Here is a 72,089-nt window from a genome sequence, read left to right as displayed (position 1 = left end):
CTTGTTGTTTTTATTGTTGAATCGGCCAGTCAATCTTAATTACATTCAGCTGTCTGACCCCTTTTTATGCTACAAGGTTCAAATTTAAGAATCTCATCTAGACTTTATGAAATTAAAAATAGCAGACCTGAGAAATAAGAAGCTATGGATATGAATATACGTGGAATAAAAGTGAAGAAAATAGAGAATGAACAGCTCATGGCATTAAACAAATGGGAGACGGGCATTGTAGAAAAGGAAAATAATGGAACTAATTTTCACTCATTTGAGTCAATTCCAATTTGAACTTGAAAAGGAATTGCCATTTAGAAAGCTAAAATTATCTACGATTTTCCCCCTTAAATCATAGTAGTAAGTGCAGTTTGAGCAAGACATTTTGATTGCAACGATACAGAAAGAAATTGCATTATAAGAATAGGTCTGTCTGAATTTATTAGAAGCACTTTTTGAAAAAAATCTAAGTTCAGTGTAAATGTTTAAAGAAATAGACGGTACAAGAAATGCCCCAAATCTCTAATATGTTTCTTTTAGTTACTGACATTTATAAGCAAATATTTTTTAGTGATTACACAACTATAAGTATTTTAATACTGTTATTGATGTTAAATAATTATAAATAAAATGTTATAATATACAAAGAATCACATAATAACCCCAGGTAGAATTCCATTATTTCCCATCACAAGTAATGTAGTTTGTGCTAGAACAGAAAAACAAAAGAAAATTAGGAGAAGTCCTGTATCAATAACAAAGGAACATCACAGAAACTATGAAGCTCTGAGAAAAACAATCACAATAGCATAAAATGTTTTAAGATATCTAAGCCACACCTGGGGTCATTATAATCACTTGTCTGTCTAGCATCCTTCTCTTTGGAGGACCAGTTCTTCCTACCTTTGTTGAATTTCTTTCCTTCTTCCCCCCAACCCCACCCCCCATCCCCCATCCCAACTCACCACATGGTTTGAATTGGAGCTTCCTTTCTTCCTGACACTATCTCACAGGCTTTAGTAATGAGTTGGAGGTGAATACTTCAATTGTATGTTTTAGAGAAGTTTCAGACTAAGGTTAGGGTGAGAAAGAATCAAGAATGGTAGAAAAGAATTTATTCTTTTTGATGGTGAATCTGGAATGATCTGAACCCAGAGCTTGCTGCCACTATTCAAGTCTCCTACAGCCATGGGAAGACCTGCCTGCTTTGGAGCAATTAGTAGTTCCTAACATAGAAAGAAGCAGAGATCAGAGAGCAAAGGAGTCCTGAAGATGTGTGTGAGTCCCTTGTTCCAGCCGCTCTTGCTGTTTCCTTTGTCATGAGTTAATGATTTCTCTATTTCTGCCCAAGTTAGTTCAAGTCGGGTTTCTTCACTTGAAATCAAGAGCCATAATATACACCCTGAACTACTGTCTAGAAATTGTACGAACATGTGTGTACAAGTAAGTTCCCACAAATAGGAGTATGATTCATTAATGCAAGTCAAGTCTGTTCACTTACTTAAAATTTTCAGTAAGATTTTAGGCAATTGAGAAAAAGTGGCTTTAAAAATCTGTTGTGCAAAGAAATACAGTATAACACGTGTGATAACAAAGTGTTTTTTCTTTTACAAAAACAAAATCCTGGTCTTTAGTCAATGACCCACTTATCCAAAGTCTAAAAAACAAAATAATTTGGATGATAACTATGTTCTTTGTAATGGAATTTAATCTATCTCTCTTTCCTTGGAATAACTGGTAGGAAGTTTTCCCTTATTTCCTGTGCTGGGGCCTGAAAATGTTCTTCCCAGTTTATATAAATGAAAGTCTCATAAATAAGGTCAGCAGCAGGTCTTGACCCCTGACTTTCAGATTTTTATAATAGCTCTTTTAGTGCATGCCCTGTCTTGCAAAAGAGGAAGGATTTTCTATTTTTAATTTGTGTAGCTATCCATAGGTCCTAACGCATTGTACTATGTACTATGTTCTATGTACTATGTACTAGTAGTTAGTAAAAAATACTTGTTAGATGAATGAATGAATGGAAGATTGGCAGTTGCAAGACAACTCATTTTCTCTAAAAAGAATTTAAATTCTCTCATCCTACTCCCTCTAACTGCATTTGCAATTCCTTCTTTAGGAGGCACGTTTACCATATAGTTTATAAATGGTACAGATAGACTTTTTCTGTTTTCTGTGCTGCTTTCATCTTGCTATAAAAAACAAAACAGACAAAAAAGTAAAGCAAGAAGAAAGCAAAGAAAGAAAGAAGAGAAAAATAAAATCCATGCTGTACCCTGTGGGTTGTTTACAGTCTCTCTGTAAGCTGAAAGGAGACACAGTTTGGTGGGATTGATGGATTGGTGAGAGCTGGTGCCAGATGTTGACCACAACAGATGCATAATAAAAACATCCATTGAGGTTTTCCCTCAGAATTCTAAATATATTTGGAAATAAGGGAAACATCTGCTTGATATTTCTTTCATTGACAGACTGCTATAGCTTTTTGAGCTGTGATTTTTTTTTTTAATTGGGGGGATTACTTTTGTGACATTTTAAGTGCTTCATCTAAATGTTCTTCACAAGCAAAATTCTAGCCCATGTTTTGATACCATTTCACTTAGTAAATGGCTACCTTGTTTCTTACATTCCTATGCAGCTCTCTTTTGGTTCAGAGCAAAGTCATGAATGCTTAATAAAAATGGAACAACCCTATTTATTATAACTTCAAGATTGCAAAAATTGTGCTGCAACCAGAGTATTCTTTTTCCTGCAGCTTGGCCTCTGGTTACCATGGTTGTGACAGCATTTGACACAGTTCTCGGTGGCTAGGTTAAGGATATGTGTGAAAGCCATATGAAAAGTAATATGTTATATTTGAATCAGTGGCTTCACCATAACTCTCAATGGTGCTCCCTAGACAAGCACCGTGACCTGGCCTTGAAAGGCTGAATAGCTTCTCTCTCAATCTATTCAGTTTTGACATCTCTGACCGATACAATATGGAAAGACGTTAGCAGCAACTGTAATGGCATATGAGCTCAGTTTGTCCAGTGGAATGAATGGACAGATGGAGATGTTTCTCAGAATTTATAGTGCACAGACAAGTGCAAATGAGGAGTCACTGGGCCCTCATGGATGGCAGTACTGTAGCAGGTGCCAGCTGAGTCTGGGGCTGGAGTGGGAGAAAAAGGGAAAAGGGGCTCACTGGGGAGAGGAAATGGGCTCCACCTAACAGAGGAGACCCTTTTGCTTCTCTCATATTTCTGAGACAATTCATATTCATATAATCCACAAAGTCCAATGCTATACTCCCTTCCCTTAGCTTCATCAGAATGTGTTACATATGGTCAAGAAAGCCTCATGTAGAACAAATTTTTTCCCACATTTTGGAGCATAATAAAATAAGTGTTAAGAGTTGAAGGAGGTGCATACTATTTAATGTTTCAGGTCATTAGTTCTTAACCTGATGATAACATGGAAAAGTCTGGGGCATTTCAAAGTTAGTGGAGAAGAGTCTGTTACATTGGTGGTAAGTCTATGAGCTATGGAAACAGCTTGAATTTGCCTCCTTAAGATTTTTTAATCCTTCCTTTTCTCATATTGGTCTCTGGTGCAAAATCTTTGTGTTGGCCTCATTGGCCCCCAGCTAGGGAGCCTTGGGCTAAAATCTAGGTTTGGGCTTTATGGGTTGTGAATCCCTTGACAAGACATTCGAAAGTTCGAATAAATGTTGAGCATACTCATGAAAAGATTTTCATAGCTTTAAGCAAATCATCAGAGATAATTTAAAAAAGGAGCTTAAAAAAATAACTACTAAAAAATTGCCTTTCATTTTTTTCTGCCTTCAGCAGTTAAGTGACTTTTTACACTTCCCTTTTTCTTTTGATACTTTCTACTAAGATTGCTTTCAGGAAATGACTTCATATTTGTCATTAACACTTTATTAGTGTTACTTCTCAGGAATAGTTGCTCTTTTTTGTTTCATTTCTGATTGTGGAGCTAAAAATGTCATTGCCTTTTTAAGGACTACCAAGCTTCAGGATGTGAGAGAGGTGGTACTTTGGGTGGGAAAGTTTTCTAGATTGGTTGAAATCATACAACCACATTCTAGGAGACTATAGAATTATAAAACCCACACAATTTTATTTTTCAAGATGTTGAGAAAGCATCTTGGTTTTGTGAAAAAGTGCTGGGCTTGGAGCTGGCTAATTTTGGCTTTATTTCCTGGATCCACCAATTACTAGTAGTGAGACTGTGGGTAATATATTTAATCTGATTTTCACTGTCATCATCTATAAAATGGAAGCTAACAGTACTTCCATTACAGGGTTGTGAGGATTAGTAGTAATTTATGTAGTACGCTTTACCTCTCAATAGATGGTTGCTACGACAGATGGAAATGCATTGGGAAAGCAATATGGTAAGGAAGAAAAAAGGCTACAACAGTGAAAGTAATAAGCTTTAATAATGTTTTACATACATTGTTTTGTTTAAATCTCACAGCAACACAATTATTGCTTCCATTTCACAGAAGAAAAACTGAGGCAGAAGTGGCTCAGCAACTGGCTAAAAGCTATTCAGCTGACGGTGGAGCAGGTGAAATCAGTGAGCAGTCTCCAGAGCCCACCCTTTAACCTCCAGTGCAGACTATCTACCCTCGTTATGAAGACAGACATGGGTGTGAGGTGTATACATTTGAGAATTGTTAGCTTTGATGACATTTGATTTTGTATTTTTGTGATGGCTAGCAATGTAAATCCATTAACATGCTCAACATTATCTTACCCATAAGTTTTGTCCTGATATTAAAACAGGATTTTCCCGTTAATACTTGCTTTTCAGTTTAGTGAACAAAAAAACAAAAAACCCAACTTATTTGAAGTCTGTTATGTCCAGGCATTGTACTTAGCTCATTAGCCTTGAAGAGCTCACAGTCTAGATGAAGAAACACATGCAGAAACAGATCATTTAAATATACATATAGTAGGGGAAAAACATAAATGTATCTTGGTTGCTATGGGAATATAAGGAAGGGAGCCTTTGACCAACCTGGGGAAACAGGGGTGCTTCCTAGAGGAGATGATCATAGTAAGTGTTGATGAGTAGGTAAGAACCAGCCAGACTAGGGAAAGTGGAGAGGGGGTACGGTACTTAGCAGAAGGAATAGCAAGAGCAAAATCATGGAGGCAGAAAACAGCATGGGACATGGGAGATGAGAGAAGTAGAGGGCAGAACTGCAAGCAGTTGGGCTTTGCCAGACATGGATGGACATATGGGGCACAGCACGAAGGTGCGACACAGGGCATGCGTGGGCTCACACACCCCCCTCACTGAATAGTCTGGCTGGTTGGCTGTCAATTCTGTAGAGATGGGAACTAAAGAAGAATTAAGAAGGAATGAAATGGTCAGATCTCCCTCTGTCTCCACTGTGGAGAATGGAGAGGTTATGGGGACAGGGTTTATTTCTTGGATACCCTTTTATCAACCAGTATCCCTTGTGGAAGCTTTTCATTCTCTTATTATTTTTTTCCTTTCTTTTCTCTCCCTGGCTTTTGTTTCTACAATCCAGTGGGGAGATCAGAATTTAGTAACTAAGTGCAGTAACTTATGATAGCTTCTGCCTCTTCCATTCTTTTCTCAATCTTTCTGTATGTTTAATCTGATTTATTCAAACTTCCATTTGGTAGTTGTCTGAGTGAGTCTCATTCTCTGACTAGCCCTGGAGACCTGGCTTATGTAAACTTAGGGTCCTGGGCTTTACCTGATATTCTGATAGAATTCTCCCAGAAATAGAATAAGAATCCCCCAAATCCCAAATCTGAAAATTGTCTGTATTGTTTGCAGGAAAGCCTAGAAAAATATCGAAGCCAAAGAACTTAGGAGAGTAATGTGAGGAGATAAGAGAGAGAATCTGCTCTTCATAAATAGAAAGCCTATGTTCCCTGGAGTGGAGAAGGTGAAGTGGGCCAATTTATACATAAAGCTCATAGTTAGTAAAGCTCACAGTTGTCTTCTCAGTTGTCTTCCTTCACCACACAAGGGCACACATGGAAACTCATCCCCCTTGCACAATTCAATTCTGCATGGTGGAGCAGTGATTCTCAAGGCGGATGAAGGGTACAATCAAAACCAGCTCTGGGCCTTTATCAAACAGAATTTTGTGAACACTCTCCCACTGCCCACATCTCCCACACTCCCACTCCCCACATTGAAAGTTACTGCCAAAGTGAGATACAACTGCTGATAGGGATGTGTCACATCCCTTAAGTGCATCTGGGTAAATAAAAAAGTTGAAAACAACTGTAGACATCCTCTGGTGGTGTATGCTGTGGTGTGCGGGGAAACCTACCAAAAACCAGGCATGATTATGCAAAGTTGGCAGCCATGTTTTTCCCAGTTCCCCACTGTCAGCTGTGTTTTCTTTTGTGACAAAGAAGTAGTGACTTACAGTGGGTCATAAATCTAAGGCTGTTCTCTTACTAGCGTTCAGAAGGCAAGGACTATGTCTTATTTATCTTTCTATTCCCACTGCCTTGCACAGTGCCTGATACAGAACAATCGCCCAACAAATGAACTGCAAAATGAATGAGAAATTATCTTGAGAGGGTAGTGAGCTAAAAGGCAAAGATTTTATAAACTTCTAATTCTTCAAAACACTGCATTTTCCTACCCAAATGTTTGAATTGGGCCTTTTATATGTTAAGTATTTGGCTTATTTGGTAATTATTGTTCTGTTACCTGACACTTAGAAAACCTAACATTATGAATAAAACTAATTTGAGGTCTCTCAGCAACTGTTGATTTTCAATACTTTTCTTCCCTGCAACAAATAATACCTTTAGGGCATATACTCCCCCCCTATGGTTTTTTAAAATTTATCTTGATGAACTAAACAACAATAATTTGACAGTGAAGACATTTAAATCATGCACTTTAGTGCAATTCCCAGAGCTAGAGAAAACAGGCCACTGTGCTGGAAGCAATGGATTGAATCTCTACTGCCAGATGGCAGCTGAAATATAACAGGCTTACAGCCGTCAGCCACACCTAGAGGTCTGCTCGCAAAGGGTAAGCATGTCAGTGATGGAAATGGAAAGCTGGTGGTTACCTGAAATTCTTGCATTGTTCCTAGTGGCTTATAAAGGCTAAGGGAAATCTCTTTAGTATTTGTAATGGAGCTGTGTAAATGTACTGCTTGCGTCCTGGATACTATTGCTATTTTCTATATGTGCTGTGTTAGATTTTTAAACACATAACTCTGAAATCAGAACCAGCATTATATTTCTCAATCTGTGATGTTTACATGATTTTGTTCAAATCATTCTTAAAAACACACAGTCCGTGAGAAATGGCTTCCCACATCCCCAAAGCTTTTAAGCATGGGTTTTCAGAATTTTCTCTAATGACTGATTTGATTTTTCTTCTTGTTCTGTATGCTACAGTTGGTTCAGGGCAAAAGTATTTTGAATTTCCCGCTCCATGTCAGAATAGCCCTGAAATAATACAATAATTGATAGGATGAAGCTGTTGTCCATGTTTCCATAACGTCTGTTAGAGAATGCATCTGGATCCATTCAACCATATTCAATGTTTTTAAATGCCAAATGAGAGCTTCAGAAGAGCCCCTTGAGGAAGGAGAGATGACATTTGCCGAGCTCTGCTCATATCAACTCAGGAAGAAGAATATATCTGGCAATACATTTATCCTGATAAGCGTGATGATAGGAAAATTTTTGTTTAAGCAGTGGCAGCATGTATTTACTGCTACATCTATATACGGGCTGTCAGGTCACATAAAACAGGCCATAACAGAAGACAGTTGCAGGGAATAGGTTATGTAATGAGATCAAGCCAATCAAAGTCTGGCATCCAGCTGTAATTCTACTAACAGTGTGGGGAGTCTGCTTATCCACCCAAGTCAAGGATATATTTCTTTTTATTTTTGATCACTGTTCATGAAATTACATTGTTATCCCCTTCAGCTGTTCAACGAGCCACTAGAAAGAAGAATAAAATGTATAAAAAATGGGAGGAAAAGGAGAAAGGCCTCAGGCTATAGAATTATAACTGGAGAACTCAAGATTTTTATGCAGGTAAATTTCCTAAATAGAAAAGGACCACAGAGTCTTGAACTATTCAGAAATAAATACGCTGTTCTAAGTTTATGATGCTCACAAAACCCCACGGTATTGTAACTCTCATTCTGACAAATACAAGGCACTAGTCTTTAGAACAACCTGAAAAATCATTCAAATGAGGGAGATATCAAAAACTACTGAAGCAGAGATTCCTTAAGTGTAAGTTAGTAGGTTTTCAATCACTTTAGTTTCACAATTTGGCATTATTAAGACTAATATATAGGTGCCTGCCAGCACAACTACCATTAGGAATCTATCAGTATTTCCATTATAAATCCCATTTCTCAGGAGTTAATAACTTGGTCATAAAAATTCACTGCAGGCCGAAATCAAGTCTTGAAGGAAAATCTCTTTCCTTAATCCCAGCAGAAGAGTTTGCTTGTGTTTCTGATGCTAAGATACTCAGAGACCAGAAAAGGTAGAATATGTATAAACTTTCATCTCTGAAAATTTAGCATCAATCCTGGTGCTGTCAGATGTGGTGATATGTGCTGGTATTTTATTTGTTTGTTGGCTTGCTTTTTCTTCTTCTCCTCTCCCCACCCCCTCCTCCACCTACTCCCCTTTCTTTTTGTATCTTGGTCCTAAGTGGAAGTTTGATCCTTCTAAAACGTTCAACATATGCATTTTGTGGAGAAAGAGCAAGGACGTCAGAGTTTATATACATTCATCAGAAAATAAGCTCTGAGCTTCTTTTCCTTCTGGGTCCCTATAATCTTTTCAGCACCGAAATGCTCTGCATGGAAACATTATAAAGTTACTACAGTAAGTAGGGAAAGCTATAAACTGTTACTTTGTGGCTAGGCGAGAAAATTGATCTACCATCTCACAACCTGTTTGACTATCCAGCAAAATATTTATCCACTTTCTCTGCATTTATCAAATGCATAATAACTATGAAGGAGTACCATATTAATATGGTGAAACTAGTAAGCAATTAAACAATTCAAAATTTTCTCATTGCCTAATATCTTTTTTTTTAATTTATATTTTAATTTTTTACTTTTTTTATTTTTTAAATTTTATTTGATTTATTTTTTAATACAGCAAGTTCTTATTAGTCATCAATTTTATACACATCAGTGTATACATGTCAATTCCAATCTCCCAATTCATCACACCCCCACCCCCACCCCCCCCGCCTCTTTCCCGTTTGGTGTCCATACGTTTGTTCTCTACATCTGTGTCTCAATTTCTGCCCTGCAAACCGGTTCATCTGTACCATTTTTCTAGGTTCCACGTATATGAGTTAATATACAATATTTGTTTTTCTCTTTCTGACTTACTTCACTCTGTATGACAGTCTCTAGATCCATCCACGTCTCTACAAATGACCCAATTTCGTTCCTTATTATGGCTGAGTAATATTCCATTGTATATATGTACCACTTCTTCTTTATCCATTCGTCTCTCGATGGGCATTTAGGTTGCTTCCATGACCTGGCTATTGTAAATAGTGCTGCAATGAACATTGGGGTGCATGTGTCTTTTTGAATTGTGGTTTTCTCAGGGTATATGCCCAGTAGTGGGATTGCTGGGTCATATGGTAGTTCTATTTTTACTTTTCTAAGGAACCTCCATACTGTTCTCCATAGTGGCTGTATCAATTTACATTCCCACCAACAGTGCAAGAGGGTTCCCTTTTCTCCACACCCTCTCCAGCATTTGTTGTTTGTAGATTTTCTGATAATGTCCATTCTAACTGGTGTGAGGTGATACCTCATTGTAGTTGTGATTTGCATTTCTCTAATAATTAGTGATGTTGAGCAGATTTTCATGTGCTTCTTGGCCATCTGTATGTCTTCTTTAGAGAAATGTCTATTTAGGTCTTCTGCCCATTTTTGGATTGGGTTGTTTGTATTTTTAATAGTGAGCTGCATGAGCTGGTTATATATTTTGGAGATTAATCCTTTGTCCATTGGTTCGTTTGCAAATACTTTCTCCCATTCTGAGGGTTGTCTTTTCGTCTTGCTTATGGTTTCCTTTGCTGTGCAAAAACTTTGAAGTTTCATTAGGCCTCATTTGTTTCTTTTTGTTTTTATTTCCATTACTCTAGGAGGTGGATCAAAAAAGATCTTGCTGTGATTTATGTCAAAGAGTGTTCTTCCTATGTTTTCCTCTAAGGGTTTTATAGTGTCCAGTCTTACATTTAGGTCTCTAATCCATTTTGAGTTTATTTTTGTGTATGGTGTTAGGGAGTGTTCTAATTTCATTCTTTTACATGTAGCTGTCCAGTTTTCCCAGCACCACTTACTGAAGAGACTGTCTTTTCTCCATTGTATATCCTTACCTCCTTTGTCATAGATTAGTTGACCATAGGTGTGTGGGTTTATCTCTGGGCTTTCTATCTTGTTCCTTTGATCTATGTTTCTGTTTTTGTGTCAGTACCATATTGTCTTGATTACTGTAGCTTTGTAGTATAGTCTGAAGTCAGGGAGTCTGATTCCTCCAGCTCCGTTTTTTTCCCTCAAGACTGCTTTGGCTATTCGGGGTCTTTTGTGTCTCCATACAAATTTTAAGATTTTTTGTTCTAGTTCTGTAAAAAATGCCACTGGCACTTTGATAGGGATTGCATTGAATCTGTAGATTGCTGTGGGTAGTATAGTTATTTTCACAATATTGCTTCTTCCAATCTAAGAACATGGTATATCTCTCCGTCTGTTGGTATCATCTTTAATTTCTTTCATCAGTGTCTTATAGTTTTCTGCATGCAGGTCTTTTGTCTCCTTAGATAGGTTTATTCCTAGGTATTTTATTCTTTTTGTTGCAGTGGTAGATGGGAGTGTTTCCTTAATTTCTCTTTCAGATTTTTCATCATTAGTGTATAGGAATGCAAGAGATTTCTGTGCATTAATTTTGTATCTTGCAACTTTACCAAATTCATTGATTAGCTCTAGTAGTTTTCTGGTGGCATCTTTAGGATTCTGTATGTATAGTATCATGTCATCTGCAAACAGTGACAGTTTTACTTCTTGTTTTCCAATTTGTATTCCTTTTATTTCTTTTTCTTCTCTGATTGCTGTGGCTAGGACTTCCAGAACAATGTTGAATAATAGTGGTGAGAGTGGGCAACCTTGTCTTGTTCCTGATCTTAGAGGAAATGCTTTCAGTTTTTCAATGTTGAGAACGATGTTTGCTGTGGCTTTGTCATATATGGCCTTTATTATGTTGAGGTAGGTTCCCTCTATGCCCACTTTCTGGAGAGTTTTTGTCATAAATGGGTGTTGAATTTTGTCGAAAGCTTTTTCTGCATCTATTGAGATGATCATATGGTGTTTATTCTTCAATTTGTTAATATGGTGTATCACATTGATTGATTTGCGTATATTGAAGAACCCTTGCATCCCTGGGATAAATCCCACTTGATCATGGTGTATGATCCTTTTAATGTGTTGTTGGATTCTGTTTGCTAGTATTTTGTTGAGGATTTTTGCATCTATATTCATCAGTGATATTGGTCTGTAATTTTCTTTTTTTGTAGTATCTTTGTCTGGTTTTGGTATCAGGGTGATGGTGGCCTCATAGAATGAGTTTGGGAGTGTTCCTTCCTCTGCAATTGTTTGGAAGAGTTTGGGCAGGATGCGTGTTAGCTCTTCTCTAAATGTTTGATAGAATTCACCTGTGAAGCCATCTGGTCCTGGACTTTTGTTTGTTGGAAGATTTTTAATCACAGTTTCAATTTCATTACTTGTGATTGGTCTGTTCATATTTTCTATTTCTTCCTGGTTCAGTCTTGGAAGGTTATACCTTTCTAAGAATTTGTCCATTTCTTCCAGGTTGTCCATTTTATTGGCATAGAGTTGCTTGTAGTAGTCTCTTAGGATGCTTTGTATTTCTGTGGTGTCTGTTGTAACTTCTCCTATTTCATTTCTAATTTTATTAATTTGAGTCCTCTCCCTCTTTTGCTTGATGAGTCTGGCTAAGAGTTTATCAATTTTGTTTATCTTCTCAAAGAACCAGCTTTTAGTTTTATTGATCTTTGCTATTGTTTTCTTTGTTTCTATTTCATTTATTTCTGCTCTGATCTTTATGATTTCTTTCCTTCTGCTAACTTTGGGTATTGTTTGTTCCTCTTTCTCCAGTTCCTTCAGGTGTAAGGTTAGATTGTTTTTTTTTTGTTTTTTTTGTTTTTTAAATTATTTATTTATTTATTTTTGGCTGTGTTGGGTCTTCGTTTCTGTGCGAGGGCTTTCTCCAGTTGCGGCAAGCGAGGGCCACTCTTCATCGCGGTGCGCAGGCCTCTCACTATCGTGGCCTCTCTTGTTGTGGAGCACAGGCTCCAGATGCGCAGGCTCAGTAGTTGTGGCTCACAGGCCTAGTTGCTCCGCGGCATGTGGGATCTTCCCAGACCAGGGCTCGAACCCGTGTCCCCTGCATTGGCAGGCAGATTCTCAACCACTGCGCCACCAAGGAAGCCCGGTTAGATTGTTTATTTGAGATTTTTCTTGTTTCTTGAGGTAGGCTTGTATAGCTATAAGCTTCCCTCTTAGAACTACTTTTGCTGCATCCCATAGGTTTTGGATCATCGTGTTTTCATTGTCATTTGTCTCAAGGTATTTTTTGGTTTCCTCTTTGATTTCTTCCATGATCTCTTGGTTATTTAGTAACGTAGTGTTTAGCCTCCATGTATTTGTGTTTTTTACATTTTTTCCCCTGTAATTGATTTCTAATCTCATAGCATTGTGGTCTGAAAAGATGCTTGATAAGATTTCAAGTTTCTTAAATTTGCTGAGGCTTGATTTGTGACCCAAGATGTGATCTATCCTGGAGAATGTTCCGTGTGTGCTTGAGAAGAAAGTGTAATCTGCTGTTTTTGGATGGAATGTCCTATAAATATCAATTAAATCTATCTGATCTATTGTGTCATCTGTTTCCTTATTTACTTTCACTTTGGATGATCTGTCCATTGGTGTAAGTGAGGTTTTAAAGTCCCCCACTATTATTGTGTTACTGTCCATTTCCTCTTTTACAGCTGTTAGCAGTTGCCTTATGTATTGAGGTGCTCCTATGTTGGGTGCATATATATTTATAATTGTTATATCTTCTTCTTGGATTGATCCCTTGATCATTATGTAGTGTCCTTCCTTGTGTCTTGTAACATTCTTTATTTTAAAGTGTATTTTATCTGATATGAGTATAGCTACTCCAGCTTTCTTTTGATTTCCATTTGCATGGAATATTTTTTCCATCCCTTCACTTTCAGTCTGTATGTGTCCCTAGGTCTGAAGTGGGTCTCTTGTAGACAGCATATATATGGGTCTTGTTTTTGTATCCACTCAGCAGGCCTGTGTCTTTTGGTTGGAGCATTTAATCCATTCACGTTTAAGGTAATTATCGATATGTATGTTCCTATGACCATTTTCTTCATTGTTTTGGGTTTGTTTTTGTAGGTCCTTTTCTTCTCTTGTGTTTCCCACTTAGAGAAGTTCCTTTAGTATTTGTTGTAGAGCTGGTTTGGTGGTGCTGAATTCTCTTAGCTTTTGCTTGTCTGTAAAGCTTTTGATTTCTCCGTTGAATCTGAATGAGATCCTTGCCGGGTAGAGTAATCTTGGTTGTAGGTTCTTCCCTTTCATCACTTTAAGTATATCATGCCACTCCCTTCTGGTTTGTAGAGTTTCTGCTGAGAAATCAGTTGTTAACCTTATGGGAGTTCCCTTGTATATTATTTGTCATTTTTCCCTTGCTGCTTTCAATAATTTTTCTTTGTCTTTAATTTTTGCCAATTTGATTACTATGTGTCTCAGCGTGTTTCTCCTTGGGTTTATCCTGTATGGGACTTGCTGCACTTCCTGGACTTGGGTGGCTATTTCCTTTCCCATGTTAAGGAAGTTTTAGAGTATAATCTCTTCAAATATTTTCTCTGGTCCTTTCTCTCTCTCTTCTCCTTCTGGGACCCCTATGATGCGAATGTTACTGCGTTTAATGTTGTCCCAGAAGTGTCTTAGGCTGTCTTCATTTCTTTTCATTCTTTTTTCTTTATTCTGTTCTGCAGCAGTGAATTCCACCATTCTGTCTTCCAGGTCACTTATCCGTTCTTCTGCCTCAGTTATTCTGCTATTGATTCCTTCTAGTGTGGTTTTCATTTCAGTTATTGTACTGTTCATTTCTGTTTGTTTGTTCTTTAATTCTTCTAGGTCTGTGTTAAACATTCCTTGCATCTTCTCGATCTTTGCCTCCATTCTTTTTCCAAGGTCTTGGCTCATCTTCACTATCATTATTCTGAATTGTTTTTCTGGAAGGTTGCCTATCTCCACTTCATTTAGTTTTTTTTCTGGGGTTTTATCTTGTTCCTTCATCTGGTACATAGCCCTCTGCCTCTTCATCTTGTCTATCTTTCTGTGAATGTGGTTTTTGTTCCACAGGCTGCAGGATTGTAGTTCTTCTTGCTTCTTCTGTCTGCCCTCTGCCCTAATCTCTTTTAGATCTAGCTTAATTTCTTTTAGGGCCTAGCTCTCTGGGCATATTCTGATACACAAAACCTAGTCTATTCTTGGACCAAACTATTTTTTCTGTAGTTGTGTACAACTGAAAGTCCCTCTTCTCTTTTCCTGGGAGAAAAATAGTCAACAGTCATCGTAGACCACCAAACTATTCAAAATGTTGTGGAACTACTTTCCATGAAGGCTTAAAGACAATGAATAGAAAGAAAGAAAGAAAAAGCACTCAGATTTAACTGTGAGAAATCAGGGCAGGATTATCCCAACATTGTGTACTATTTTAGTGAATTTGATGGAAGAATTAAGGAGTTGCTGGTATATACTGATTTCTAGAAGGATAAACATTCTCATTTCCAACCCAAAGCTTTCCATTGGTGTGCATAAAATTTTGACTTGTGTGTTCCTACCATCTCCTCCTTCTAGTGCCTGGCCCTGACTTATAAGGGTTTCTTTTTTTTGCATATCTGATGCTGTTATATCTCACCTTGCTCCCCTCGGCACTTCCTAGCTAACCTGGCAAGCATCCCTTGAGTTTCAAACAGTGAGGGATCTCATATGCCTTGCTGCCCCCTATTGGTGACCAAAGACAATCTTAGATTTTTAAAATTAATGCCTATATTTGAGAGGTACTTCCTATGGAAGCTTTTTATAAAGTTTTTAAAGAATTATATAAATATTATGTAATGATTTTATTTATAATTAATGGCTTTGTTTTTTAAATGTTTATTTTGACTTAGTTTTCTTCATAAATTTATAAGGAATTTCTTCAGTTCATGTCATGATCTTTTTCTGAAATTGGCACTGCATAACTGAAAGTGCAAGGCAAAGTTTTCTGCCAGCATTGCATATGGTTTTGAATGTAGTTCTTTAAATTGAAAACATACATATTGGATTTGCATATTGCTTCCTCAAAATGGGTTTCTTTTTTGTTTTGTTTTGTTTTAATGTTGTATTAGTCTATTTGGGCTGCCACAAAGAAATGCCATGGACTCGGTGGCTTAAACACAGAAATTTATTCTCATAGTTCTTGAGGCTGGAAGTCCCAGGTCAAAGTCTGGCAGGGTCAGTTTCTGGTGCGAACCCTCTTCCCAGCTTGCTATCCTTAAAATGGTAGAGGGAGAGAGCGCTAGTGATTTTCCTCTTCTAATAAGGTCACCAGCCCTATTGCGTTAGGACTCCATCCTACGACCTCATTTAACCTCTATCACCTCCTCACAGGCCCCTTCTGCAAATGCAGTTACATAGGGAGGTAGGGCTTCAACATATGAATTTGGAGGTGGGGGACACAAACAGCAAAATGTTGATATGTGAATTTTGATAATCCAACTTATTTTTTAATTAATCAATCAAATTATTATTATTATTATTTTAAAAATCACATACCATGGGCTAAGAATAAATGAGAATGGGATTGGTATTAGAATAATAAGGCATTACCCTCACCATGGTGAACTGATAACACAGTTAAGAAAATGAATTAAAATCAGACTAAAACAAGGAAAATGATAAAAGTGCAAAGTACTAAATCATCATACTGTCTTTAATTACAAAAGAAGTTGTATTTGTGGACTGGAAAAACCAGAGAAATCTTCTAATAAGAAATTTTATTTAGCCTCCTACTGAAAGATGACTAGGGTCTTATTAACTTCAATGGAAGTGTAAAAGGAGGAATATTTCAACACAGTATCCAGAGAGTGCTGGTTTGGAATATACATGATATGGTCTTTGTTCTTTAGAAGTTTGCAATCAAAGACCATAAATACTCAAGTCTGACAGCTTAGTGCTTTCAGAATTTGCTTAAATCATCTGATATTTTTTTACCAGGCTACTGCTGCTAACTGAAGCACTGGGTTATGTGTCTTGGGCTGAAGCATGCCACAGAATCATTGATGTTGGGCTAAAAAACCCAAAACTCTTCCTTCCTTTCATTCTTTATTTGTTTGACTGCCTGGTGAGTCCAGAACAATTTCAGAGCATACAGTGGAGCCCCTAACCATTCCAGAGGGCAAAAGGTTGGGCACACTGATTGGTTTGAAAACCTTGATATCTAATTTTTTCCGTGGTTTCTCTGTAGGTTCAACTCAATAGTTCATTTATTTATTCCTCCAACCATAGGGAAAACAAGCCTGAAAACACCAGTTCATAACACTAAATTATGAATGTTAAAGACACGCACAGCTCTACCTACCAGCAACACCTATGGGCAGAGCCTATCATACCATGGACACTGACATATTTCTAATCATACCATTTCTGATCAAGTAAACGTCCTGGGTTGATCAGAAAAACAGAAAATATCACCATGATCAAAATAAATCTATAATTTAAACTGGATTTTCTACCACTATCAGGCAAAAGGTTGTTTAAAAAAAAAGTTGTGCTGTAAATCACGTCTCCTTTTGCAGGATCTGGTATGAAGGAAAAATCGTGTGTTTGAAATTTGTCTCTGAATTTATCTCTAATTTCAAAATCATTTTCCTTCTTCTGTGAAGCCTATCCCCAGCCCAGGTTACTGCATTTCCCTTGTGCTCTCACTTCTGCTCTCCTCCATTAATCAAAGGAAAGTATCTGCTAACAGTCATGTAAAACCTGGTATGAATTTAAGTCATGGTGTTATCTCTCTTCAGGGGATTTATAATTTTGGATTTATCTATAATTCTGGAATAAATGCCTTTGTCTCCTGCAAAAGAAGCTTTAGGCATGAGCATAGTAAAGAGAAGTGTTTTTGGAGTTGGGGACTTTCTGTTACTGTTGAAATCACACAAAGAGCTAGCAGTCAACTTTTTTTTTTTTTTTTTAATAGTAATCTTTTTTATTTATTTATTTTTATTTTTATATATTTATTTTTGGCTGTGTTGGGCCTTCGTTTTTCTGTACGAGGGCTTTCCCTAGTTGCGGCAAGCGGGGGCCACTCCTCATCGCGGTGCGCGGGCCTCTCACCATCGCGGCCTCTCTCGCTGCGGAGCACAGGCTCCAGACGCGCAGGCTCAGCAGTTGTGGCTCACGGGCCTAGTTGCTCCGCGGCATGTGGGATCCTCCCAGACCAGGGCTCGAACCCGTGTCCCCTACACCGGCAGGCAGACTCTCAACCACTGCACCACCAGGGAAGCCCTAGCAGTCAACTTTATTGAGAAGATTGGTATCTAAATTGTAAAAGTATCTCAAAGTTAGGGATTTATGTAAAATGCAAGGTCAGAATTACAGTGAAGGAACATATTACTTAAGTATTTTGAAGATGAGAAAATGAAACTAGCATTTATTGGGTATCATATGCCAGGAAATGTGCCAGGCATCCTCACATTTCTTTAGCTCATTTAAAGCACTTCTGCACATTCTTCACCCCATTTTACCATCAAGGAAACAAAGTTCTGGAGGTTAAGTTTCACAAATACCCTGCAGCTAGCAAATAATGGAACCATGTCTCTCTGGCTTCAAAGTCCATTATCTTGGTGTAGGAAAGAGAAAAGTTGTCAAAATACGTGACACTTAAATACGTGTTTTATTTTGCTCTATTAAAAATTTGCTTTGAACATTTTGAATTAAACTCCTTTAATCACAGGAAAACATGTACTTTGTACCATACCACCTTGCTGGCTTTTAGTATGCAGAGCCAAGATGAATTGCCTTCAAAAATTTTTTCAATTTATTTCTGCTATCAGAAGCTGTCAATAATAGAGGATGGTGAGGCTGTAATGCAGAAATTACAAGGTTATCCAAGACCTGCCTCATATGTAGTTGGCATATGTTGCTCTCCAACTAACCTATGGATATGAATATTTCTGTACTAATTGAAATTAAGCTAGCCAAAGTCAACCTACACAATCATATAGGTGGAATAATCATGTAATTTGAACCAAAAATTGGGACAAATCAACAGATTGAATATTTGAAATTATGACTATTACATTATATCTAGAATATATGGTTAGCTTATTAAGGGTTAGGGGACTAATTTTGTATTTTTTCTCAATTAAATTTAACTGTAGATTCACTTGAGAATGTGTTTTAATGCTTTAATGAATGAATCTACCCACTTTTACATTTTTTTGAGAAATAAAGAAAAAAATTAGGTGGTAAATAGAAACTATTACTAAAGTCATGTATATGAACCAAGGCCAGTTTGAAGCTGCATTTTTGTGCAAGGAAGCCCATTTTGTTTATTGCTTTCCAAAAAATTTAAAATATTAAGTGTGATTATTTTTCCAAACTTTTTAAGGTTACATTAAATCAATGTAAATAATAACAATAAAGCTTGCTAACTTAAAAATGTGGGTTTTTTAGGTGTATGCTTTAGATTGAATTATTAATTAACTTTTTAATTGGAAATATTAATCTACAAAAGCAATAAAAAGTGTATTTTAACTCTTATTCTATCTAATATGAAGATAATATAGGCTCTTTGCTTTTCCTATTTTCCCTCTGGCTACCTGTCCTTTTTTTTTTTTTTTTTTAGGTTTCACATATTCATTACTGAGCTACACAGTGAGCAGTGGTGAGGAAAGATCAAGAAGAGAGAAGAGAGCCATTCCATTTCTCCCATCAAACACAGGCAGCTGTTCCAGACCGTAGTGATGTTCTGTTATGGTAAGACACAATTGACCTTAATAGCATAAGTGTGTGCCACTTCATATGTGAGGCTCCTTATAGACCCAGCTTGTTTCTTCTAGAGTGTCTTCTCTTGGAGTTGTACCTGATTGTATTACCAGTTTTCATTTGAATCCATGGGGGAATGGGACGATTTTGCTATTGTTTCTTGGCCGGGAATCGCTTGATCCTGAAAGTGTTGTGAGAAGACATGGCGAGGAAGAAATTTAAATGCACATAGGATGGCAGACAAGAGAAAAGATCCCCTCTGGTTACCTGTCCTTGAGTAATCCTCTCTGCTTGTAATTATCATGACCAGAGATTGGATAGGAAAATAAAAGACTATAGGAATTACTCAGGGCTTAATCTGTCCTTGCATATGATGGTGGTGGGGAAATAAGTTGAAAAAGGTACATAATATGGTACTTGGGTTTTCTAAGGGCTCATTTATATACTATTTATATTCCCAATTTGGCATAAAAAAAATTGAGGCTCTGACGATGTAATTTATAAAATTGATACATGGTACTATAAAAGATGGTTTCATAAAAATGTGTTTTAAAATGTAATGACAAAACATTCTGGCTATCTTTAAAAAATAGACTTTGAGTGATTTGGAAGTGCCCAGGTCACTTTAAAGAGAATCTTTATTAGTCTTTAGAAAGTGATGTTTATAACAGCTTGAAACTCAAAGGAAAAGGAACTCGGGGAGAAGCACGTTCAATAATTTCCAAGGTAACATGGATGCATACTGTATGCTCCTTTCATCTCATTTCTTACTGCCACAGCCTTTCAAGGAAGAAAATAATATATTCTTCATGGAAAAAAAGTGTAAAGAAGACAGTATAAGAAAGGCGTACTTTGGGAACTAATTGAAGTGTTCATGAGGCAAGTTAATGCTTTTTTGCCAATAACTTGTGTACAGATAGGTTAAAAGGATTTTCAACCCCTCTCTGAATCTGCCCCCTCCACACCCAAACTGGGATACATTTACTGAGAAAACAAGGATCTGGCATTTTAAAAACATTAAAAATATTTTATGTGAGTTATTTTTTACTTAGCACAGTAGAAGAAAATCAAGATTAATTCATCAGTGTATAGTCACCTTAAAAGTGTGGAGGGCACTTCGATGGCCTCAATGGCCAGTAGAAGGTAATAAGTCAAAATGGGGAGGGAGCAGGCTGTGTACAAAGTTGACTCTAAACTCTCTTTTGCTGTGGTGCAGTTTTTGTGGACTGGATGGCTGAGAGATCCAACAGAGAGAAAGAAATCATCACCAGGATCAACAGAGATAGGAGCAGAGGAAACTTGGAAAGCTGTTTTGACAAAATCAATGATAAGAAGCCAGATCCCTGGGGTGGGTATCTGATCATGAAGCAGAGAACAGCATGTCATTAAGAATTTGATCAAGATTGAATAACTTCTGGCGATTTACTTACAAAATGACTCTTGCAGCCCTGGAGCATGGTACTCTTGCAGCCCTGGAGCATGATACTCTTGCATGAACCACTGAAAAGTCTCATTACAAAATACAAAATAAATTTTTTTAAAAAGAAGAAAATATTAAAATGATCTTTGCCAAGTATATAGGTGAAAATAATGTATAACTTTTTTGTTTGCTTACTAGTAAAATTGAATTATTTTCCATACTTTTAAAATTTTTACTAATTTTTCCCTGTCAACTGAATTTGGTGCCTTAATTTTAGTAAATATAATTTACCTCCTGTTTACTGATCATATATTACAGTAAAGCAGGTTGCCAGTGTTTTGGAGAGGGGGCTGTGGAGAAATAAAAGAAATGACAAATCCCTTCTCTTAAAGCCATATACTGTGTGGGGGAGAACAGCTTGTGCAGAATAATGTGACAGAAGTAAGGAAAGGAATGTGGATTGGGAAAACGGGACAGCTACATGTAAAAAAATGAAATTAGAACACTAACATCATACACAGAAATAAACTCAAAATGGATCAGAGATCTAGTGTAAGGCCAGATACTATAAAACTCTTAGAGGAAAACATAGGCAGAATACTCTTTGACATTAATCGTAGCAATATCTTTTTTGATCCACCTCCTGGAGTAATGAAAATAAAAACAAAAATAAACAAGTGGGACCTAATTAAACTCAAAAGCTTCTGCACAGCAAAGGAAACCATAAACAAAACAAAAAGACAACCCACAGAATAGGAGAAAATATTTGCAAACAAAGCAACCAACAAGGGATTAATCTCCAAAATATACAAACAGTTCATGCAACTCTATGTCAAAAAAACAAACAATCCAATCAAAAAATGGGCAGAAGACCTAAATAGACATTTCTCCAAAGAAGATATACAGATGGCCAAAAAGCACATGAAAAGATGCTCAACATCACTAATTATCAGAGAAATACAAATCAAAACTACAATGAGGTTTCACTTCACACTGGTCAGAATGGCCGTCATCAAAAAGTCTACAAACAATAAATGCTGTAGAGGGTGTGGAGAAAAGGGAACCCTCCTACACTGTTGGTGGGAATGTAAATTGGTACAACTACTATGGAAAACAGTATAGAGGTTCCTTAAAAAACTAAAAATAGAACTACCATATGACCCAGCAATCCCCCTCCTGGGCATATATCCAGAGAAAACCATAATCCAAAAGGATACTTGCACCCCAGTGTTCATTGCAGCACTATTTACAATAGCCAGGACATGGAAGCAACCTAAATGTCCATCGACAGATGAATGGATAAAGAAGATGTGGTACGTATATACAATGGTATACTACTCAGCCATAAAAAAGAATGAAATAATGCCATTTGCAGCCACACAGATAGACTTAGAGATTATCATACTAAGTGAAGTAAGTCAGACAAAGACAAATATCATATGTTATCACTTATATGTGGAATCTAAAAAAAAGTACAAATGAACTTATTTACAAAACAAAAATATAGTCACAGAGTAGAAAACAAATTTATGGTTACTGGGGAGGTGGGAGGAGGGAGGAATAAATCAGGAGCTTGGGATGAACTTACACACACTACTATACATAAAATAGATAACTAGTAAGGACCTACCGTATAGCACAGGGGACTCTACTCAATACTCTGTAACGACCTATATGGGAAAAGAATCTAAAAAAGAGTGGGTATATGTATACGTATAACTGGTTCACTTTGCTGTAGAGCAGAAACTAACACAACATTGCATTGTAAATCAACTATACTCCAATAAAAATTTTAATAAAGAGAAAGGAATGGGGAAAGGAGGGGGAGTGTTAAATGCAGACATGCTTCGGAGCAGCTAGCTTCAAGGTTCTAAACAGAACCACTGGTGAGTGGAACTCACACACCTCCTTTGAGTTCTATTCCAGTGGTCAATGTTGGAGAAATATCTTTGGGTCTGGAGGCAGAAGAGCAGGACAGAGGGACAATCCAAGAAGCCCTCTGAGACTCAGTGAATGCTTTATAACATGTTTACTTGCTGGCTCATGAGTTGAAAATGGCAAGAAAATGTCAGGTTTGACTTCCAGTGAGATAAAACAGTGTTCTGCCAACGAGGTCCTGTAAAGGGCTTACTTTGGGCTCCTATCTTCGTTCGGGGTATGTGCTCAAAGTGTATATTCCTGGGGCCACTGGCTGAAGGTCTTTCCATTTTAGGGAAAGCAAAATGTAGAGAAGACATTTTATCCTATGTTGTACCCTGCCTCTGGGCATTGATAGTGTGCCCAGCCTTCAGCAGGGAGAGTCAGATTTGGTTATTTTTCCGCAGTCTTTGATTAATGAGCAGGACAATTCATCCCAGTCACAACCATGTTAGTGACTTTCTCAATGGTTCTCAACTGGAGAAGAAAGTCAGCAGATGGCTGGGAAATACCCACCTGCTGTTTACAGTCAGTCTGAGGCTTGTTAAGCTGGTTCTTCCAGGAATCTCATGTGGACAAGAGTAGACACCATGCTACTTTATTCACATTTTCAAAATCCCTTTTTTGCCCTTGGTTCAACTATCAAATGGTTGAATGGTTTAAGTGAAATATTTTGCAGGTCTCTCTGAGATTGGTTGGATACTTATGTGAAGACAGAAAATTATATGACAGGTTTAGTAGTGACAGCGTGGACATGAGACTCGGTACATCTGCTAAAACATGGAAGTTGATCCATCTATCAATCATTCTCTGAATTAAGAATTGGATAGTGGAGAAAGCACTTAGATTCTTTTCCTGGATGTATCATTTATTTATCACCAGCGTGATTCTGGGTTTTGCAGTGAACTACTCCGAATTGTAGTTTCCTTTACTTTGCAAAATGGGGATTGTAAGCAGCAAGCCAGCATACTTCACTGGGTATTATAAGGATCTAAAAAGACTGCATACATGAAAGAATTTACAAAGTATATACATGATACAGATGTGAAGACTTACTGCCAATAAGGGGTATGTGCAGATCACCTATGATGTTCCTGACTCAGCTCTAGGTTTTTGGAAGATACTGAATAGCTAAAAGGTGAGGCTCCTGCCCTCAACATCTATATGGTCCAGGTAACTGAGAGCAGCACAAGGCAGTACCTAAATCAAGACCTAAAGCGGCTGATGGAAAAGAAGTGCCATCAGAGTTTAGAGAAGAATGAGATGAGCAAGGGTTAATGTACAGATAGACAACATTATGGAAGAGGTAGGCATTGAGTTGCACTTTAGAACAGGGAAATGGGTGAACTGAGAGGACTGAAATTAAAAGAAGCTGAAAAGGACTTAAACTTCGAAGTTCAACCTTTTCCAAAAATGTCCTTTGCCTACTATGTTCACTGTCAAACTCCTTATTTACAAGTTCACCCCTTTCTAAACCCTAGGAATTCTTTTCTGACCCTCCCAAATGGAGCTGGTCATTCTCTCCTCTAGTGGTTCCTATCCTCAAAAGATACACATTTACATTATTGAAAGTATCTCATTGTGTCAAAACAGTAGTATAAATACCATTTTAAAAATGAGGCAGACCTGGGTTCTACACCCAGTTTTACCGCTAACTGACTCTGACTCAGGGCAAATCATTTACCCTTCACCAGTTGAGTAAATCTTTCATCTGTAAGCTAGAAATGATAATAACAACATTATTATTCTGAGCATTAAATGAGGAAAAGTGTCTCAATGAATCCTGTGTGTAGTGAACACTTCAGAAATGATGTCTGTTGTTAATTTTATGGATCTGTTGCCCTCATTGGTTAATGTGGAACTCTCATTATGCTTTTCTTTAGATACTAGCGTCTATCCTGGGGCCAGGCACAGAGTAGGTACCTGGTAAATATTTGAACCAAAATGAGCATTCAAGATGGAGAAGGCATTTTAGGAAGTGGCAACAGCAAAGATACAGAAATAGAAATAGAGATAATCTGTGTGAAGAGTAGTGAGCATGGAAGTGGGAGGGGAGAGAAAATGAAATAATTTCTCTGATCTGATGAGAGGAAAGATTTATATTGGAGAATAAATTACGCTAGATGGATTCGTGGGGCACAGATAGAGGAGGACCAGGATTTTGGGTTTGATGCAGTGGGTAATAGGGAATCATAGTTTTTTGAGGAGGAGTGACATGATGAAAAATGTTGAGTAAATAGATTAAGACTTCCCTGGTTCAATAAGCAAATTATTTTTAGACTAAAAGCTATATCACTATGACCATTTATGACTATAATTTGTTGCCTTCTCACTCGATTGTAAGAGAAACAAGTCAATATTTTTCTCTTCTTTCCAAGTTTTTAAAGGAAAAAGAAACATTATTTTTCATACTTGATATGGCTGTGTGGTGAGTCTCCTTCAGATCAGTGAAAGTACTCCTCTCTGAAGACATTGAAGGGTGTCTTAACAATAATGATTAATGACTTAAAAATACCCATAAATCTTTGAGGAATGAACAAACCACTATTAGAACCATATGTTGCTCTCACTTTTTGCATGGAACTTCTATGAAAGTCGCTAGGAGTTCAGTGGAATGATGAGGGGAAGCATATGGCCCTAGATCTGAACTAAATTAGTAACAGTATGAAAACACAGTTAAATAGTGATAATCCCCCTTGTTATCCAGCTTTTTTCCTTTTTCAGACAACCTTGTGGTGTATAGTTAACCACAAAAAAGATACTTGTTAAATGGGGAGAGCCAACCTGCAAGGAGAAACCATGTGGCATATCTTTTGAAACAAGCTGAAGAGGCAGTGATTTGGGGCTTTGTTGCTCAGGACTGCCATGGAGTCATTTAGAGATCAAAAAAGAGCGTAACCCGACGACTATGCATTAGGCACTCCATCTGGCTCTGTCCCACACTGTTGCCATAGTCACCTATCTCCTAGCAACAATGAACAGCATTTTCATGTCTCTAAAGTGACAAAGCATGCAAGTGAAAAATATAGATGTAATCACAATAGGATAATAATCTGAGAGGTTATCTTATGGTCAAAGTTCACTGTGAAGATCTATATGAATCTGTGGTTTCATGATCCTCTCTCCTGTGATGGGTTTTGATAAGAAAATGCCTTGGCTCAAATTGAGGCAGCCCAACAGCTTGCTATTGAATATAAGGACTACAGATACCATTACAAAGAACATGGTAAAGGGGAAGTTTATTTTAAAAGTGGAAAAACACAATTATCAGTTTGAATAACCTGACGATCATTATCTAGAACTCTGGGTAGAAGGGACTGGGGATGGAAAAACCCTGGCCTTCGGTCTGGGAAGAAGGAATATTCCATCCTAACAAATTCAGGCTCAAACAGTCCATTAGCAGCCTTTGCAATGAGCAATGAGTCTCAATTGAGGTCACTAATCAGAAGCAGTAAAGAAGCTGAAATAAAGATAAAAGGAAAAGGCTATATGCGTCATGCTTGTCTTTGAGGCAAAGTGAAAAACAAACTGTGACACTACTTAGAGGATCTTTAGCTGTTTATTTCTAAATGTTTGTACCATACTTCAAATAATCTTTATTTAAATATTCTGCCAAAAGAAATCCATTGAGATACCAGCCTTGTTTTTTTTTAATGTCACAGCCTTGAATCCTAATAAACCTTGCTATTATACTGACCCGTGTGCATAAAATGAGAACTCAGAAGAGTTCAGACATCCACACAGAGGTTAGTAACAAAGAAATCAATGCCAATTTTCATCTTTAAATGCCATTTTGTGTATTATTTACTAGTTTCATCACCTATGTCCCATGACCCACTTCTCCTTTAGAAAGAAGAATACATATGTCTTTCCTGATTTTGTATCAGAACGTATGCATTTGGTAAATGTCAATGAAAGATGCACACTGTGGGAAGTAGATTCAGGAATGTCTCTGAGAGATGTCACTTGAGGGGAAGTAGAGCATCAAAACAGTGTTGACTCCAGGATGAAATAAATAATCCCCACACCTAGGCAGGCCATTATAATGTGTTTACACATTACATGCAGAGCTGAGTTTAGCTGTGCTAACTGCTTTGTCAGAAAATCCTCCTGAAATTAAATAATCATAGAAGATAGGTGAGTGCTGATTTTGTGAAATAAACAGTGATTGAGGAAAGAAGAAAAACCAGCAGGACTCAGCATGAAGCAAATTAATTCATGCTGCAGATTTACTCTCCAGAAGAAATTAAGTTGCCCACTTCCTAATCAGTACAGTTCTTGGCATGCCGTTTCTTTCTCTTTCTTCCTAAATTTGTTTCACGTTAGAGCTCCTTCATTTTTCTTTCCACTATTTTTATTTTATTCTATTTATTTATTTTTTTGGAGCTAGGAGATAATTGATTAAATGCATACATGGAAATTTTTTGTATGGGCTTTCATTTTACTTTATTTTTTTTTAACATCTTTATTGAGTATAATTGTTTTAAAATGATATGTTAGTTTCTCCTTTATAACAAAGTGAATCAGCTATACATATACATATATCCCCATATCTCCTCCCTCTTGCGTCTCCCTCCCACCCTCCCTATCCCACCCCTCTAGGTGGTCACAAAGCACCGAGCTGATCTCCCTGTGCTATGTGGCTGCTTCCCACTAGCTAGCTATTTTACATTTGTAGTGTATATATGTCCGTGCCACGCTCTCACTTCGTCCCAGCTTACCCCTCCCGCTCCCCGTGTCCCCAAGTCCATTCTCTGTGTCTGCATCTTTATTCCTGTCCTGCCCCTAGGTTCTTCAGCACCATTTTTTTTTTTTTTTTTTAGATTCCATATATGTGTGTTAACATACAGTATTTGTTTTTCTCTTTCTGACTTACTTCACTCTGTATGACAGACTCTAGGTCCATCCACCTCACTACAAATAACTCAGTTTCGTTTCTTTTTATGGCTGAGTAATATTCCATTGTATATGTGTGCCATATCTTCTTTATCCATTCATCTGTTGATGGACACTTAGGTTCCTTCCATGTCCTGGCTGTTGTAAATAGTGCTGCAATGAACATTGAGGCACATGACTCTTTTTGAATTATGGTTTTCTCAGGGTATATGCCCAGTAGTGGGATTGCTGGGTTGTATGGTAGTTCTATTTTTAGTTTTTTAAGGAACCTCCATATTGTTCTCCATAGTGGCTGTATCAATTTACATTCCCAACAACAGTGCAAGAGGGTTCCCTTTTCTCCACACCCTCTCCAGCATTTATTGTTTGTAGATTTTTTGATGATGGCCATTCTGACTGGTGTGAGGTGATACCTCATTGTACTTTTGATTTTCATTTCTCTAATGGTTAGTGATGTTGAGCATCCTTTCATGTGTTTGTTGGCAATCTGTATCTTCTTTGGAGAAATGTCTATTTAGGTCTTCTGCCCATTTTTTGGATTGGGTTGTTTGTTTTTTGATATTGAGCTGCATGAGCTGCTTGTAAATTTTGGAGATTAATCGTTTGTCAGTTGCTTGATTTGCAAATATTTTCTCCCATTCTGAGGGTTGTCTATTCGTCTTGTTTATGGTTTCCTTTGCTGTGCAAAAGCTTTTAAGTTTCATTAGGTCCCATTTGTTTATTTTTGTTTTTATTTCCATTTCTGTAGGAGGTGGGTCAAAAAGGATCTTGCTGTGATTTATGTCATAGAGTGTTCTGCCTATGTTTTCCTCTATGAGTTTGATAGTGTCTGGCCTTACATTTAGGTCTTTAATCCATTTGAGTTTATTTTTGTGTATGGTGTTAGGGAGTGTTCTAATTTCATTCTTTTACATGTAACTGTCCAGTTTTCCCAGCACCACTTATCGAAGAGGCTGTCTTTTCTCCATTGTATATCCTTGCCTCCTTTATCAAAAATAAGGTGCGTGGGTTTACCTCTGGGCTTTTTATCCTGTTCCATTGATCTGTATTTCTCTTTTTGTGCCAGTACCACACTGTCTTGATGACTGTAGCTTTGTAGTATACTCTGAAGTCAGGGAGCCTGATTCCTCCAGCTCTGTTTTTCTTTCTCAAGATTGCTTCGGCTATTCGGAATCTTTTGTGTTTCCATACAAATTGTGAAATTTTTTGTTCTAGTTCTGTGAAAAATGCCATTGGTAGTTTGATAGGGATTGCATTGACTCTGTAGATTGCTTTGTGTAGTATAGTCATTTTCACAATGTGGATTCTTCTAGTCCAAGAACATGGTATATCTCTCCATCTGTTGGTATCATCTTTAATTTCTTTCATCAGTGTCTTATAGTTCTCTGCATACAAGTCTTTTGTCTCCTTAGGTAGGTTTATTCCTAGATATTTTATTCTTTTTGTTGCAGTGGTAAATGGGAGTGTTTCCTTAATTTCTCTTTCAGATTTTTCATCATTAGTGTATAGGAATGGAAGAAATTTCTGTGCATTAATTTTGTGTCCTGCTACTTTACCAAATTCATTGATTAGCTCTTGTAGCTTTCTGATAGCATCTTTAGGATTCTCTATGTATAGTATCATGTCATCTGCAAACAGTGGCAGTTTTACTTCTTCTTTTCTGATTTGGATTCCTTTTATTTCTTTTTATTCTCTGACTGCTGTGGCTATAACTTCCAAAACTATGTTGAGTAATAGTGGTGAGAGTGGGCAACCTTGTCTTGTTCCTGATCTTAGTGGAAGTGGTTTCAGATTTTCACCACTGAGAACGATGTTGGCTGTGGGTTTGTCATATATGGCCTTCATTATGTTGAGGTAAATTCCCTCTATGTCTACTTTCTGGAGGGTTTTTATCATAAATGGGTGTTGAATTTTGTCAAACCCATTTTCTGCATCTATTGAGATGATCATATGGTTTTTAATCCTTCAATTTGTTAATATGGTGTATCACATTGATTGATTTGCGTATATTGAAGAACCCTTGCATCCCTGGGATAAATCCCACTTGATCGTGGTGTATGATCCTTTTAATGTGCTGTTGGATTCTGTTTGCCAGTATTTTTGTTGAGGATTTTTGCATCTATGTTCATCAGTGATACTGGCCTGTGGTTTTCTTTTTTTGTGACATCTTTGTCTGGTTTTGGTATCAGGGTGATGGTGGCCTCATAGAAACAGTTTGGGAGGGTTCCTCCCTCTGCTATATTTTGGAAGAGTTTGAGAAGGTAGGTGTTAGATCTTCTCTAAATGTTTGATAGAATTCGCCTGTGAAGACATCTGGTGCTGGGCTTTCTTTGTTGGAAGATTTTTAATCACAGTTTCAATTTCAGTGCTTGTGATTGGTCTGTTATATTTTCTATTTCTTCCTGATTCAGTCTCGGAAGGTTGTGCTTTTCTAGGAATTCGTCCATTTCTTCCAGGTTTTCCATTTTATTGGCATACAGTTGCTTGTAGTAATCTCTCATGATCCTCTGTATTTCTGCAGTGTCAGTTGTTACTTCTCCTTTTTCATTTCTAATTCTATTGATTTGTGTCTTTTCCCTTTTTTTCTTGGTGAGTCTGGCTAATGGCTTATCAATTTTGTTTACCTTCTCAAAGAACGAGCTTTTAGTTTTATTGATCTTTGCTGTCATTTCCTTCATTTCTTTTTTATTTATTTCTGCTCTGATCTTTATGATTTCTTTCCTTTTGCTAACTTTGGGTTTTTTTTGTTCTTCTTTATCTAATTGCTTTAGGTGTAAGTTTAGGTTGTTTATTTGAGATGTTTCTTGTTTCTTGAGGTAAGATTGTATTGCTATAAACTTCCCTCTTAGAACTGCTTTTGCTGTATCCCATAGGTTGTGGGTCATCGTGTTTTCATTGTCATTTGTTTCTAGGTATTTTTTGATTTCCTCTTTGATTTCTTCAGTGATCTCTTGGTTATTAAGTAGTATATTGTTTAGCCTCCATGTGTCTGTACTTTTTACAGATTTTTTCCTGTAATTGATATCTAGTCTCATAGCATTGTGGTCAGAAAAGATACTTGATACGATTTCAATTTTCTTAAATTTACCAAGGCTTGATCTGTGACCCAAAATATGATCTGTCCTGGAGAATGAATGTTCCATGAGCACTTGAGAAGAAAGTCTATACTGTTGTTTTTGGATGGAATGTCCTATAAATATCAATTAAGTGCATCTTGTTTAATGTATCATTTAAAGCTTGTGTTTCCATATTTATTTTCATTTTTTTTTTTTTTTTTTTCACACACACACACTGTATTTTATTTTTACAAGAGATAAATCGACTGACACCAAGCATTGTACATGGATGACCACAACAAAAGCAACAATGATTGCAATTACCAAACATGAAACACACTCATACTATGTCATAGTATTGACATTCAGTCCAGTAATCCTCCACTGTAACAGCTCCTTTACTTTGCAGTGAAAATTGATTTGTATATTCTTTGCCTCTGAGTCCTTGTGGAATTTTTTTTTTTTTTTTTTTTTAAATTCAGACAGAAAGTCACAAAAATTATACTCATCCTCATCAGTTCACTCAGTCCCATGTAATTAATTTTTTTTTTCATCTTGATCTTTTGTTAGCACTTTTATGAGTTCATCAGTTTTTCATTAGAGTTCTGAAAATGCTTATTCATTCAGTTCAGCAGTACAGTCTGTTACCAGAAACCTGTACTTGTCAGAGTCTTTTCCATGTATTTCTTGAAGATGAAACCCTTTTATAGGAACATATTTGCAAAATCATCAGAGTACACCCAGAACTGTCTGTAAATGACAAAAGACTTAAAAATGACCACGGTTAAAGATTTGATGACAGTTCATAATAATGCAGTTGACAAGAAAATTAGTTATTTCTGAGATATACATTTTAAAGTAATAACTAGGATTATTACTTATAACATTATACCATAACATATAAGATTTTTAGAAATTTCATGTAATGTCTGAAACATTTATATTGACATATTTCCATACATATTTCCATACAAGTACAAATATAAGATTTTTAGAAATTTCATGTAATGTCTGAAACATTTATATTAACATATTTCCATACATATTTCCATACAAATACAAATATGATTTTTAGAAATTTCATGTAATGTCTGAAACATTTATATTAACATATTTCCATACATATTTCCATACAAATACAAATATAAGATTTTTAGAAATTTCATGTAATGTCTGAAACATTTATATTAACATGTTTCCATACAAATAACCCAATGAAAGTTTAGTATTAGTTGTTTTGTTTGTTTTTTTATACTGCAGGTTCTTATTAGGCATCAATTTTATACACATCAGTGTATACATGTCAGTCCCAATCGCCCAATTCAGCACAGCACCATCCCCACCCCACCGCAGTTTTCCCCCCTTGGTATCCATATGTCCATTCTCTACATCTGTGTCTCAACTTCTGCCCTGCAAACTGGCTCATCTGTACCATTTTTCTAGGTTCCACATACATGCATTAATATACGATATTTGTTTTTCTCTTTCTGACTTACTTCACTCTGTATGACAGTCTCTAGATCCATCCACGTCTCAACAAATGACTCAATTTCGTTCCTTTTTATGGCTGAGTAATATTCCATTGTATATATGTACCACATCTTCTTTATCCATTCGTCTGTTGATGGGCATTTAGGTTGCTTCCATGACCTGGCTATTGTAAATAGTGCTGCAATGAACATTCGGGTGCATGTGTCTTTTTGAATTACGGTTTTCTCTGGGTATATGCCCAGTAGTGGGATTGCTGGGTCATATGGTAATTCTATTTTTAGTTTTTTAAGGAACCTCCATATTGTTCTCCATAGTGGCTGTATCAATTTACATTCCCACCAACAGTGCAAGAGGGTTCCCTTTTCACCACACCCTCTCCAGCATTTGTTGTTTGTAGATTTTCTGATGATGCCCATTCTAACAGGAGTGAGGTGATACCTCATTGTAGTTTTGATTTGCATTTCTCTAATAATTAGTGATGTTGAGCATCTTTTCATGTGCTTCGTGGCCATCTGTATGTCTTCTTTGGAGAAATGTCTATTTAGGTCTTCTGCCCATTTTTGGATTGGGGTGTTTGTTTCTTTGATATTGAGCTGAATGAGCTGTTTATATATTTTGGAGATTAATCCTTTGTCCGTTGATTCATTTGCAAATATTTTCTCCCATTCTGAGGGTTGTCTTTTCGTCTTGTTTATGGTTTCCTTTGCTGTGCAAAAGCTTTGAAGTTTCATTAGGTCCCACTTGTTTATTTTTGTTTTTATTTCCATTACTCTAGGAGGTGGATCAAAAAAGATCTTGCTGTGATTTATGTCAAAGAGTGTTCTTCCTATGTTTTCCTCTAAGAGTTTTATAGTGTCCAGTCTTATATTTAGGTCTCTAATCCATTTTGAGTTTATTTTTGTGTATGGTGTTAGGGAGTATTCTAATTTCATTCTTTTACATGTAGCTGTCCAGTTTTCCCAGCACCACTTATTGAAGAGACTGTCTTTTCTCCATTGTATATCTTTGCCTCCTTTGTCATAGATTAGTTGACCATAGGTGCGTGGGTTAATGTCTGGGCTTTCTATCTTGTTCCATTGATCTATGTTTCTGTTTTTGTGCCAGTACCATATTGTCTTGATTACTGTAGCTTTGTAGTATAGTCTGAAGTCAGGGAGTCTGATTCCTCCAGCTCCATTTTTTTGCCTCAAGACTGCTTTGGCTATTCGGGGTCTTTTGTGTCTCCATACAAATTTTAAGATGATTTGTTCTAGCTCCGTAAAAAATGCCATTGGTAATTTGATAGGGATTGCATTGAATCTGTAGATTGCTTTGGGTAGTATAGTCATTTTCACAATGTTGATTCTTCCAATCCAAGAACATGGTATATCTCTCCATCTGTTGGTATCATCTTTAATTTCTTTCACCAGTGTCTTATAGTTTTCTGCATACAGGTCTTTTGTCTCCCTAGGTAGGTTTATTCCTAGGTATTTTATTCTTTTTGTTGCAATGGTAAATGGGAGTGTTTCCATAATTTCTCTTTCAGATTTTTCATCATTAGTGTATAGGAATGCAAGAGATTTCTGTGCATTAATTTTGTATCCTGCAACTTTACCATATTCATTAATTAGCTCTAGCAGTTTTCTGGTGGCAGTTTTAGGATTCTCTATGTATAGTATCATGTCATCCGCAAACAGTGACAGTTTTACTTCTTCTTTTCCAATTTGTATTCCTTTTATTTCTTTTTCTTCTCTGATTGCCGTGGCTAGGACTTCCAAAACTATGTTGAATAATAGTGGTGAGAGTGGACATCCTTGTCTCGTTCCTGATCTTAGAGGAAATGCTTTCAGTTTTTCACCATTGAGAATGATGTTTGCTGTGGGTTTGTCATATATGGCCTTTATTATGTTGAGGTAGGTTCCCTCTATGCCCACTTTCTGGAGAGTTTTTATCAGAAATGGGTGTTGAATTTTGTCAAAAGCTTTTTCTGCATCTATTGAGATGATCATATGGTTTTTATTCTTCAATTTGTTAATATGGTGTATCACATTGATTGATTTGCGTATATTGAAGAATCCTTGCATCCCTGGGATAAATCCCACTTGATCGTGGTGTATGATCCTTTTAATGTGTTGTTGGATTCTGTTTGCTAGTATTTTGTTGAGGATTTTTGCATCTATATTCATCAGTGATATTGGTCTGTAATTTTCTTTTTTTGTAGTGTCTTTGTCTGGTTTTGGTATCAGGGTGATGGTGGCCTCATAGAATGAGTTTGGGAGTGTTCCTTCCTCTGCAATTTTTTGGAAGAGTTTGAGAAGGATGGGTGTTAGCTCTTCTCTAAATGTTTGATAGAATTCACCTGTGAAGCCATCTGGTCCTGGACTTTTGTTTGTTGGAAGATTTTTAATCACAGTTTCAATTTCATTACTTGTGATTGGTCTGTTCATATTTTCTATTTCTTCCTGGTTCAGTCTTGGAAGGTTATACCTTTCTAAGAATTTGTCCATTTCTTCCAGGTTGTCCATTTTATTGGCATAAAGTTGCTTGTAGTAGTCTCTTAGGATGCTTTGTATTTCTGCGGTGTCTGTTGTAACTTCTCCTTTTTCATTTCTGATTTTATTGATTTGAGTCCTCTCCCTCTTTTTCTTGATGAGTCTGGCTAATGGCTTATCAATTTTGTTTATCTTCTCAAAGAACCAACTTTTAGTTTTATTGATCTTTGCTATTGTTTTCTTTGTTTCTATTTCATTTATTTCTGCTCTGATCTTTATGATTTCTTTCCTTCTGCTAACTTTGGGTTTTGTTTGTTCTTCTTTCTCTAGTTTCTTTAGGTGTAAGGTTAGATTGTTTACTTGAGCTTTTTCTTGTTTCTTTAGGTAGGCTTGTATAGCTATAAACTTCCCTCTTAGAACTGCTTTTGCTGCATCCCATAGGTTTTGGGTCGTCGTGTTTTCATTGTCATTTGTCTCTAGGTATTTTTTGATTTCCTCTTTGATTTCTTCAGTGATCTCTTGGTTATTTAGTAACGTATTGTTTAGCCTCCATGTGTTTGTCCTTTTTACGTTTTTTTCCCTGTAATTCATTTCTAATCTCATAGCGTTGTGGTCAGAAAAGATGCTTGATATGATTTCAATTTTCTTAAATTTACTGAGGCTTGATTTGTGACCCAAGATGTGATCTATCTTGGAGAATGTTCCGTGCGCACTTGAGAAGAACGTGTAATCTGCTGTTTTTGGATGGAATGTCCGATATATATCAATTAAATCTATCTGGTCTATTGTGTCATTTAAAGCTTCTGTTTCCTTATTTATTTTCATTTTGGATGATCTGTCCATTGGTGTAAGTGAGGTGTTAAAGTCCCCCACTATTATTGTGTTACTGTCGATTTCCTCTTTTATAGCTGTTAGCAGTTGCCTTATGTATTGAGGTGCTCCTATGTTGGGTGCATATATATTTATAATTGTTATATCTTCTTCTTGGATTGATCCCTGGATCATTATGTAGTGTCCTTCCTTGTCTCTTGTAACATTCTTTATTTTAAAGTCTATTTTATCTGATATGAGTATAGCTACTCCAGCTTTCTTTTGATTTCCATTTGCATGGAATATCTTTTTCCATCCCCTCACTTTCAGTCTGTATGTGTCCCTAGGTCTAAAGTGGGTCTCTTGTAGACAGCATATAGATGGGTCTTGTTTTTGTATCCATTCAGCCAGTCTATGTCTTTTGGTTGGGGCATTTAATCCATTCACGTTTAAGGTAATAATCGATATGTATGTTCCTATGACCATTTTCTTAATTGTTTTGGGTTTGTTTTTGTAGGTCCTTTTCTTCTCTTGTGTTTCCCACTTAGAGAAGTTCCTTTAGCATTTGTTGTAGAGCTGGTTTGGTGGTGCTGAATTCTCTTAGCTTTTGCTTGTCTGTAAAGCTTTTGATTTCTCCATCAAATCTAAATGAGATCCTTGCCGGGTAGAGTAATCTTGGTTGTAGGTTCTTCCCTTTCATCACTTTAAGTATATCATGCCACTCCCTTCTGGCTTGCAGAGTTTCTGCTGAGAAATCAGCTGTTAACCTTATGGGAGTTCCCTTGTATGTTATTTGTCGTTTTTCCCTTGCTGCTTTCAATAATTTTTCTTTGTCTTTAATTTTTGCCACTTTGATTACTATGTGTCTCGGCGTGTTTCTCCTTGGGTTTATCCTGTATGGGACTCTCTGCGCTTCCTGGACTTGGGTGGCTATTTCCTTTCCCATGTTAGGGAAGTTTTCGACTATAATCTCTTCAAATATTTTCTCTGGTCCTTTCTCTCTCTCTTCTCCTTCTGGGACCCCTATAATGCGAATGTTGTTGCGTTTAATGTTGTCCCAGAGGTCTCTTAGGCTGTCTTCATTTCTTTTCATTCTTTTTTCTTTAGTCTGTTCCGCAGCAGTGAATTCCATCATTCTGTCTTCCAGGTCACTTATCCGTTCTTCTGCCTCAGTTATTCTGCTATTGATTCCTTCTAGTGTAGTTTTCATTTCAGTTATTGTATTGGTCATCTCTGTTTGTTTGTTCTTTAATTCTTCTAGGTCTTTGTTAATCATTTCTTGCATCTTCTCAATCTTTGCCTCCATTCTTATTCCAAGGTCCTGGATCATCTTCACTATCATTATTCTGAATTCTTTTTCTGGAAGGTTGCCTATCTCCACTTCATTTAGTTGTTTTTCTGGGGTTTTTTCTTGTTCCTTCATCTGGTACATAGCCCTCTGCCTTTTCATCTTCTCTATCTTTCTGTAACTGTGGTTTTTGGTCCACAGGCTGCAGGATTATAGTTTTTCTTGCTTCTGTTGTCTGCCCTCTGGTGGTTGAGGCTATCTAAGAGGCTTGATGCGAGGCTCTGGTGGTGGGTAGAGCTGACTGTTGCTGTGGCGGTCAGAGCTCAGTAAAACCTTAATCCACTTGACTGTTGATGGGTGGGGCTGGGTTCCCTCCCTGTTGCTGTGGCGGTCAGAGCTCAGTAAAACCTTAATCCACTTGACTGTTGATGGGTGGGTCTGGGTTCCCTCCCTGTTGGCTGTTTTGCCTGAGGCAACCCAACACTGGAGCCTACCCGTGCTCTTTGGTGGGGTTAATGGCAGACTCTGGGAGGGCTCACGCCAAGGAGAACTTCCCAGAACCTCTGCTGCCAGTGTCCTTATCCCCACGGTGAAACAGAGCCACCACTCGCCTCTGCAGGAGACCCCCCAACACCAGCAGGTAGGTCTGGTTCAGTCTCCCCCAGGCTCACTGCTCCTTCCCCTGGGTCCTGATGCACACATTACTTTGTGTGTGCCCTCCAAGAGTGGGGTCTCTGTTTCCCCCAGTCCCGTCAAAGTCCTGCAATCCAATTCCCACTAGGCTTCAAAGTCTGATTCTCTAGGAATTCCTCCTCCCGTTGCCTGACCCCCAGGTTGGGAAGCCTGACGTGGGGCTCAGAACCTTTACTCCAGTGGGTGGACTTCTGTGGTATAAGTGTTCGCCAGTCTGTGAGTCACCCACCCAGCAGTTATGGGGTTTGATTTTACTCTGATTGTGCCCCTCCTACCGTCTCACTGTGGCTTCTCCTCTGTCCTTGGACGTGGGGTATCCTCCTTGGTGAAGTCCAGGGTCTTCCTGTCAATGATTGTCCAGCAGCCAGTTGTGATTCTGGTGCTCTCGCAAGAGGGAGTGAGAGCACGTCCTTCTACTCCGCCATCTTGGTTAATCTCCTTATTTTCATTTTTGATGATCTGTCCATTGGTGAAAGTGGGGTGTTAAAGTCCCCTACTATGATTGTGTTACTGTCTATTTCCCCTTTTATGGCTGTTAGCATTTGTCTTATATATTAAGGTGCTCCTATGTTGGGTGCATAAATATTTACAGTTGTTATATCTTTTTCTTGGACTGATCCCTTGATCCTTAGGTAGTGCCCTTCTTTTTCTCTTGTAATATCTTTATTTTAAAGTCTATTTTGTCTGATATGAGAATTGCTACCCCAGCTTTCTTTTGATTTCCATTTGCATGGAATATCTTTTTCCATCCCCTCACTTTCAGTCTGTATGTGGCCCTAGATTTGAAGTGGGTCTCTTGTAGACAGCATCTATACAGGTCTTGTTTTTGTATCCATTCAGCCAGTCTATGTCTTTTGGTTGGAGCATTTAATCCATTTACATTTAAGGTAATTATCGATATGTATGTTCCTATTACCATTTTCTTAATTGTTTTGGGTTTGTTATTGTAAGTCTTTTCCTTCTCTTGTGTTTCCTGCCTAGAAAAGTTCCTTTAGCATTTGTTGTAAAGCTGGTTTTGTGGTGATGAATTCCTTTGCTTGTTTGTAAAGGTTTTAATTTCTCTGTCGAATCTGAATGAGATCCTTGCTGGGTAGAGTAATCTTGGTTGTAGGTTTTTTTCCCTTTCATCACTTTAAATATGTCCTGCCACTCCCTTCTGGCTTGCAGAGTTTCTGCTGAAATATCAGCTCTTAACCTTATGGGGATTCCCTTGTATGTTATTTGTTGTTTTTCCCTTGCTGTTTTTAGCATTTTTTCTTTGTATTTAATTTTTGATAGTTTGATTAATATGTTTCTTGGCATGTTTCTCCTTGGATTTATCCTGTATCGGACTCTTTTTGCTCCCTGGACTTGACTATTTCCTTTTTCATATTAGGGAAGTTTTCGACTATAATCTCTTCAAATATTTTCTCAGTCCCTTTCTTTTTCTTTTCTTCTTCTGGGACCCCTGTAATTCAAATGTTGGTGTGTTTAATGTTGTCCAGAGGTCTCTGAGACTGTCCTGAATTCTTTTCATTCTTTTTTCTTTATTCTGCTCTGTGGTAGTTTTTTCCACTATTTTATCACTTATCCGTTCTTCTGCCTCAGTTATTCTGCTATTGATTCCTTCTAGAGAATTTTTAATTTCATTTACTGTGTCATTCATCACTGTTTGTTTGCTCTTTAGTTTTTCTAGGTCATTGTTAAACGTTTCTTGTATTTCCTCCATTCTATTTCCAAGATTTTGCATCACCTTTACTACTATTACTCTGAATTCTTTTCCAGGTAGACTGCCTATTTCTTCTTCATTTGTTTGGTCTGGTAGGTTTTTACCTTGCTCCTTCATCTGCTGCATATTTCTCTGTCTTCCCATTTTGCTTAACTTACTGTTTTTGCGGTCTCCTTTTCGCAGGCTGCAGGTTCGTAGTTCCCATTGTTTTTGGTGTCTGCCCCTAGTGGCTAAGGTTGGTTCAGTGGGTTGTGTAGGCTTCCTGGTGGAGGTTACTGGTGCTTGTGTTCTGGTGGATGAGGCTGGATCTTGTCTTTCTGGTGGGCAGGACCACGTCCGGTGGTGTGTTTTGGTGTGTCTGTGACCTTATTATGATTTTAGGCAGCCTCTCTGCTAATGGGTGGGGTTGTGTTCCTACCTTGCTAGTTGTTTGGCGTAGGGTGTCCAGCACTGTAGCTTGCTGGTCGTTGAGTGGAGCTGGGTCTTAGCGTTGAGATGGAGATCTCTGGGAGAACTTTCGCTGTTTGATATTACGTGGAGCCGGGAGGTCTCTGGTAGACCAATGTCCTGAACTCGGCTCTACCACCTCAGAGGCACAGGCCTGATACCCGGCCAAACACCAAGACCCTGTCAGCCACTCGACCAGGTACATGGTGAGTTTCTTGCCTTTTGGGAAGTCTGAGATCTTCTGCCAGCAATCAGTAGGTGTTTTGTAGTAGTTGTTCCACATGTAGATGTGTTTCCGATGCATTTGTGGGGAGGAAGGTGATCTCCACGTCTTAGTCCTCCACCATCTTGAAGGTCTCTCCTTTCCACTAATTTTAAAATTACAGTTTGAAGCTCCAATTCTCTGTGTGGTTCTGTGAAGTCTGGCCTTCAGTTAGTTTCTTTACCACTTATTTGTTTTGGAAAAGAACATTTCTCCCCAGTCATCTCGCTTGCTTATTTCATTTATGTCTGCTCCAGAGGAGAATATAAGGAGTCACCATGGTTACTTTGTCTCTTCTGCATTATACTGATTTCATGACTCAAGGGATACGAATGTTTTCATTATACTAATTTGGAATCACTGAAGGAAAACTATATCTTAGTGTCCATTCACAATATATGGCAGCTCAGTGTAAATATAGATTGCTGGGTTCTTTCCCTATTCTTCTCATCCAGTAGCAAAAGAAAAATAAAAGGCACAAACTGTTGTTCTTCCAGTTATTTCTGCACACAGAGAAAGATGTCAACACACATTAAAACTGAAACCACATTTGAGAAGACACGCAGAACTTTGCAAATGCCATTGCTGTTTGTAGAGCTTTGAGCTGGAGGGGATATCATATGTTTTTCAATCTGTTTTTATCTCTTCTGCTGTCTTAAAATAAACATGTAATTCTTGTTCTTGGCCTTAGAACGTGAGTTGTGCCATCAGTCTGTTGTGATCCATTTGCTAAAATATTCCAATGATGAATGACTTTTCCTTCCTGTAATAACTGTTGTGGTATCATTTTTGCGTAATGAAAGTCTTTGTGTCTCTTGGAGGGCTAACAATAGGAAAGGACAGCTATGTGGCACAAGCCCTGGTTGATAACCAAAGCTTGTAAGATTTCATTTGAATCCTATCTCCCTTACAGGCACAGTTGGCTGGTAGGAAAATTCCATTGGCACCACCTGCATACCAACTTTGATTTCAAATGGTGAGACCAGATTTCTAAAAGTAAGGTATTGGAACATGGCCATGCCTTAAAGTTGAAGCCAATATTACAATTTACTCTCTAACTTATGTATGTGAAAGTAGTTTTTGTGATGGCTAACATGTCCAGGCAGTTTTCTTCTGCCTGATATATCTGGATTTGACTGGTTTGTGTAAATGGTTGTGTGTGGTATTTATACCTTTGGGGCATTAATTATAGCTTCTTGTAACCATCAGAAGACAAAAGGGCTGTCCTGAATATCTAAACAGCTGGGTTACTGGCAGATACTCAGATTACTAAAGGCAAGGAGGACACTGTTTTTGACACTTAGTGGGAATTGAGTCTGTTGTTGCTACTGCAGTTTGAAGGTATTTTAATATTGTAAAAGATCATCCCCCTGGCATGGGGTGGTTGGTGGGAGGTATCCCCTGAGGAATGAGTGAGGAGTGGTGAGATAGAAAATGTAAGTCAGAAAGGACTTGGTCAGCCAGTGGTCTTTGAAATGCCAGTTCTTCCTGTTGACATAATCTCACATTGGAAATAGAGCTTGAAATAAGGTCAAATAGAGTACAAGCTTCAAAGGAAGAAGAGATAGAAAATTTCCAGGGCTGTATGTATGTCTGTTGAGGTGATGTGTTTGGCATCTTTGACCCAGGGACCCTAATGAAACCATGCTAGATATCGGCTAGAGCAAAAGGTAAAGGATAGAATGAGCCTCAGTACCTAATTTAGTTAGATTTAAGTTAGTAGCTATAACAAATAAACTTCTAAATTTTGTTTAACAATGGAAATCTATTTCTCCTTCTCATAATGGTCCACTGCAGATGTTTCAGGTAGGCAAGATTCTTTCCTCAACATAATGATTCCGAGAGTCAGGCTCTTTCCATCTCATCTCTACAACAGTAAGGACATCAGAGCTTTCTGATTCAGCTAGTGAAAGGAGATTTTAAAAAAGGATTATGGAGAAGATGCACCTACTTCTTATGTTCCTTGGCCCCAAAGTCATACTCACCACTTTTGTTCATATACCATTTGCAAGAAGTAGCCACACAGCCTCATCAAGGAATGGGAAATATTGCCCAGCAATAATCTAACACTGTGCAAATGGAAGCTTAAATCATGGTGGATTGCCAACTGGCAAATGTGTCAGTATAGTTGGAAAGGGAAGGACTCTAGGTCTCAAATGGGAAAGTGCTTTATTACAAATGTGTGAAGGGCAAGGACAAGGACAATACATGAAAGTTTGGCAAGTAGGCAGATAGAGTAAGTTCAAGTTTTATCCTAGAAGAAATATAATGAGTCAGATTCTAAAAAAGACTAAGAGTCCATAAGAATTTTCATCGAATACAAAATTTCATAAAGCAAATATCTGTATCAAACACTACCAGAAAGGTTTTAGGGTTGTGGGTAGAGGGAATGTATAAATGTACAAGACAGGAATTTGTGATCGTTTGCAGGGTAATCTAAAAAGGGAAAGGTGTTTGGTTTCAAATGGTGTCTGGCTTGGAGTACTTGATGCAGCTTCCCTCATATTTCCACTACATGTTATTAGAGACTAGAAGAAGGTATAACTTGCTGCTGAAAGCTAAGGTTATCAGAAAACTTAATGTCAAATTTGAGACATGTTCTTACCAAATAGGAAGAAGATAGAGCTGTACTGAGAAAAAATAGCTAGGTTACACTCTTATCCTGGCCTCTACCCACCAGAAAATTGTTCAGGTACCCCTCTAATGTGTGAATTCTGCTTTTTAAGGTGGTTTGAATGCTTGTCCCTGCTTCCATCTTTTCATTCAGAAATAGAGAAAGGGACTAAGAGTGCACATTGGAACCTGGTTGATTTAAAAAAAAAAAAGTGGAGCATGGAAAGGAACAGCTTTGGCAGCAGTCCATGTTGGATGCTGGTAGTTTTATAAACTTTATTAAATCAGAAAACCAGGCAGGGGAGGTGGTAGAAAATTCCACTTTGTTATAGGAAAGCTGCATTATAGAAATGCCTGTGAGGCCCTAGTATTGAGCTAAAGGTATACATGTCAAAATGCTCTCCTACTGTAGATCTGAGAAGGGAATGCAATCAGTATTCGTGGTATCCTTGTAGGTAGACAGTGACCCTGAGTAAATGTCCCTTTGTTCAAAAATGAGGAGGAGTGTGGGGCAAGAGAGGTTTACTGTAGAATAGCTGGGCCCTGGGCTAAGCCTATGTGTATATGTTCAGCTTTAGTAAATATTACCCAGCTGTGTATGAGATTACAGTTGCTCTATATTCTTGTTAACTCTTGGTATTTTCTGTCTTTTTAATTTTAGCCATTCTGTAGAATGTGTAGTGGTATTTCACTGTGGATTTGCTTGTCCCTGATGGCTAATGAAGTAGAGCATGTCTGATGAATTAATAGGGCCATCTCTAAGAGACCAAGGAGCCACCTAAGGGACTATCTCATTCAGGGGTAAGTTCAAAGTATTTAAGAGCCAGTAAGACACAGCACTGGCCAATCAAAATGAACACTAGCTTGGAGTAATGAACTAAGGTCCTGCAAGCCCTGTCTGTGCCATGGGCTAACCCTTAGTAGCTGGCATATTGCCAGGTTTGAGTGGTCCTGGAGGAGGCCTGGGTTGGCTGGGGAAGTGGGAGGAGGAACTCCACTCAGGGTCACAGAACAGTGGCTGTTTGCAACCCATGGAGATCATTTCAGTATTTAATCAACTGTGTGTCCAAAATGGTGCAATCTAGCAGAATATTAGCTATATCTCATCCTAAGGGAGCAGAGAATCAGATTCACAAGACTAATGAAATGGAGGGTGAAGAGAGAAGTAATTTTGAGTATAGTGGTAATTAGTTCAGTGTATCTGAGTACAAGGTAGGTGGCAAAGACTGATGGATTGTAAACAACACCAGAAAAAAAATTTTACTAAAAACTCTTTAAGATGTTGAGGAAGAAGAATCATAACTTCTATATACCCTTTAAAGAAGGCAAAGCCAAAAGGAGATAATTTACTCCCAATTTTATTTTGACATCTCCGATCCATTACTTTAGGTTCCAATAGGAAATGTTGGTGCTTACTGAATAGTGGGATCAGAACAAAAAAATTCATGTATACTGTGCTACAGCTCAACGGATTTGTTCTGGAGCACACATGAGAAAGTCCTCATGAATTTCAGAAGTAATTAGAAGTAGATTTAATCAGAGGACTGGAGGACCTTCACAAGCAGGTCAAGGAAAGAGCTAGGGCTACATTTATTTTATTTATTTATTTTTTAAATTGTGATAAAAATAATATAAAACTTACCATTTTAATCATTTTTAAGTGTACAGTTTAGTGACATTAGATACATTCACATTGTTGTGCAACCATCACCACAATCCATCTCAAGAAATTTTTCTCTTCCCAAGTTGAAACTCTGTGCCCATTAAAGAACAACTCCCTTTCCCCCCTTCCCTTTAGCCCTTCACCATTCTACTTTCTGTTTCCATGAATTTAACTACTCTAGGTACCTCATAAAAGTGGAATCATGCAATATTTGCCTTTTTGTATGTCTTCAAGTTTTGTTCATGTTGTAGCATGTGTCAGAATTTCATTCCTTTTTTAAGCTGAATAAAATTTCGTTGTATGTATATATCACATTTTGCTTATCCGTCCATTCATTGATGGACATCTGGGTTGTTTCCACCTTTTGGCTATTGTGAATAATGCTGCTATGAACATTGATCTACAAATACCTGTTTGAGTCAGGGCTACATTTTAAAAAAAAATAAATTTATTTATTTATTTTTAGCCGTGTTGGGTCCTCGTTTCTGTGCGAGGGCTTTCTCTAGTTGCAGCGAGCGGGGGCCACTCTTCATCGCGGTGCGTGGGCCTCTCTTGTTGCGGAGCACAGGCTCCAGACGTGCAGGCTCAGTAGTTGTGGCTCATGGGCCCAGTCGCTCCGCGGCATGTGGGATCTTCCCAGACCAGGGTTCGAACCCGTGTCCCCTGCATTGGCAGGCAGATTCTCAACCACTGCACCACCAGGGAAGCCCAGGGCTACATTTTTATAACTTAACTAGTATAGCTCTGAGGCAGTGGCCTTTGTAAGTGGATGTGGGCCCTTCTGGGGACCTTGTCATCACTTTCTCTCCACACCTATAATAAAATAATAATTGCTACCTTTACTAGGTGGTTACTATATGTTTTAAGTGTTTAAGACACTGTTTTAAGTATGTTACCTGTATTACGCCATTTAAAGCTCAAAACAAATCCATAAAGCAGGTAATATATTTATATTTATATATGTTACATATCTAGTAGGTAATATAAGATAATCTTATTTTTTCACAGGGAGGGTTTTGCCCAAGGTCACATGCTAATATGTGCTTGATTGTGCTGACCATTACATTGGGCTTAGAGATGCTGTAGATCTAATGTAGACTTCAAGCCCAAGTCACATGCTCTATATCCAGGTATGCATTGGTGTTGTTCAGCAACCCCTAATAATAAGATAAAATTTTGTCTCCCATTCTATCAGTTTTCTTTTGGGAACAGCATCTTTAGGAACGCAGGGCAGGGATTGCATATCCATGATCACACTAGTCAGATATTATCAAATATTCTCAAAAACTTACCATAATCCTCAGTAGATTGCTTAACTCCATGGGTCCTGCCCATGGGAAGCAACTGTGGAAAGTAAGCACAGATGCCAAATTCCTCATTATAATCCCTGAGACCAGATGTGTTTCAGAATTTAAAAAAAATTTTTTTTAGTTTTAAATTCTGTAAAACCCCCAGTGGGAATTGTGCATCATATGAAATTCAAATTTTTAATGTTCCCAACAATAAAATATATGAATATTCATAGTAAGTGAGATCAGTTAAGATTATAAATAGCCTCATGTCAGTTCCAGCTAGATTTTGTTGACAAATGAGTTTTGTTTTTTTTTTTTAACATCTTTATTGGAGTATAGTTCCTTTACAATGGTGTGGACAAATGAGTTTTGATGCCAAATAATAAACATATCTTTAGGTTTTCAGAACTTTTAGAACTGTATCATTGGGATAAGGACTTGTGGAACTATACCCTGAAATAAGCATGGCCTGAGCCTGCCTTCCCAAAAGTCAGCCATGTTCCACCCAGCAGGCCAGGTAAACCATGGCCTTTGGGGTTGGTTTCATTCAGTGGCAGATTCAGATTTTGTGCAGTCTGAAACTTAATTTGATTGGACCCCATGCCAGAAAAAGAGTATAAAATTACAAATAGAAAACTAGGTGTGAAAATAAACATTTATTTAGAATGATAAATCACAACAAATTACAGTAAAAAACAGCTAATGAATATCACAGGTATTTCCTTTTGGTTTATGATTTTGGTTCCTACTTGGATACTTTCTCCTTGATACATTTGAATTTTGGAATGCTCAGGAATTCTGAAAAAAGAGTAGAGGGAATCTGAAATTAAGGAATACACAAGAGCAAGTTAAATGTACTCTAGAATTGCTGCTATGTTTAATGGGCTACATAATTGTGTAGTCAAATTACTCTTATGTAATGCACATTGAATAATTACATGTAGGTGTTTGGTCATAGAAATACTTATTTCCTCAGGACATTTTCTTGCCCTGGTAACATTTTTGTATGTCATTTCATCTGGAACCTCTGGTCTTCAACAGGACAGTGTATTTCATATACTATGATGTGATCTAATGAAATTAATAAAACATGTGACTTTACATACAGCTATATTTTTTTTTTGTAGTACTACTTCAGGTTTGCGCCCTACAAACTCAGGCATTCTGATAAATTCTTTTTTGGACCATTCCATAAAAAATGTGCATTTTTAATTGCATATGCTGTATTATTGTTTATAGTTCTGATAGGAGAAAACCAGTTTTGATCAGTCATTGATGAGAATTGGTTCCTATTATTATAATTCTGTATGTCTGATGATTAGAAGAATTTTCTACTTCTATCTCCGGATTTTCAAACCTCACTTCTCCACTACTCACATACTTAAATCACAATAAAACCTTTGGCCCTGTACCTTCCTGCAGATAAATCATCATTTAGCCGTTCTTGGAGTCATTCCTGCATCAGGATGACTATATATCCTGATGCAATGCACAAAGCTATGTATATATAGAAGTCACTGTGAGCCATACTAAACCCGTATTAAATGAATTTGCACCTCAAATTTCCTTTAGCTGAATCTCAAAAAGCTCTTGGCTACTCCAGTGCCACCAAACACATAGGACAGTGTAATGGAGAGGAGGTTGGACTGGAAAGGGACAACGGTGGTAATTGGTTGCAGTTAAAATAACTTACTTTGCAAATTTTCAAAAACAAAGAGTCATATGAATGCCTCACTAAAACCTCTCAGGGCCAAGAAAGTGCCCACAAAAGTGAAGGGCTCTGAAGGTTAAACTTCATTAGCTTCACAAAAATCTTTGTCTTTCACTGCTGTCTTTCACTTAGACTGGTAAGCCTTTGCTGGAGTCTGAAGTCCAAGTTTGCAGTTCGTATCTGAACATCCCAGTTTTCTCCGGTCATGAGAAATGTGGAGTTAGAGTTGAATAAATACTTTTACAGCTATTCAGAGCTAAAGCAAGTTAAAAGGGGCCAGCCAAAGCTCATTGCCAGACACTACACAAAGCTCTCCTTTGGGAAACAATAGGGGATACTAGGAAGCATATTATGACATTAAGAGAATGGTGGTAGAGGTAGAACAGTGCGCCGCTACTTTACTGTTGTATAGCCTTGGGCCTCAGTTTCCTCATTTGCAAAGTAAGATAACACTACTGACCTCATAGGGTTGTTGTGAGTGCATGTTAAGTGTTTAGCATTGTCATTGGCAGGTGTTATGCATGCAATAAGTACTAATAAAATATAAGCAGAAGGAGAGAGTCCAAGACAAAGGCCTGCTCACATTACCACATATTTGGATTTTTTCTACCAGTCATTGTTGTGACTTCGGTTTTCAACTTTTGATGAAGGTACTCCTTAAAGCATGATTGTGGTTCATAATGATAAAAGCTTGTGTTATGCTCAATAATAATATTTTATCGCCCAAATCTTACACAATCTGTAGAGCTGTTCCTTTTTATCAGAGGCTGTCAGTGGTGATAGAGTGAGTGTGCTCATATGAAATTATGCTGCTGCGGCTGTGGACAAGATTGAAATAACCTTGCTGCTTTGGGTTTTAAGTTTGAATCACAAATGGATATAGCATTCAGTTGCATTATTGTACCTGGCTCCCTTTTAACACTTACTGGTCCCCGTGGGTAGGAAGCAGTACTCTGAGGTCTTTAGCTTCTCAACTCAGATACGGCATTCAAGCAAAGACTGGAGAAGAGACGATGACTTAAAATAAAAGCATAATTGACCAAACTGATAGCATTTTATAGATGATATGGAAGCAGAACAAAAAATATATGAGAAAGCCCCTCTCCTCTAATATCCATATTTAACAAAAAATTCTACAACATAGAAAATGTTCTTAGTGTTCTTTTAATACATGGAACATGTACTATGTTGAGGGTGCAATTTTTAAGAGGTTATCTATCTATCTATCAAATGGGATCTTGTCACAGTAAGATTATTAGTATATCTAGGTGGTTGGAACCATGCCACTAGAATCTGCAGAGTGTTTGGTATTGACAGTATTTGAGCTAAGCTCACGCTTTGGGAGTTTTTACACAGTTAATCTGTAACTTTGCTCTATGATTATAGTGTTCCTGTGACAGCTAATGCCACAGTACATACACAGCTACTGCTTGCCCTACCATCTCCATCCCTATCCACATATTACTTACTTTATAGCCTAACGGTTCCTGTGGAAAGCAAACCTAAAATGTGACAGTAGTAATTCTAGGTCCTTAATAGCCTTCCAGAGAACAGTGGTGAAACAATTCAATTAAATTTCTTGTTCCTCCTGTTACCAGAAGAGCTGTCTATGTAGTAGGATCACATAGCAAGGGCAGATTTAGAAAGACTTTACATATGTTTACGTACAGCTATTCAGAGATCAGCAAGGTGACAAGGGAAAACCGTGTCTTTCTCTTTAGACCTTGTGCCTATCTCCGATACTTCAGACCATAATATAACAATCCAGATACTCATAGGAAACTTTGTAAATATATCATGAATTAAAAAAAGTCTTGCACTTATTGAGGGTCTTTTTCTCGTAACATCCAATCACAGAAGAGACATTAATCAAATTATGATTGAGAGGTAGGTAAAGCAGGACTACCTGTTAGGATTTATGTACAGATTAAGTAATAGAAAACTGAAGTTTAGTTGCATGATATTTCATGATTGTATATTTAAGAAATTTATGAATTATGAAATTAAATTATTAAAATTATTTTATATAAAATTATTTTATATAAATTTAAAATTATTAAAATGAATTATGGATTTGTGAATTAAGAAATTAAGAAAAAGTGCTTTTAGAAACTTATTTACTTCATCCCCTTTTTACAGATCAAGAAACCATGCTTAAGAATTATTTGGGCACTGCTTCATTAATTACCTAATGGATTAATTCAGCAAACTTTAAGGTCAGCCCATTTTAAACCAGTTCTGCTCTCTCCACTATAATTATTGAGGAAAATACACTAGTAGTGTTCAGTGGCAAAGCCAAGTTTTGGATGTTTGCTCTCAAGTCTGTATAAGTGGAAAAGCAGAGAGAAGGGTAAACTGGAGCTCTGTCTCTTGTTTCCTATGTGCTTATCTGTCTATAAACAAGTTAAAATTCAAAGTGTTATTGACACACAATAATCTTTAGAGGGAAATCTAGGCTCCTGCCACCATTCTTTCCTCTTTCATTACCTCCCATCAAAATCCCTCCACTCCACTTTCTCCACCAACCCCCAAAAGTTTGAATTCTGATGTGAGTCAAGCACATTTCTTTACTGAGAAGGAGGAAAGAAGTTAACCACTCTCTCTTCTGCAGGTTCCCCTTTCATCCAGGTCTCTTGAATGATCTCTCTTGGATCTTTTCTCTCTCTTCATCCCATGGGGTACAGTCAGATAGTGCAGGGCTGCTCTGACTTGGGATCTTCCTTCCCCCAGCACTGGGAGATCACCCACTGGGAGACTTGGTAGAACCAGGGTAAAGGTGACTTGGAGCGCACTGTGTACCTGGAGGGCCAAAAAGAGGTCTCAAAGTTCACCTGGGCTCATGGAGATATAAATAACTCAGAGGTTTGGGGCTGTAGTCTTAGCTGGTAACTAAGAATTCATTTGCCTCAAGTATCTTTTGTGCACAGACTTCTTGGGCACCCATTATGGCAGGATTTGGGGAGAGGGGATTCTGGCTACATGTCTCTCTTCATTAGAGACACTGCTAATTCAAGACAGGCACTTTGTGTTAGCTTTAGCATCCCAGCCTCCCCCTTCTCCTCTTTTTGTGGCTGATGTCCATGTTGGTGACCAATATTCTCGGAGTCTCTTCTTCTTAGGTCATGAAAGAACAACTTTTAGATAAGATTCTGGTAACTTAGGAACTCAAGAGTTATAACTGATAAGGCTATCTATTTTCTGATCAGAGGTCTTTGCAATAGATCATGGCTTAAAACCCTACATTATTTTGAAATTTACATGTAATATACAGAATAACAAATTTTAGGATTTTAAGCATCTGCCACTATGGTGTAGGAAGAGCTTTGGAAGCCTCATCTTACTTTATAGAAGCCTCCTCAATTATGGGTAAGGATGAAGGGTGAAGCACTTGGCTGTTGCTGCCCCAGAGTATGTGAATCACTTTGTTGTTCAGTGCCCAAGGCAGCATCCATAAAGGTGAAAATTTCATAAATGCTGCATGAAGTGTGAAGGATGATGGAGAATCTAACTCCTACCTTCATCAGGCATTCCATGATGGCTGTAAACAATTTTACTGAGTAAAAATCTCACCACTTACCAATGACCTTGTAATAAAAACACCTTGTAGCAAGCTGGAAACAAATACTGTACTGCACCCACCCCACCCCCCATGGTTATTTTGTACCAATCTGCAGAGGCATATTCATATCGTGGAAGTCACTTGTAGCTGTGAATATACTGTGGTCCTGTTCTTTGGGTTCACCAGAAAATTCCTGGTCTTTCAGGATACCATGCCTGTATTGGAACTTTTTGTTCTCTCTAAATCTCTTCTTTTCTCCCCCCACCCCCCAGCAACTATGCAGTATTAGTTGTTAAGATAAGAATGACTCCATTTGGAATATTGCATAACATGTTGCAATCTATCTAAATCCATAACTTGATTTTCTGACAAAATGTGAGGGCAACCTGGCTATAACATCTGTTACTCCTTTAATGGCCAGGATTGCTTCAACCAATTTTAGTTTGGGTAACTCTTCCTAAATTTACCCAGTTTAGAATTACTTCCAGGTATGGGTTTCACTGATCATGAAGATGAAATTAGTTTTTCCTACATAATGGCTTTTTAGAGGCAGACCTTTGTGTGGAAAAGAACATAAAGAACATGAACCCAGATATGGAAAATTTCTTTATTTTTTGTTGTTTTTTAATTGACTGTATCCCTTCTTTTCATTGCCTTGGCAAGGTTGGGTAATATTGGCTCATTAACTCTATATTTACAGAAGCTTGTCAATCAATTCCATGTCTTTGTCAGCTCCCAGGCAGGGCTCCCTGCCAGGCACAACAGAGTTCCATTTACCCTCAATGCAGCAGGTCTATGGTACCCCACTGTGGACACTTTAGTAACCAATGGAAAACTGACAGCAAATGTCATCACTATCGTCACTACTAATCAAATTTGTTAGAACTAGGTGACAAGACAAGTAGCCTCTGAGTGAAGATAAAGATGTTGACCAGAAGAAACTCATAGGTTTTGGTGTTTCAACATTGGAGTGTCCATTTTGGACACTCAGAAAACTTTTTTTTGCTAATTACTATTTTCCAACTACTTTACTATATTGGAAATGTATTATTATAACACTTTCATCTATATTGTTTACATAGGTGTCATAAAAATAGAGCATCAAATATTAGGCAAAAAAGACAAAAAATTACTACAGATTGTCATAGGACAAATTTCTCTATCAAAGACAGGAAAGTCTTATCTCTGTATAGAATAAAAAAGAAAGTACAAGATGAAAATTAACTTCTTTTTCTTGGCAAGTGTGGGAGATCCTCCCCCTTCACCACCAATATTTCTTTACTCCTATATTTACCATATCAATGAATAAATACTGATCCCTCATTCTCCTAGGCATACAAGCAAGAAACCTTAGAGTCATCCTGGTATGGGTAGTAAAGAGAAGGAAGCTTCTGAAGAATTTGAGAACAGCTTTCTGAACAAAACTATGCCATTGTTCTTGGTCATGACCTTAGTGGACCTTGTGAATTTACAGCTGAGCACATAAGCCACAACTCAATTTTGTGGTTGACAGCATTCTCCTTCCCTACCCTCACCTTTTAGGCAGTCTGCAAATTTGTGAGCCTGTCACACTGTGTCTCTAGGAAGAGAAAATTAGGCAAAATTTGCAGTTTCTTCTGTCATATTAAGACAAAGGCTAGTGGACATACTATTATGTAATTCACTGAAAAGAAAAGCTCCAAGACAAATTACCAGGCTTATCAATCAAAAGAAATATATCCAACTTGATGCACAGAGTTTAGTATGTTTCTCTATAAGATACCAGCTTTGTACTAAAGCCTGATAAAGTCACTTTTCATAAAACAGCCGCTGCGGTACCCTGGCAGTTTGAAGGCAGGCAGTATTTGTGCAAGGTCAGAATGTTCTGGGGATACATGGGCACATCCTCAGAGGGCAAGCCATTCAATCTTATTTGCAAGAGGGAGGAAGGCTTATGAATGTTTTAGCACCTTAGTAATCTGACTTGAATGGATTAAGTCATACAATCTTGCTCAAACTAAAGAATATCTTAAGAACTTGTTGAAGATTCAGGGATAAACCAAAAAGTTGGTTAGAAAATAAGAGCTTCAGGAAGATTAACTGAACTGGGGTTATTCTGCTGGAAACATGAAAAGCTAGTGAGAAATTTAATAGCTGTCTACTTCTATCTTTGTTGCTGTTACAGGTTAAAAGAATGATATATGCTTATATTAAAAAACTCAAGAGATGAAGAAATGTATATGCACAGAGGGAAGGATCCCTGTCATCCCCCAGCAAAAACCACCAATAGTGTGTATATATATATTCTTCCACACTTTCCCCCATGCTCATATCAATATATTAATAATGCTCTTAATTAATAATAATATTCAAGTCCAAAGCTTCTCAGATTGGTGGGGGAGGAAGAGAAGGGAGAAAAGAAAGGTGTTACAATCACTCCTGAGCTGGAGACAACTAAAAGATTTGATGAACATTTCTCTCTATGACCAAAGACATACTAGATTGCAGTGAGGAAGAAAAGTTGTGTCTTTAAGAATATGGAGAATACAGATTCCTCCTCTATTCTCTGCATTACCATATTTCACTGCAGAGGGAAAGGGTAGAGTTCACACCAATGGGTAGATCCCAAGTTAAATGTTGGTTCCTGTAGTTGGCTAACCCCACACACATTCCTGAATCCATCTCTATTGTCACCTCCCAGAGGCCAGAAACCCACACATACTCCTTTTGGCTGAAGGTGGCCAAAAAAATATATTTTAAAGTCAGATGGTGGAAAGATTAAATGCTGTTTGTACAAACCACTTTTCATCTTCTTTGTACCTTGAACACAGCATGCGATGAAACTGCAGTAGCCATCTTGATATCATGAGGTAACAAGCTTGATGGAGACCAACACATTCTAGATAGAGGGCCAAATGATGGGAAGAGCCTGGATCCCTGACAGCATTTTTTTTTTTAACATCTTTATTGGAGTATAATTGCTTTACAATGGTGTGTTAGTTTCTGCTTTATAACAAATTGAGTCAGTTATACATATACATATGTCCCCATATCTCTTCCCTCTTGCATCTCCCTCCCTCCCACCCTCCCTATTCCACTCCTCTTGGTGGTCACAAAGCACCGAGCTGATCTCCCTGTGCTATGCGGCTGCTTCCCACTATCTGTTTTACGTTTGGTAGTGTATATATGTCCATGCCACTCTCTCACTTTGTCCCAGCTTACCCTTCCCCCTCCCCATATCCTCAAGTCCATTCTCTAGTAGGTCTGCATCTTTTTTCCTGTCTTGCCCCTAGGTTCTTCATGACCTTTTTTTTTTTGTTTTTTAGATTCCATATATATCTGTTAGCATACGGTATTTGTTTTTCTCTTTCTGACTTACTTCACTCTGTATGACAGACTCTAGGTCCATCCACCTCACTAAAAATAACCCAGTTTCGTTCCTTTTTATGGCTGAGTAATATTCCATTGTATATATGTACCACATCTTCTTTATCCATTCATCTGTCGATGGACATTTAGGTTGCTTCCATGACCTGGCTGTTGTAAATAGTGCTGCAATGAACATTGGGGTACATGCTTCTTTTTGAATTATGGTTTTCTCTGGGTTTATGCCCAGTAGTGGGATTGCTGTGTCATATGGTAATTCTATTTTTAGTTTTTTAAGGAACCTCCATACTGTTCTCCATAGAGGCTGTATCAATTTACATTCCCACCAACAGTGCAAGAGGGTTCCCTTTTCTCTGCACCCTCTCCAGCATTTATTGTTTGTAGATTTTTTGATGATGGCCATTCTGACCAGTGTGAGATGATATCTCATTGTAGTTTTGATTTGCATGTCTCTAATGATTAATGATGTTGAGCATTCTTTCATGTGTTTGTTGGCAATCTGTGTATCTTCTTTGGAGAAATGTCTATTTAGGTCTTCTGCTCATTTTTGGATTGGGTTGTTTGTTTTTCGATATTGAGCTGCATGAACTGCTTGTAAATTTTGGAGATTAATCGTTTGTCAGTTGCTTCATTTGCAAATATTTTCTCCCATTCTGAGGGTGGTCTTTTCATCTTGCTTATGGTTTCCTTTGCTGTGCAAAAGCTTTTCAGTTTCATTAGGTCCCATTTGTGTATTTTTGTTTTTATTTCCATTTCTCTAGGAGGTGGGTCAAAAAGGATCTTGCTGTGATTTATGTCATAGAGTGTTCTGCCTATGTTTTCCTCTAAGAGTTTGATAGCATCTGGCCTTACACTTAGGCCTTTAATCCATTTTGAGTTTATTTTTGTGTATGGTGTTAGGGAGTATTCTAATTTCATCCTTTTACATGTAGCTGTCCAGTTTTCCTAGCACCACTTACTGAAGAGGCTGTCTTCTCTCCATTGTATATTCTTGCCTCCTTTGTCAAAGATAAGGCGATCATATGTGCGTGGGTTTATCTCTGGGATTTCTATCCTGTTCCATTGATCTATTTTTCTGTGTTTGTGCCAGTACCATACTGTCTTGATTACTGTAGCTTTGTAGTGTAGTCTGAAGTCAGGGAGCCTGATTCCTCCAGCTCTGTTTTTCTTTCTCAAGATTGCTTTAGCTATTCAGGGTCTTTTGTGTTTCCATACAAATTGTGAAATTTTTTGTTCTAGTTCTGTGAAAAATGCCATTGGTAGTTTGATACGGATTGCATTGAACCTATAGATTGCTTTGGGTAGTAAAGTCATTTTCACAATGTGGATTCTTCCAATCCAAGAACATGGTATGTCTCTCCATCTGGTTGTATCATCTTTAATTTCTTTCATCAGTGTCTTATACTTTTCTGCATACAGGTCTTTTGTCTCCTTAGGTAGGTTTATTCCTAGGTATTTTTTGTTGTTGTTGCAATGGTAAATGGGAGTGTTTCCTTAATTTCTCTTTCAGATTTTTCATCATTAGTGTATAAGAATGCAAGAGATTTCTATGTATTAATTTTGTATCTGCAACTTTACCATATTCATTGATTAGCTCTAGTAGTTTTCTGGTAACATCTTTAGGATTCTCTATGTATAGTATCATGTCATCTGCAAACAGTGAAAGCTTTACTTCTTCTTTTCTGATTTGGATTCCTTTTATTTCTTTTTCTTCTGTGATTTTTGTGGCTAAAACTTCCAAAACTATGTTGAATAACAGTGGTGAGAGTGGGCAACCTTGTCTTGTTCCGGATCTTAGTGGAAATGGTTTCAGTTTCTCCACCATTGAGAACGATGTTGGCTGTGGGTTTGTCATATATGGCCTTCATTATGTTGAGGTAAGTTCCTTCTACGCCTACTTCCTGGAGGGATTATATCATAAATCGGTGTTGAATTTTATTGAAAGCTTTTTCTGCATCTATTGAGATGATCATATGTTTTTTCTCCTTTAGTTTGTTAATATGGTTTATCATATTGACTGATTTGCATATATTGAAGAATCCTTGCATTCCTGGGATAAACCCCAGTTGATCATGGTGTATGATCCTTTAAATGTGCTTTGGTTCTGTTTGCTAGTATTTTGTTGAGGATTTTTGCATCTATGTTCATCAGTGATATTGGCCTATAGTTTTCTTTTATTGTGACATCTTTGTTTGATTTTGGTATCAGGGTGATGGTGGCCTGTGAATGAGTTTGGGAGTGTTCTTCCCTCTGCTCTATTTTGGGAGAGTTTGAGAAAGATAGGTGTCTTCTCTAAATGTTTGATGGAATTCACCTGTGAAGCCATCTGGTCCTGGGCTTTTGTTTGTTGGAAGATTTTTAAACACAGTTTCAATTTCAGTGCTTGTGATTGGTCTGTTTATATGTTCGATTTCTTCCTTGTTCAGGCTGGAAGGTTGTGCTTTTCTAAGAATTTGTCCATTTCTTCCAGGTTGTCCATTTTATTGGCATAGAGTTGCTTATAGTAATCTCTCATGATTGTTTGTATTTCTGCAGTGTCAGCTGTTACTTCTCCTTTTTCATTTCTAATTCTATTGATTTGAGTCTTCTCCCTTTTTTCTTGATGAGTCTGGCTAATGGTTTATCAATATTATCTTCTCAAAGAACCAGCTTTTAGTTTTAATGATCTTTGCTATCATTTCGTTCATTTCTTTTTTCATTTATTTCTGATCTGATCTTTATGATTTCTTTCCTTCTGCTAACTTAGGGGATTTTTGTCCTTCTTTCTCTAATTGCTTTCAGTGTAACATTTGGTTGTTTATTTGAGATGTTTCTTGTTTCTTGAGGCAGGATTGTATTAATATAAACTTCCCTCTTAGAACTGCTTTTGCTGTTTTCCATAGGTTTTGGGCCGTCGTGTTTTCATTGTCATTTGTTTCTAGGTATTTTTTGATTTCCTTTTTGGGTTCTTCAGTGATCTCTCGGTTATTAGTAGTGTATTGTTCAGCCTCTATGTATTTGTATTTTTTACAGTTTTTTTTCCTGTAGTTGGTATCTAGTCTTATAGCGTTGTGGTCAGAAAAGATACTTGATATGATTTCAATTTTCTTAAATTTGCCAAGGCCTGATTTGTGACCCAAGATATGATATCTCCTGGAGAATGTTCCATGAGCACTTGAGAAGAAAGTGTCTTCTGTTGTTTTTGGATGGAATGTCCTATAAATATCAATTAAGTCCATCTTGTTTAATGTATCATTTAAAGCTTGTGTTTCCTTATTTATTTTCATTTTGGATGATCTGTCCCTTGGTGAAAGTGGGGTGTTAAAGTCCCCTACTATGATTGTGTTACTGTCGATTTCCCCTTTTACGGCTGTTAGCATTTGCCTTATGTATTGAGGTATCTTATGTATCTTCTTCTTGGATTGATCCGTTGATCATTACGTAGTTAGTGTCCTTCTTTGTCTCTTGTAATAGTGTTTATTTTAAAGTCAATTTTGGCTGATATGAGAATTGCTACTCCAGCTCTCTTTCATTTTCCATTTGCATGGAATATGTTTTTCCATCCCCTCACTTTCAGTCTGTATGTGTCCGTAGGTCTGAAGTGGGTCTCTTGTAGACAGCATATATATGGGTCTTGTTTTTGTATCCATTCAGCCAGTCCATGTCTTTTGGCTGGAGCATGTAATCCATTTACATTTAAGGTAATTATCGATATATATGTTCCTATTCCCATTTTCTTAATTGTTTTGGGTTTGTTATTGTAGGTCTTTTCCTTCTCTTGTGTTTCCTGCCTAGAGAAGTTCCTTTAGCATTTGTTGTAGAGCTGGTTTGGTGGTGCTGAATTCTCTTAGCTTTTGCTTGTCTGTAAAGCTTTTAATGTCTCCGTCAAATCTGAATAAGATCCTTGCTGTGTAGAATAATCTTGGTTGTAGGTTTTTCCATTTCATCACTTTAAATATGTCTTGCCACTCCCTTCTGGCTTGCAGAGTTTCTGCTGAAAGATCAGCTCTTAACCTTATGGGGAGTCCCTTGTATGTTATTTGTTGCTTTTCCCTTGCTGTTTTCAATACTTTTTCTTTTGATAGTTTGATTAATATGTGTCTTGGCGTGTTTCTCCTTGGATTTATCCTGTATGGGACTCTCTGTGCTTCCTGGACTTCATTGACTATTTCTTTTTCCATATTAGAGAAGTTTTCAACTATAATCTCTTCAAATATTTTCTCAGTCCCTTTCTTTTTCTGGGACCCCTATAATTTGAATGTTGGTGTGTTTAATGTTGTCTTTATTCTGCTCTGCAGTAGTCATTTCCACTATTTTATCTTCCAGGTCACTTATCTGTTCTTCTGCCTCAGTTATTCTGCTATTGATCCCTTCTAGAGAATTTTAAATTTCATTTATTGTGTTGTTCATCATTGTTTGTTTGCTCTTTAGTTGTTCTAGGTCCTTGTTAAACGTTTCTTGTATTTTCTCTATTCTATTTCCAAGATTTTGGATCGTGTTTACTATCCTTATTCTGAATTCTTTTTCAGGTACACTACCTATTTCCTCTTCATTTGTTCCGTCTGGTGGGTTTTTACCTTGTTTCTTCATCTGCTGCGTATTTCTCTGTCTTCTCATTTTGTTTAACTTACTGTGTTTGGGGTCTCCTTTTTGCAGGCTGCATGTTCGTAGTTCCCGTTGTTTTTGGTGTCTGTCCCCAGTGCCTAAGGTTGGTTCAGTGGGTTGTGTAGGCTTCCTGGTGGAGGGGACTGGTGCCTGTGTTCTGGTGGATGAGGCTGGATCTTGTGTTTCTGGTGGGCAGGACCACGTCCGATGGTGTGTTTTGGGGTGTCTGTGAACTTAATATGGTTTTAGGCAGCCTCTCTGCTGATGGGTGGGGTTGTATCCTTGTCTTCTAGTTGTTTGGCATGGGGTGTCCCGCAGTGGAGCTTGCTGATCATTGAGTGGAGCTGGGTGTTAGCATTGAGACGGAGATCTCTGGGAGAGCTCTTGCCGATTTTTATTACGTGTGGCCGGGAGGTCTCTGGTGGACCAATTCCTGAACTCATCTCTCCCACCTCAGAGGCTCAGGCCTGACACCCGGCCAGAGCACCAAGACTCTATCAGCCACACGGCTGGAGAAGATGGGCTATGAGTTGGGTGTCAGCCACTGCCCTGTTGTAGCTCTGTCTCATCTGTCTGCAAAGGTCACCCAGATACATTGGGTTGTTCCACCATTCCTTAGAACTTGCACACGCCAGTCTGGGATTTGTAGATGTCCTCCTGATACTCTTCATTGAAAAACCTTGCATTCATGGTGGTGAGAGATATGCTAAAAGTGTTGGTTCTCTTCAGTTCAGAGACTGGGACAGTCTGAGCCTTCATGTGACCAAGTCAGGAGCAGCTGGCCAATGGTCCCAAAGTGATAACATGTCAGATTCCAAGAAGGCTTTCTGCAGTGCCCGAGCAGTAGTCCCAAGCAGCCGCTCCACTCGTCTGTAGCACTCTGACTGGGGAACTTGGTGGGACCCTCAAACAAGGATTTCTGCCGGCCCTAGAGCCTGACTTGCCCACCCAGGCAAGGAGCTGAGGAGAGCGTCTCCTGGCCCCGTCTCACCAGAGGAGCTGACACCTGGAAGCTGCTCAGTTTCTAGTTTTTAAATTTTATGCTCTACATAGTTCAGTATCACTAAACATTGCTTTATTCATGCAATATATATAAAAAAGTGTCCATCTTATTTAAGTCATTGTGAAATTAAATGGGAAATTCTAGATAAAGTTCTTATTTTAATGCCTGAAACATAGCATGTACTCAGTAAATAAAAGGTAGTTATTTTTAATTACGATAAACTATTCGGACCCTAGATATACTTAAGCCAAAGTGGAGTGAAAAGGGAATGGAGAGAGGAGGCAGAAAATTTGGATTCTAGTCCAGCTCTGTAACTAGATGGTGATTTATCTTGGGAAAGTTGAGCTTCAGTTTTCTAATTTGTCAAATGAAGGGTTTGTATGGCTTATATGGGTCTCAAGTGTAAGCAGTGCAGGTAAGTAAGTCACAGTAGTTGCGTAGGTAAGAAACGTACTTTTCAAAGAAATTGGTAAACAGTCACTCTTCCTCAGTCTCTGTGATCTGCCATCTCTTTCCAGTTCTTCCTCTCACAGGTTATCTGTCTTAATTGAGTTGCTAGTCATAACCTTGAATTGTTTCAGTTAATCATGTTTCTTTCCTGTACTTGCCTAAACTTTTTAGATGTTCTTCATTTGTACTAGTGAGCTAGTGTGTATCTGAACCTCCTCCACCACTCTTTGAAAGAGGCCACATGGATGACTCCATGAAGGGCAACCTGGGGTTGCAGACCAAGATGATAACAACTTGGAGGACCATGCCAACAGACTGGCAACTCCTGGCCCTTAGTTGCTCAGGGTTCTGTTTGTTTTCTTGACTTTCTTGTGTGTTGTTTTTTTTTTTTAAACAGTGGTGTTGGTTCCTTGGCTTCTTGTCACCTCTTCCTTGTCCTTTTGGTATTCCTCAACCCCAGTAACTAATTGGTTGAATTTATAATGTGAAAGGCTCAGTTATGCTAGAAAAGTTAATTCCTAAGATCTCTCCAAACATAAGGATTTTATTCTAAAATCATGCAGGAAAAGCTTCTTCTAGAGTTAAAATAAGATGGTCAGCTTGATGTTTAATTGAGAATTGATCCCTTTCTTCTTCATAAAAAGAAAGTGTAATACTTATTCAAAAGCAGAGGCAAAGTTGCGTTTGTCATTGTAAGAGATATCTCTGAGATTTGAAGAACTAAGATTAAAGAGACTACAATTATTCTCAAAGTAGAAATAAATAGTTATTTAAAATTCATGTCTTATAGGCAAATGGTTCTTAAAAAATGTTCACTTTTGCAAAGATGAGAAGACAAGGTTAAGAGGAAGGTTTTATTGACCTTCCGAGTAGTAAAAAACATCCCTTTATCATTCTTTTAAGAAAGTTGGTGATATTCTAACAAGGCACTAGGCACAAACAGTTTAAAAATTAGGTCTGAGAGCCAGGTGTTAGAAGATTAATGCATTATGGTTGAATTATGAGTGTCAGCTACATCTCTTCTTGTCTTAATTAAACACCTCACTAAACCTGCTGGCAGATCTGAGCCACTTCATCAACAGACTCTTCCTCTCATGAGTAATCCCAGCAAATGGCAATTCTGCTCACCCTCAAGAGGTGTGAGAGATGCCTGTGAGGGCACGTGTGCTGTGTGCTCCCCATTTGAGGAATGGCATGTGAGGATCAGCTATGGAAATTAGCAGCTTTGGGGTAAGCTGGGTCAAGAGCAGGCAATATATACTCAAATGCTCTCTTATACAAGAAAAAACATGCTAGGAATATGTAGAACTGGAAACAGGGTGAGCTTCTGCTACAGTGATCAACAGAACATATTACTGGATATTTTTGGCAGGAGAATATTAAGCTTCCCAGACCCCTATGCACTTAGCCAATTGATATCAGTTTATGACACTGATGGTAATTCTAGTGGAGTGGCATGATAAGTTAGGCAGACCAGCAATTCATTTCTCTTGGACCACTGCAAAGCCCTACATGGTTATAATTTTCTCTTCACATTTACCATGACCCAGGGTTGCAGCACTCTCATTCTCATTTTGTTCAGTATCAACCATCCAAACGTTAACACTCAGGTAATGGAAAGAGAATGGTTCTTAAGAATTACAAAGTTAAGAAATTTCATCTGCTGAATACAGGATAAGTAGATACAAGTATCTGAATACTACTAAGGTCTATAAAGCATAGAAATTATGGATAGTATTTTACTGTTACTTTATTTAAGAAAAAAATAGTTTCCATTATCATCATCCAATTTAATACTAATATGCAGTAGTATATTGAATACAATATAATATATTGTACATGTTTTATTATTTTTTCATTTTAAGAAGTATATCTGTCTCCACAGTAGACCATAAGCTCCTGGAGGGTAGGAGAAGGGGTCTAGCAATAAACCCTTATTCATGACAGGGTCTAGCAATAAACACATGCTAAAAAATGTTAATTGAATAAGCGAATGAAGTATTACCAGATCCCTTTAAAATAAACTAACAAAAATACTTACTACGTGTTAGGGTGTGGAAACCTTATTTCACTCATTTCTAAGTTCTCTTTTCTAAGTTTCTCGTTTCACTCGTTTCTAACTGCCACCGTAAAATCTGGGTACTTTTATTTTTTCTAATTTAGGGAAGAAGAAGAAGAGGCCTAGCAGGTTAAGTAATGTGCCTAGTGGCATAGCTAGTAAGAGTTGCAGCCAGGATTTGAACCCAGGTATTCTAACTTCATAGTTAGAGTAAGATTTCCACTTAAAATGAACATATTTTGAGAAAGTGTTTGTGTTTTATTAATCAAGAGAGAAAGACGTGGTAATACTACTTTTTGTGCAAATTCGAAGGTAACATATTTGGACTAATGGCTCTTGGGAACTTGATACTTTTAAAATGCTATGGCCCTTATACAGTGAAAATCTTTAGTTACTTAGTTGTTGTTTTATATAAAACAGGTTTACAGATAACAAGGACCTACTCTATAACACAGGGAACTATATTCAATATCTTGTAGTAACCTATAATGGAAAAGAATCTGAAACAGTATATATATGTATATATAACTGAATCACTTTGCTGCATACCTGAAACTAACACAACATTGTAAATTAACTGTACTTCAATTTAAAAATGATTTTAAAAAAAACAGGTTTAGGCAGAAGAACCTGCTGATTCCAAGTATGAGCCTAGGAGAATGGGCTGAGTCAGAACTCGCTAACCTTTTCAAAATGGTCTGGGAACACTTTCTGCCAGCTAGACTGCAGGATGAGTCATCCAGGGGGAAAAATCACCCACTGTATTTTATTAATGGGAAATTTGTCATTCTGCTTTTAATTGAAGGATTAAAAGGGAGAAACAAGAATACTTCATATTCGAATTCCTGTGTGATTTAGGGTTCCAGGCTTCAGAGATTTCTCCCAGGCACACAAGGATGGCAAGGCTTGGTCAAGAGTCACTGCCTTTGCTTGGTTCCCCCCCGCCCCCCGGCCCCGAACCATACTGTGAGACAAGGATTTGCGTGCATGTGGTTTATTCAAAGGCACTCCAGGAAACAGCATCGGGAGTGGACAAGTTAGACAGGGAAGGCTAGGAAACCAACAGAGTTTAGTATCAGGCAAGTTACTACTGTGGTTAAACGGGCCCTTGTTCCCTCTGAGGAATTACAGGGTGGCCTGTTGAAGGTGCACTTCAGGTTATTCCATCTGAGGGGCAAGGAAGCTGAGGTGTACTATCCACCAATCTCTCTTTCAGCGTTGACTGATGGCTACTTCTGAGTTAAGTAACTGGTACTTCCTGCTTGCCTGGAGTGGGCCAAGCTTCTCTTATGATCAGAAAGTCACAGGTGTTTTTAGTGATCAGCTTTGGGTGTGCAGAAGTGAATGCTAAGGGTATATGGAGCTACATACCTCAGCACCAGCTACAGGTATGAAGGGAAAAATAATAATGCCCAACAACATCTTTAGCACTTTACATTTACAAAAGATTTGTAGAAGCAATACCTGATCTTAGTTTTGATTCTCACAACCGTCTTGTGATATCAGGACAGGTACTACTATTTTTATTTTACAGAAGAGGAAATGGAGGCACAGAGAGGTTAAGTATGCTGTCCACTCATATATCCATTCACCACTTATGGATGAAAGAAGAGGGTAAGTGAGATTATCTAAGAGAAAGAATTTTTTTTTAATCCCATGGATACTATGTACCACATAAAGGGACTATTAAATTATCAGTTTTTATTAAGCTTTAAACAGTTGGCTATATAGTTTACCCTTTTCCTACTTAGCAGAGGAGTGGGGATGGGGAATCAAAAGGAAGACCACATCATCTAAAGATAAAATGAAAACATTATTATTTGCTCTTCACTTCCAAAATGCGCTGTGATTTAACATTTTCAACTCTTATGTATTCATGTTCTTTAAAATATCAACTTTCTTAACCCTTACAAATGGGAACATCAAATTGGCCTTTACCAAATCCTCTTCATTCTACCTCTGTAATATTTATAAATGCCCTTTGTCCTATCTCCCTTGCTATCACCATAGTCCAGATCCTTTTTTTTTTTACCTCACATGGACAAATCTTCTAATTTGTATATTCAATTAATGTCTTCCCATTCCAGTCCATCTACAGACTTGTTGCCATGTGAATTTTACTGAGAACACCACACATCTTGCCATTTCCTGCTCCAAAATCTTTTTGCCTAAAGAACAAATTCTGTGTACATCAAAATGGGATTTGAAATTTTTTTGACAGGGCCTCAGTCCACCAGTAGATCCCTCCAGGATCTTTGGAACAGTGTATATGTCCCCCTATTGCATCTTTGTACTGGCTGTACTTCCTGGAAGGTCCTTCCTTTTCATCTGTGTAGGCCCCTATACTCTGCAAATTCAATCTTTAGAACAAATGCCACCTCTTCCAGAAAGCCTTTCCTGATACGTTCAGGAAAAAATTATTTTTACTACCTAGTCTCAGCATTGTTTGGATGGTTAATATCAGTGTATCTGTCTTATTCCCCCATTAGACTGTATCTTTTACAGTGACTAGCTCATGACAGATGTTCAAAATACGTTGATTTTTTTGAATGATTAAAGGGAGGCAATATATCTGTTCAACTATAACACCTAATTAGTAATGTTAAACATCTTTGTGTTATTTACTATACATGGACACTGAATGATTTTTTAAAAAAATTTTTGGCTGCATTGGGTCTTCATTGCTGTGCACGGGCTTTCTCTAGTTGCTGTGAGTGGGGCTACTCTTCGTTGCAGTGTGCGGGCTTCGTATTCTGGTGGCTTCTCTTGTTGCGGAGCACGGGCTCTAGGCACGCGGGCTTCAGTAGTTGTGGCACGTGGGCTCAGTAGTTGTGGCTCGCGGGCTCTAGAGCACAGGTTCAGTAGTTGTGACACACGGGCTTAGTTGCTACGTGGCATGTGGGATCTTCCTGGACTGGGGCTTGAACCTGTGTCCCCTGAATTGGCAGGTGGATTCTTAACCACTGCGCCACCAGGGAAGTCTGGACACTGATTTTTAAGAAACACAAATTAAATACAAATAATTTCTTATGCCATGTAGCACATCTATAAATATTGTTGCTGATAAGTTGTGTGAAAAGTCATTGCAGGATCTAACAGTTGGAGTGGAATCCAAGGCCTATAAATACCTAAAGAGAACTCTTGAAGACTGAAGGATGCTTTTAATGGCACACGTTGTTCCATGTAGATTATATAAACGCATGGTTTTAAATACATAATTAGAGTCTTGTTTGTAGTTCTGTACCCACTGGATCTTAGCAGATTCTTTATTTTCAAACCACTTGAAAAGAAACAAATGAAAACTTATATAACATGAATGAGTTTTAATATTTTTAACCTGATGTATTTTTTTAATGGAGAAGATTTTTTCCATTGAATCATCATAGGTAATATTTATTCTGATGATGAACATGTATTAAACATAATAACCTATAATTTCCGACAGGTGAAACAAGATTGGATTTCACATATTAAAATAGTTTGATTTTCCGTCTCTTTGAAATTTATTTGAAATGCAGACATTCTCATTGATTTTTGTTTCCACAGTCTACATTCCAAGGACACTGCATATTTTGGATACAAATAGTGTTTTCTTTCTTTTCAATTCTTGTCTTTGTGCAAGAGGAAAGTTTGGATGGCCAATAAAATGAAATTATTAGGCATTCCTCTAAACTGTAAAAAATAGGGCCAACAAATTGAATAAATATTCCTTAGACTGTTAAGATCTTTCGTAGACTTAGATTTCTTGTAGTTAGGAAAATATTTAGTATAGGGGACCTATTTAAGGAGAGAGAAGTAATACTTTCCTTTCTGTAATCTTCCTCATCTCCTGTTCCTTCTTCAAACAAGATTTGAAAACATAAAACTTGATTAAATAATTTAATTTTAAAATTATAAAATGAACACACAAAAAGGAAATCTTTGTATTTCAAATGAAATTAATTCTTGGCATCAGGGACACCCCAAAGGGAACTAATTTTAACCAGTGTCTCAAGAGTAGTATTACACTTTAGTAATTACACCTTAGTAGACTAAGCAATAAGAAAACGGCTAATCCAAAAAAAGTATGTCTATGTGAATGTTTTTAAAGACAGATTGGGAAACTGGGCTATCATGATGTGCATTTAACCGTAACCCAGCAATCATTTCCCTTTCCCTTCATGCTCCAATGGAAGGAGACACAGGGAGGATTGCCACTTCCGAAGACCTCCACGTTTCTCTCCTCTTCGGCACACCTTGATTGACAGCCCCTCACATCTCATTTCCCTCCGTTTGATTTATATACACAAGGTGACTGTTTTGAGGGCTACATGATTATGTTTGTTTGGTACAATTGATGAGCCTTGACCTCATAAAAACTGTATTGGAATGACACAAAACAATTGTTTTCAAATCCAGCAATCTTACAGCCAATTAAAAGACTCTTTAGAAAAAACATAATGCATTTTATCAGGCTAAAAAATTCAGTGATTCCTGTGAGTGCATGCGCCTCTTTTGTTGTTTTTGTAAGTTTCTACTGTATGAGAATGGCCCACCAGCCAAATATCCATTTGCAAAGCAAATATTATAGATTGATACTCTATGGTGTTTTTATTACATGGTTAGTTTAGATATCTTTCCTTTCCCTAGTGAGGCATTTTGATAATTAGTTGCTTGCTTTCTGAAATTTAGATTCTAATTCACTCTTTAAATCTAGCTAGGAGGAAATTTAAGTTAAAATGATAAACATGGTATCTCACATACACTAATTAAATTGTCTTTAAAAAAGATGGCTTGCATGTGTATCTGTTTAACATGTTCCATCAAAACCGTTGTGGTGGTATGTAATTTTAATGTAAAATAGCCCTCTTTGCAGGGAATTGAGCCTGCTGCTGGATCTTTAAATTTTCAGTGTCTGTTGCCATAACAACCAGAATTGACTCTGGTACCCACTGTGTTCAACATAAATTAATTTAAAGACATAGCATTTGAAACAGTTTACTCGATTTTAAGTCCATGTCTGGCTAGGCCTCAGGTTTCAGTGCTGTTTTATATTTAAAATGTCATTAAAATATGTTCCTTTTATGCTAATTAGACTTATTTGTAGGATTCAGTGCCTTAAGTGTGATTTAAGAAAAATGTTGGAAAACTAGTTCCTGAATTGTTTGTAAGATGTAAGCTTCTAATAATGTAAAGAGTGTTTCCTTTTTTTAAACAGTAGAATGTTACTGCTTCTCCTGCCCGAATACCCTGATATTAGCTGAATAGATAGGTTTGATGTTACCTAAATAAATCCTCATTTGTGCATGCTTTAGTGGATCCCTCAGGCTCTGTACTCTGATAATCTTCTGAGAAGAAGGAAGCTGGCTATCTTCTGCCACTTTTTATGCCTAATGAGTCCCTGTTACCTTGAGACATGAATTTTTTCATTAAATAATTCTAAACAGTTTTAAAATATTTTTCTCATGTAAACTTTGGGACATTTGGTTTTCTAGGTAGACAGGGTTAAGAGACCAAAGAAGTAATATATATATAGGTATTTTGGTGAGGTTGAAACTTGTCCTGCTTTCTTTTTTTTTTTTTTGACCTAGTCAATTTTTACAGCTAAACCTACTGCACTTGTTCAGTGAATATATATTTTTTTAAATTTATTTATGGCTATGTTGGGTCTTCGTTTTTGTGCGAGGGCTTTCTCTAGTTGCGGCAGGTGGGGGCCACTCTTCATCGCGGTGCGCGGTGCGCGGGCCTCTCACTGTCGCGGCCTCTCTTGTTGCGGAGCACAGGCTCCAGACGCGCAGGCTCAGCAATTGTGGCTCACAGGCCTAGTCGCTCCGCGGCATGTGGGATCTTCTCAGACCAGGGCTCGAACCCGTGTCCCCTGCATTGGCAGGCAGATTCTCAACCACTGCGCCACCAGGGAAGCCCCAGTGAATATTTTTTTATACTCTGTTATTATAAAAGCAAACATATGGAGGTAGACTACACATTGTGATAGATGTGAAAGCTTAAGGAAGAGAGAAGCTGTGCTGTTTTTTCACAATAATATAGTATTAATATTTTTATTATAGAAAAAGATTTCCAATATTTTCTAATAGTTCTAATTTGTCCAGTAAAAGATATTACACCTCAGGAAAGACTGTTTTTCATGGTGCTATTTAGCTTTTTTTTTTTTTTAAATTTTTTATTTATTATTTATTTATTATTTTTATTTTTGGCTGTGTTGGGTCTTCGTTTCTGTGTGAGGGCTTTCTCCAGTTGCGGCGAGTGGGGGCCACTCTTCATCGCGGTGCGCAGGCCTCTCACTATCGCGGCCTCTCCCGTTGCGGAGCAGAGGCTCCAGATGCTCAGGCTCAGTAGTTGTGGCTCACGGGCCCAGTTGCCCCGCGGCATGTGGGATCCTCCCAGACCAGGGCTCGAACCTGTGTCCCCTGCATTGGCAGGCAGACTCTCAACCACTGCGCCACCAGGGAAGCCCTGCTATTTAGCTTTATATCATGCTCTTCTGATCACAGGAAATAGTATGGCTACTGTGTAGAAAATAAAATACACATTTAAAAATCTCCTCTTTCCAGAAAAAATTGTGATTTTCTTTGAAATGGTTTCATTTCTTCTGAACCATCTAATCCAACTTGAAGTCATTTGAGCAATAACCCTTCACGTGTGGATTTAAAATGAAAGACTAGCTTGTGGAATTTCAGGAGCACTGCCTTCATATTTCTTCTGAAATTTGAAAGAACCCTGTATATTAAATATTTAGGACTTTAGTTAGATACATAAAACTCAGCTGCTACATCAGACTAAGGTCTATACACGAGTTGTTTTCTACCTTGCTATATTGATGTAAATTAGAACACGACATTTAAGGAAAGACAGGAATCTGTTATAGCCCTTATGTGACTCATCGATGCCCACCAGTGTCATTAATATACCAGCAGACAACACATCTGAAATTCACTGCTCCTGAGGGGATTTACTGTGTGTGTGTGTGTGTGTGTGTGTGTGTGTGTGTGTGTGAGAGAGAGAGAGAGAGAGAGAGAGAGAGATAATCAAAATGTGGAAGTCTAAAAACTTTCCTGTTTGAATTAAATCCCATGAACACCTGTCTCTAGATGTGTATGCCATCAATCATTATGCTAAACCTTTTTTGCCAATTACCACAAATTTGGAAATTTATGACTAGATTCAATTGAGAACGCGTTTTTAAAAGAAGAGTGAGGGCTTCCCTAGTGGCACAGTGGTTAAGAATCCACCTGCCAATGCAGGGGACACGGGTTCGAGCCGTGGTCCGGGAAGATCCCACATGCCTCGGAACAACTAAGCCAGTGCACCACAACTACTTAGCCCACGCGCCACAACTATTGAAGCCCGCACGCCTAGAGCCTGTGCTCCGCAACAAGAGAAGCCACTGCAATGAGAAGCCCGCGCTCTGCAACGAAGAGTAGCCCCCACTCGCTGCAACCACAGAAAAGCCCACACACAGCAACGAAGACCCAATGCAGCCAAAAATAAAATTAATTAATTAAAAAAAAAGAGTGAGAATTCCTTAAGTAATAAGCACCTACTTGGGGATTAAAAACAATCATAATAATTTGACCCATAATTGAAAGCTTGATATGAATGGAATCTGATGCAGTTTATAATGATCCAGAAGAGGCAATAGTTAATGATAGAGAAAAGAATCTACCAAGAAATTTCTGGGCTTAGATAGTGTTTTCTCCAAATTATTCTTACTTTCATCCTGAGAAGCTTAAATTTGATGTGGTGACTCAGACTCAGAGAGTTGGGAAAAATAGGAGTTTGACTTCCATAAAGCATTATCGTGAGGCTTGTGACCAGAGCTACACCCTTCACTAATCTGAGAATCTCATGCTAAGGAATTCTATCTGAAATGCAAGGGGCCTCAAGACTCATATGACTAGTAAAGTTATCCTGAAATGTATTTCTACCTTAAATCTCTGTCCATACAGCATAATCATAAATAAAATACATTATGGAGTAATAGTAATATTTTGAAAAGTGTCACTGTACTTCTCTCTCTTTCTCTCTGTCTCTGTCTCTCTCTTTCCCTTTGTCCTATTCAGCTTCAGCAGTCCAGATGTCTAGGGAGAAGATCAGAGTTTGCTGGAAAAGGAATGCAAAGACAGAGAATAAATAGCTTCTGCTTTGACAGATAAGGTTATAAAACAACAGCCAGGCAATTGTCTTAAGACAGTATTTCCCAATTTTCTTTATCCCCTCCTGCTCTTAATAGCTCAGGTATTAAGGTTGTAGGACTCTGCTTATAGCATTCTTCTGTAGAATAGAGATGGTGCTTACAGAGAGCGAAGGATATAAACTACAGGAAGAAATAATACCTTTTCCTGGCATGGGAATTTTGTTAGAGGTTGCCAAGAAAGCAAGAAGGATTTCCTCTCTCCAAGTTAAAGTCCAGAGGGTGTAAGATAAGTCAGAGAGTATCAGTAGATTTGGGAATGGAGAGGATAGGGAGGGTTGGGGGAAAGGGAGAAAGTGTCATCTTGCTTCCCATTTGGAACTTTGAAAAGTGGTCACCTCTCTGGCTGTACCTGTACCATCTTGGAGGCTAGGTTATATCAGTGAGACTGTTCAGTGTTCAGGAAGGAGGCTGTGAAGCTCAGGATTCCAATGTGGTATTAAAGCAGAGTTGAGTCGGCAAATCTATCATAGCAGTAGAAGCCAGGGTTGAACCAATGGACCAAAAGGCTGGAAGAAGAATGTGGCAGATACTTGAGAGACAGTAGGAATGGGAGCTTAGGGGAGGCTCAGTCAGGCTCTGTCCTGCTCACAGCAGACCTTAATTCCACTAAACACAAGCTTTAGTTGTGAGTGTCAGAAGGGGCAGCTGCATTCAGGTGGACAGGGACATCATCCCAGAGATCAGAGGACCATGTGCCCAAGGACCCTGATCCTTCTCTGCACAAGGTCAACCAATTGCTTCCAGCATACAACTAGTCATCACCTTGGGAAAAGGGAGAATGTTTGTGGAAAGGAGCATTTTTTCCAGGAAAGATTGAGAACTGCTACCTATAGAAACTAGATTTTCAGATTGAACTGAGTTTAAAACTGAATTGAAACCTATCTATCTTTCTTTCTTTCTTTTTCTTTCTTTCTTTCTTTCTTTCTTTCTTTCTTTCTTTCTTTCTTTCTTTCTTTCTTTCTTTCTTTCTTATTTGGTTGCTCTGTTTTCCTTCACATTTCTCTCTGTAGGACTCCAGTCACTATGTATCCCAAGTTCACAGAGGTTTTGTTCATTATTTTTTCAATCATGCTTCCCTCCATGCTTCAGTTTGGATGGTTTCTTTTGACTGTCTTCAAGTTAACTAATCCTTTCTTCAGTTATATCCAATCTACTATGAATTTCATCCACTGAATTTTTTTTTCCCATTTCAAAATTTTATTATTTATTTAGTTTCCACATCTGTTTTGAAATTCCCTATCTCTTTACCTATTGTATCCAATTTTCATTATAGATTCTCAAATATTTTTATTATTATTATTCTGAAGTTTAAGTCTATCAATTCTAACATCTGGTTTGTCTTGTCTAGCAACTGTTTTCTTTTTCCTCTTGACTATGAGTCATAATTTTAAATATTTTCATATGTCTGTTCATATTGATTGCATACTGGATATTGTATTGATACCCTATAGAGACTCTAGATTCAATTATCTTCCTCTGAAGGGTGTAATTTTTTTTCTATCAGGCAGTTAAATTGTTGGTAGACCACTTAGTCCTGGTTTGTAGTTTTTAATCCTAAAACGGGGTCCTTCTGGAGCTTTAATGGAAATCCTGATATATTCATTAAGCCACTCTAACTCAGCAGAACTCTAATTCCAAAATCTGACTGCCCTGTAGTGTTCATTCACTGAATTCTCTCCTAACTGTTGCTTTCCCCCAATACCCTACACATCTGCAGTTTAGGAGTCAGTTACGGATTTGAGTGGGGGTTATCTGTGGATTTGAGGGTTTTCTCTTCTCTTTCCTTCCCAGAATTACCCCTTCTCAGTTTCTAGGTAGCCTTCAATTTTCTCCTTTGACTCCTCAAGCTAATAATGTTTTACTTGAGTTCTATTCACCCTGGGTTGTAGACTGGGAAGTGCCATTAGTGGAAAAACATATAAATGTGGGTCTCCACTAATGTGGTTTCCTTCTTTCAAAGATTGGATCTCCTTTAGTTTATGCTGATTTTGTCAC

General features: G+C 37.8%; 1 pseudogene; it reads right to left on the bottom strand.

The window, feature by feature from the left end:
- Window positions 1-19,189: 19,189 nt before the first annotated feature.
- LOC132363361 (large ribosomal subunit protein eL39-like) lies at window positions 19,190-46,602 on the bottom strand (annotated as a pseudogene).
- Between the last annotated feature and the right edge of the window lie 25,487 nt (window positions 46,603-72,089).

The sequence above is a fragment of the Balaenoptera ricei genome, chromosome 3 (genome assembly GCF_028023285.1).
Source record: "Balaenoptera ricei isolate mBalRic1 chromosome 3, mBalRic1.hap2, whole genome shotgun sequence".
Taxonomy (NCBI): domain Eukaryota; kingdom Metazoa; phylum Chordata; class Mammalia; order Artiodactyla; family Balaenopteridae; genus Balaenoptera; species Balaenoptera ricei.
The sequence above is the reverse complement of the archived record's forward strand: the minus strand, read 5'-3'. Positions and strand labels throughout refer to the sequence as shown.